The sequence below is a fragment of the Myripristis murdjan genome, chromosome 15 (assembly GCF_902150065.1).
Source record: "Myripristis murdjan chromosome 15, fMyrMur1.1, whole genome shotgun sequence".
Lineage (NCBI taxonomy): Eukaryota > Metazoa > Chordata > Actinopteri > Holocentriformes > Holocentridae > Myripristis > Myripristis murdjan.
In genome coordinates, this window is record NC_043994.1 from 27,309,732 (window position 1) to 27,370,679 (window position 60,948).

At 41.5% G+C, this 60,948-nt stretch overlaps 1 protein-coding gene across 1 annotated transcript; it reads right to left on the minus strand.

The window, feature by feature from the left end:
- Positions 1-26,340: 26,340 nt before the first annotated feature.
- Positions 26,341-60,526, minus strand: LOC115372568 (gamma-aminobutyric acid receptor subunit pi). The gene is made up of 9 exons (XM_030070576.1): positions 60,504-60,526; positions 39,693-39,805; positions 38,101-38,168; positions 37,257-37,474; positions 33,447-33,529; positions 29,981-30,118; positions 29,228-29,380; positions 27,276-27,466; positions 26,341-27,035 (listed from the first exon to the last, which is right to left on the minus strand). The coding sequence occupies exons 2-9, from the start codon at positions 39,730-39,732 to the stop codon at positions 26,667-26,669; spliced, it is 1,260 nt and encodes a 419-aa protein (XP_029926436.1). The 5' UTR covers positions 39,733-39,805; positions 60,504-60,526; the 3' UTR covers positions 26,341-26,666.
- Positions 60,527-60,948: the final 422 nt, after the last annotated feature.

The window sequence follows — 60,948 nt, forward strand, 5'->3', positions numbered from 1 at the left end:
TATGGGAAAGAATACAAGTGTGTTGGCAAGGACGGTGGGTTTAGTTGCCATGGTTTATGATCTGACTTGCTCAGGCTTTGAAGCTATTACAGACTCAGTTCCACAGCTGGAAAGCAGAGAGGCTATCATACCTACATTTCTCACTGACTCTATTACTGTTTGGCAAGGATGCACAGCTAGAAAAACCAACACCACAGTGTGGTGTACTCTGCAAAGAGTCACAAGGTTTTTCAGTTGTTAAAAAACCTTGTGACATCAGTGTTAGTGATTTCACTTGGACTGAAAATTTACATTTCCTATTAAGAGTAGGTAGAGCAAGTTCCATAACCCGGGGGCCAATGAAACTCATTCGGCTTCTGTTTTTCAGAATTCCTATAATGTTGACTTTTTGAAAATACAGAGTGAAGTTTAGAGGACCGGAGGATGGAGGGAGAGGTGAGGACCCAGCTGGTACAACACAGTAAATCCACTTCCAGCTGAGTATCTGGAATGGGTGTGTTCCCAGGCTATCCCGGATCACTGCACCCTGCATGTGTTGCGCATTTGGCAGCTGACTACAGGTTATAGCAGACTGGTGTCAAACAGTAGTTGTAAATAATTCATAATGTTTTGCTTGGAGCACAGGTTGAGTGGGATTTACCACAGTGGGACAATTCAAACAGTGTCGAATATGTTGTCAGCTGTACAAAATTATACTCAAAATTCATATTCTTCTCTTCAAGTACTTTTCTATAATAATCTTAACATTGTGGCACGTGTTTCATAGTCCCATGTGGCAAACCCCAACCATCTGGCACCTGTGCACATGAAAACAAACTATAAAATGTATTTGCCTTTACAATTTGTCACGTGTAGCTTATCGAGCTTCATCCTTCAGTTTCTTCATATGAAAGACACCAAGTGTTTTTGCCAAGGTCATTGTGTATCGCATTATTCACTTCATTTCATTTATACCCGTCTCTCTGCAAAATATAGACACAAAAACATTCAGTTATACAACGTATATCTGAAATTATAGGAGTTTATGGGCAACTTTAATGCTAAAATAGCTACATAGTTTTAACACATGAAAAGGCAGGGAATTTATTACCTTTATTACACAACTGTCAAGAGGCAATAAAGATCTCAGTCCCTTCAGTTTTTGGATGGAGTAGTGGAAGGCCTCAGAGCAACTAGAGGATTTTTATGACTGGTTTTCACTGGAATTATCAAGCGTAGCACCCTTTTCCTGCCCTCATTAAAATCGTAACTTTAATGGTGGAGGTTTGAAATAGACATATTTCTCACAGACAAGCTCATATAAATCTTTTTTTTTTTTTTTTTTTTTTTTTTTTAAACTCAACAACTGCACGCAGGAAAATTAGTTCTAATTTAGCCCTGTGCTTGGTGAACATGGAAACATTTGGCATTAATGGAGGGACTGCAGAAACGGCTTCAACAGATGGGTACGGTCTGTAAGGTCTGTGGAAAAACAAGCACTTCAGTTTTTTTTCTTTCTTTCTTTTTTTTTTTTTTTCAGGAGAACAGGCCATACACCTGATGCTGTCCAGTATTTTTGCCATCCCTGTCCTTGTGTTCACAGAGCAGACTACCTCTGGTTAAAGTTAACACGCCCCAAATGATTTCTCATGTTCACACATGCTCTCCGGGGAGGTCTTGGAGCGAGGGCTGTATGTAACTTAAACCTCAGTACCCAAGCCCTCACTCCCCCCCTCCGGGCTTGCTAACCTCTGGTCTCCCGCTCTTCACTCCACTCTGGCCCGATGGATGCTTTTTTCACTCTTTTGCTTTCCCCTGATTTCCTGGGCTTATTGAGTCATGATTGCGCACTGGCGCCCAGTGACAGAGGATGTCAGTTGGCTGTCAGGCATTCAGGAGGCTCCAGCTGAATCAACACTCTCCACACAGAGAGTGATTTGCTCTCTCTCTCTCTCACACACACACATGAACTCAGTCTCTCTGCCCGTGTGTGTTTCTGTTCCTTGTATATATACATGAAAAAAAAAAAAAGAAGAAGAAAAAACAGAGGGGGATATTTACTACTTTTGGATATCATAGAGGTATGACTTGGAGCAAACTGTGTGTTTTGATTGACATCAGCTGGCGAGAGTCTGGCTCACAGAGCAAGAAGGCCCTGGCCCGGGACGCTCATCTTTCTGGCCCCCTTTGGCCTCAGCGGAGGGGTCCATACATCTCTGTGACGCACTGCAGGAGTTAAAAATACTAGCCCTTTTTCCTGTTCTCTTTTTTCCTCTTCATTCCATTCCCTTCCCTTTCACTCCCTCTAGTTCATGACACTGGAAGTTTGCCAAGCAAAACGTTGACCCTGATTCCCCGGCGTCACTTGTAGAGCTGGTTCTGTCGGACCCTGGCTCCGGCTGTGTGACACCCCTGAGGCAGTGCTGAGCTCTGATTGGCTGTGAAGAGCTGACAGGTAGTGGCAGACCTTAGAGGATTAGTAGATGCACTAAGACAGAGTTTGGCATTTGAAAACTGTACTCTATTATGGCACACGGCTCATGCATTAAGCTTGGGAAAAGTTTTTTTTTTTTTTTTTTTTTTTTTTGCCTGATTTTACTTTTGAAATTCCGCACTGTCTGTCCTCAAATCTCCGGGGAGACCGTCCAACAGGATTTATCTTCAAAGAGGCTGACATGTCTAATGTGCCTGCTGGTCAGTCACCACGGGGTCAAGCCATTCTCAGAACCTCCTAAAAAACTCAGTGGAAAAACTAATTCAGAAACACAGGACGCTAAAAGAGCACATCGAGCCTCGCTCCTTCAAAGGCTTTGATGGGGTGCGAGCAAATCACAAGAAAATTCAAAAAGGGACAAACGCTCAGTGGAGTTCAACAAACACAAACACAGTTAGCTGTCCAGCAGCAAGCAGGCTGTCTAAATATGCAGTGGAATAAACCATATTGACCCCTTCTTTGCTTTCCATCTGCTTGTGTTTGAGTCAGAGATCTCTATAGATTTTCATTTGCGGCGAGCCCGTTACCACTGCACCCCGAATGCCAGCAGTGCAGATTGGAGACTGGCAATCTGTGACTTCACATCCTGTCATTGTGTTGAGGACGCGGAGCTGAGCACACGAGAGCCAACTATGTAGCGACTTCCCAATCAGCTCATTCGCTTCAGCCCACCAAGAAAAACACAACACTTACAATTAGAGGAAAACAAAGAAAAACAAGAGATTTTGAGTGAAACTTATGAGTCATGGGACATAATAGCTAAACATTAGGCCATTGCTTACCTTAGTTTTCTGTGAGTTGATGAAAGCCAGGAATAAAAGTATTTTGATTGCATGTTACTAATGGCAGCCGGCTGGATGCGATTGCAGCACACTCAAACCTTGTAATCACAATTTTCTTTTAGCAGGCTGAAACACGTTGAAATATTGGAGCAGTTCATACCTTAATAACATGGATGAATGCCATTTGCCTGGTCTCTCAAAATGTTGTGAAATGAGCAAGTCTTCGAATGCTAATTGTTGGTGTTCCACATACATAAAGTGAGAAAAACAAGTTTTCCCACCATGAGACGCTCATGTGAAGGAGGCACAAGCAGGAAAATGCAGTAGTTTGATGCTGAGAAACATGAAAAGGAGTGAGGGATGGGATGGTGGCTGGGTGGAGGCAACATATTTACTTTCAGCTCCAACTGTGCAGGTTCAGATCCAAACTCATGCCAAATTCATGTTTTCCACAGATTCAAGTTTTAATATTTCCCAAAGGTTTTTCTTAGTTATGATGATCAAAACCTAAACCGAACCTAAACCAAACTATTTCAGCTACATAAACTTAACCTTAAAGTGAACCCTAACCTCGCCTGAACTCATTGTACTTAGCCAATTAAAGTTATCCATTAATTCAGTTTTTCATGTCACAAACAAATGAGAAGTCCAGTTTGTGCTGCTGGGGCACACAAATCAATCAATGCTGTTGTCACATAAACAAAATTGTGGTGGAGAAAAGCAATGTTCAAAATAACTTCACAATGTGCCATCTGCTTTTCAGTTTGAGCACATTTCATGAAATTTTATGAAATTGTGCTGCCATGTAGAATGTACATGTCACTCTACCTCTCTCTATACAGATTCAACATTCAATAGAGGACTTTGAGCAGATTTAATGAATCATTTTGGAAGACCTCAGCACTTCAGACCATGTCAGCAGAATTCAACATGCATAGGTAAAGCTTGTCTAAGTAAGTTCTTCTTTTTTATAATTATAAGGTATGAGCCAAACTAAATGCACTGAGAAAAAAAAAATGAATAAAACTTTGCATAAAAACTCTGTCTCGCCTGCCATAGCTACGGTACTTTGGCTTAGCTTACTGTTGCAGAAGACTGGCAGAAAATGGAGCCGGCTCACCAGTTCCTACTCCCCCATTGAATCGGGCATTGACGCAACAGGGTGCATGAGGGGGAGTGACTTGGACGAGGTACTGAATCTCAGGTGGGTGCTTTTAGAGCTATAAAATATGAGCAAAGAGCAAATGTCACACCTCAGTGCAAGCAAGGCGACCGGCCAGAACAATAAGCCGAGGAAGCTCAGAAACTGCAGCAGTATTTTTAGAGTAGTGTCGTGTCATTTGACTAAACCAACTAAAATGATCTGAAGTGCTTATGACTAAAACTTGACTCAGCCTAGTGTATCATAAATGACTAAAAAATGCCAGGAATAGACAAATGAAAACACAACTCCTGACCCTCAGTTTGGTAGGGAGCATACATGAGCAAAAGTTACTTTTCATATCAAGTGCAGTACAGTATAAAAAACAAAAGCTGGACTCAAAACACAAAAATACAGTGAGAAATGTGGATCTACCTATGTGAGAAGCTCATCGACTAGAGTAAAATGAACAAAATACATATGACTAAAATGTGACCAAGATTAAACTGCATTTTAGATGCATTTAAGACTAAAACTAAATCAAAAGTGGCTGTCAGCACCGACGCTGTTGCCGTGCAATATTTAGATATTATGTGTGCCAAGCTGACTCTCCAGTGTCTGTTGGTGATGCGGCCAGATGTGGCTGTTTTGTGACACAACTGCAGGGCTGCCGTCTCTGTGATTTCAAGCCGTGCTGCATACAGTATGGCTGCAGCTGTTGGGGGAAGCTGCCAGTAGTGTTTTGATCCAGTGGGTATTAGGAAGTTCACTGAACAGGATGAGAACGAAGAAACATGCTCTGAATTTGCTGGTGGTTGCAAATCGTTCATACAAACAAAGAAAGTCCACAAGTGATTTGAATCTAATACATTTTATTGCCACAGTTTGTTTATTATGCCTGTTTGCTTAAGCAGTCAGTTCACATCTATGGCATTTTAATAAGCAATGTCAAGTGCCGCTTTGATATGTGCAAATAGTTTGTATAAATAAAGTACAACTGTAAGTCTGATCGTAAGACTGTCTCTGATATGAATCATATTGATAAATGAGGTTGTGCTGTATCTCGGAGATGTCTCGAATTCCGACTCCTCTAAGAAAATGAAGTCCTTCCATACGTCTGAGATGTCACTGATTCAAATTGTTTGGAAAAATGAGCTGCTGATCTATCACTGAGATGTGTCTGATCCAAATCTCAGATTCCTTCCCTCAGTTATATTCGGCACCATTCTCTAAACCTCCTCTTTCGACTGTCGTCTGTACTTGTACTTGTATCTATTCTGTTCAAATGCTGTTCTAATATTTGGGGCTTATTCAAATGAGCTCCTTCCGAAAGCTCCAATGAATATACATGAGGTCCTGGAGTGCTGGATGATTCCAGTCCATGGTAGGCAGCAGCTGGCTTCCTCAAGTCTACCCCGAGTCCTTACCTCGTGTCTTTATAGCACAGTCACAGCCAAAAATACCAGGGTGTGATACACTGCTCCCCTGTCAGCCTCTAGCAGGCCATGGCATCAGCTTTTTTTTCCTTTCTTTTTTGATTGTAATGGAATTTATATCCCGCATATAACCCTGAAAAAAATCAGCTTGATCTCCATAATAATTACATGGATTCCAGAGCCATGTCATTACTGTGTGGATGCTTCTCAGCTATGCAAGCGCTTTTAGAGACATGTCAGTGTCAGCCAAGGCTGTAGTTGATGTAGGCTGTAGGCTGCAGTTTTCCAACTCAGTGGTTGTTGGCTTATTTTATCACCCATCAGCCCGCTCTCATCTCCAGGGGCTGTAAGGAGATGTACTTCATCTCTGACCCTGTCACTCCATGGTGTCTGAGAGTGCCCGCTGCACTGCAAAAAATGTCCATCTAATCAAGTCATTTAATTGTGCTTTGAGCCTTCAAATTCTGTTTTTAACAAGACAAATGAAAAAACTCTGCCTATGCAATAAGGATTGCTTCTATTTTGACTAAAAATCTTAAAATTATTTGCTAAACTGCATTTAAAACAGGTGAATTTTTTTTTTTATTCCTCTTCAATCAAGATGAAAAATGCATGCACAAGTGTATTTTTTGCAGTGTGAAGATAGCAGCTATGTGTGTCCGTCCTCGTTTGACTTGCCTGAGTCCAGAGTGGCAGATAAGAGCTCACTAAATAACAAGGAGCAGCTAGCTAGCCATTCTGCCCAGGGAGAAGACAACCCCTGAGGACTGTACCTCTCAACCTCACTGGCAAGTTAATCTAGAGAGGGTAGCACTTGAATTGGGTTCATTCATGTGTGTGTGTGTGCACATGCACGTGCACACCAGGTGTGTAAAATGTGTGTTACACACTTTTCAGTGCTAGAATGGACAATAAAATCATAGTTCGGTAAACACCTGCCTGTCTTCACTTATAAATATTACATTGACCCTGCTTTTGCAGTCCCCAGAAGACTGCATTCCCACATAATGAATTGTGGAGACAGCGGGAACCATTATTTGAGTGGAAATATTAAAGGATTCACATTGATCAATAACTCCACATTTTGTCTGAGAATAAAGAGCACCAGGAGAGGCATCTGTCTCATCTGAATATGCTCCTGCTGATGTTTACCGACTGAAAACCTGAAGCTCGGCGTGTCTCATAATATCTGATTTGTTTTTTTCCATCACCTGCAGCAGTAATATATCATATTATGTGTGTGAACGTATGCATGTGTTTATGTGTGTGTACGCGTGTGTGTGTTTGTGGTGTCTCTGTGTGGGTGAGCAAAAACCACAGCATGTCTGTGAGTGTGCATAACCCTCTGTGTATCTGAATGTTTGATCATGCACATATTCATCTGCATGCCATGTCGTGCGTGTGTGTGTGTGTGTGTGAGTGTGTGTGTGTGTGTGTGTGCGTGTGTGTGTGTGCCTTTGCATGTGGATATGGGCTGCCTGTGTGTGCGCCGCTGTGCTGTGTGAGGTTGTGTGTTTGTATGTTTATATCTACTTGCTCTTAATTAGAGTGAGCAGTGAGCATTGCGGCTCTGGAGGGGATTTTATGGCTATGTAAACATCATACATCATGATTCAGCGAGGTGAGGCAAATGCAGTCCAGCGGCTGCCAAATCTCACTTAGATCGCTTACCAGATGACAACAGTCGAGGGTGACACAGCCAACAGCGGGGGGTAAGGAAAAGGAATTTCGTTTCATCACAAAAGGCAGACTTTACTTTTAAAAATGACATGTATTTATTTATATTGCGCCCCCAAATTTGACATGTGCTCAAACTGTAAACAAGTGATTAACTCGCTTATTCAATCACACAATAAAAGGCTTCTCCTTCTCAAAACCAAGTAAGAAACTCTACCAAAGGGTTGAGATAATGCAAAATATTTCCAATGCAGTTTCACTTGCTCTGAGAATTTTACAAAAACATTTATCAATATCCTGAAGCAAGGAAGGAAAAATGCACATCAGTCCGCTAGCGTCAAGAAAACTACACTTGATGCCGCAATTTGCTTTGGAATCAAGGCACCATCTCATCCTACTGGCAAAGTTATTTTTCTCTTATATTTAAAGTACTAGAAAAACAGTTTCAAATGTCAAATTATACATTATATAATCACTGGTTTAGACAGCTGGTAGTCTCTATCTCTCCCCAATAGCATTAGGAGCGCTAGTTTTTCTCAAAATTAGGATCACATTTCCCGTAAAACCCCATTGCTTCCTGTCACAAAGAGGATGTTTTTGCTTCTTGTCCCTCCCTAGCGACACTCCATGTCCCTTTGTTTTCTCTTGGTCCCCGCTGAAGAGAACAAACATGTTGGAAGTGATCTGCCCTTTCCAGAAACGCTGCAAGTTTCAGCTTCACTCAGAAGACCAGCGCCCTCCTTCCATTTCAAACAACCTGAAATATTTTGCACTAAATCTGTCCTAAAATGTAAACTACAGTGTAGAGGCCATTAAAGGCTGTCAGTCTTTTCAGCTTGTGGTTGCACAGTAATGTCTCAAAATTAATGTGGTGCTGATTTGTTGATTTTAAAATGATGCACATATAGGGCTAGAGCCTTTCAGTGTTCAGACTCACTAGTGGCAGAAATTGTTGTCATGAAGGATATTTTCAGCAGTGCAGTCAGAAATGTGGAGGGCAATAGAGTCTGATGTTCAAAGAGTCATTTCTGTAGATTGTCACTAGGACTTGGACAGACACAGATAAGAAAAGCCCTTGTGGTTTCTGCCTCGTCTGCATGGAAGAGTCTGCAGAAAGATTTATAAATTCAGGGACTGGTTACTTTTGGTGAGATAAAAGCAGTTGTTAGGAGTATAGGAGGGAATTTGCTGCAAACTTGTCTTTGATTAGGTTGACTGTTTTGAGGCAGTGCCTGTTTCTCCTCTGAATATATACCTCATATCTTTGTCTCTCTCGCTTTGTCTTGCCAATTTCTTTTCTCTTTTTAGGATTGTCTCTCACCTCATGAAATGTGTTTTCCTTGTTCTCTCGTAACAGAGTGTGCTCTCAGTGGGGCTAACCTGATTTAATAAAGGTTAGATAACAAAAATAAAGAATAGTAGAAGTGGTATAAGTAGGACGGGGTAGGAAGTCTGCAGCTTCTGATACCACTGCCGTCTCTAATCTCTCAGAGTGGTCCATTCTCTGTAATTTCCTTGAACTTGTGTCCTCTCCGACCAAAAATAAAGTGATTGCGGAAGGATTTAGCCCCATCATGAGTGTCGCTGAAAGCCAAATATTAGCATTTACGGCTGCATTACATGCACGCTCGCTCTGATTATGGCAGAACATTATCCAAAAAAACTCAGTAGGGTATTAACATTTGATTGCAGCGCCCCATTAATGAGCGCTAGGTCACAAAGAGTCCGGAGTGAAATGGGGTCCCGTCGTAATCTTCACTTTATAAAAGTCCTATGACACCTGCTAATTAACGCAGCTCTGCACTTGAGAGGAAAACCACACCACTTTCCCTCATAGAAAAGTGGGTGGTTAATCAGCCCAAGCTGCAGATGTGTTATTTCTGATAAGTGCAGGAATGAAAGTTTCTGATTTAACCCAGACCTTGAGGCCGTCCCTCTGCCAGCTGGCCCCTGCCCACTGGCACACCCCCTCCTATTACCCCCCACCCCCTCTCTCTGTCTCCCTCTCCCTCAGCAGTGAGCTGTGTGGAGCTACTGACCCTAATCCCAAACCACTGCTGTCACTTCTGCTTAGCCAGTGCGTCTGATTACTCTTCAGGGGTATGCCATAAAAACCCACTTTCTCCATTTTCTCCTGCTCAACACATGGAGCAGACTGCCAATGAAATGTGATATGTGAGATTTCAGAAACATAGATTTTTTTTTTTTTTTTTGCTGCCACTCCTGCCACTCCTTGCCCTCGCCCCCTTATGTGCTGCCTTTTCTGGCACTGTGTCTTAAAAAACGTCCGTGGAGCAACAATGGCAGCATATAAAATGCCACAGGTGTGGAATTGGTTTCTCCTGTTTTTTTTTTTTTTGTTTTTTTGTTTTTTCTTTACCACTTCTGTGTCACACAATCCTGTGTCTTTCAGACGGAACAAAACCTTTTTGACAGGTCTGGTGTGATGATGAGCCCTTGCATAAGTGATATCGGCTGTTGCTCAATATCATAAAGCCTTGAATATTTGTCAAAAGAATATATAAATGATGATAACAGATTTTCAACTTTAATGAAAACCCTTCTCTGATCAAATACTGAGTCTTGATCTTCATATTTCACAACTAATACTTTCGTTTTATGCAGAAAATCTTTGATACTGCAAGTGCTGAAACAGAGCAAAATGCCATCTTTGACAGATCAGTCTACATCAGTGATGTATGTAAAAAATAAGACGGGGAACTCCTTTAGGAATCCTAAAATAGGTTCCTCTGACCAACAAAGGCTGATCAAAGACTACACAAGCGTGTATGTCAGTTGGTTTCTGTGCAAAATGATGAGGTTCCTCAAATCTTTAAACGGGATCTTCTTAGATCAACATAATCAAGCTATAAGAGCTTGATGATGCTGAGGGATCAAATAGATGGGGATCTGCATGGTAAACACTTGAGGGGGCATTACCACAGAGCCTCTTACCAAGAAGCCCTAGTCCTTCGGAGAAGCTCTGTGGACTTTTATATCCCTGACTTTGCCTCTTATGATTCATGGGAACACCACTTAGGGGCAGAAAATAGAAGCCAATGACTCTCTGCTTTACGGGAAGTACCGCTCTCTGCTTGTGTGTATGTATGGGTGTGTTGATGTGTGTACTGCAAAAAAAAAAAAAAAAAAAAAATCCATCCTAACAACTCATTTAATCTGGTATTGTAACAAAATAGATTCCTCTCCAAACAAATGAAAATAGTCTGCCAGTGGTGTGAGAATTGCCATCGGGTCCAATACAAATCAGAGTGTTTCAATAACTGTCATGAATGCAATGTTATCTTCAATGACCAGAGAGACTTGCCTCGTTTTAGGACTCTGTAAAATCTTTAACAACTGAAACTGCTTTGGAAGTCATCAGACCCCACTTTCTTTTTTTTCTTTATTATTATCATTATTATTGCCATTAATCGTATTCATTAATTAATATTAATTTTTTTTTACATGTCAGCAGGCCATATCAACTGAATTTTAACTTAGTATAAACTTTGTACAGTCGAGTTTTACAGTTGAATCAAAGTCAAAGCTGTTGGGTTGTGTAGTTACCTGGATGTGACACGAGTCCACATGGTTACCCTCATTAGCTGCCAGATCCCCTGGGCTTGTAATCCAGAATACTATAATTTTGTATTCACTTCCATAGCACAGCGAAACAGGTCCCAAAATAACAGTTCAGTGCATAAAGTAGTAATTATACTTGTGTGAAGATTGTGCATAAATGCATTTATGCAGTACAGAAGCTCGCAGAGGAGCCCACGTGCACGCCTCTCAACAATGTGTTGTGCGGTCCTGCGCATCAAACAAGATGATTGGTTGAACTGTCTTAATTTCTGTGTGGAGGCTCAGGTTCAGAGTGGAGAAGAAACACTGAATGACCTTGGAGAGAGTAGAGTGCCTCGCGGATTAAGTCTGAAATTGTAAATGCAACACGGTGAAAAACGATTTCTCATCCCCGTTTTCTTCAGTGTTTTCTGTATTTTGAGCTTTAGTAATGTGACACTTTTCTCAACTGGACACATGGTCTGTACAACACCAGAGAAGCATGTTCTTCCTTAAATGAACTCCACCAAAGCATGTTATACCAATTAAAAAAAAGAAAAAAAAAGAAAAAGAAAAAAAATAAATCCCAGTACTCATTATTTGGAGAAATTAAAGGGCGCTCTTTCTTGTCATTTTCCTATTGTAGATTTGGCAGGTAGCGTTTGCAGGTACCGTAACTTCCACATATTAGCCTTGCACCAGAAGGAAATGACTTGAAAGTACTTTCGCAACTAATGTAATTGGAATTACATGAAAAGAATGAGTTCTGGGACTTGCTGTTTTTTATAATGGCATAACCAGCTTTGTTTGCGTGCATTTATGGCTACATTTGTACCAAGACGTGACCCGACTGAAACCTGTGAAAGATTTCTAAGTTTATTGCTTTTTGAGATTTTAATCTTGCTGTTCATTCCCACTGCAGTGTTTGGCTTCGCAAGGCAGTGTCAGTTTCACAATAAAGACCTTGGCCCAACACGTCCAAATATGCCAGTGTTGTTTTGTAAATGCAACTGATAATAGACTACCCAGCATTATTCATGGACTGTGGTGGGTTGCCGCAGGCCATATGGCTTATTTCCATGAACCAGAATGTGATTGAACCCTGACTCATCTCAATACCTTCACCCACCGGAGGCCAAATCGCACTGCATTCAAACTCCCTGCAAGGCTCGCCTGGGTAAATTGGCGACAGTCCTCCACCCTCCACCTCTTTATTCACTACCAATGCGTGGTATCACATAGCTCAAACCTGAACCATTGATCAGGGGAGCAGTGGAAACTTGTTTAAGATGAAAAACAGCCTCTTCGAAGCAGGAGCTCCCCAGCTAAACATTTTCCTGGGTCAGTGTCACGACTACACAGCCGCCACTGCAGCACATGAGGGAAAGAGGGGGGGGGGGGGGAGGGTTTTAAGATAGAGTTTGCTGAAGGAAGTAGCTGAAATATACATCACAGCAAGCTGTTCTTTTGAGATCCCCTCTGCAGTCTCGGGGGGTGCAGGGGTGGGAGAATGGAAAACACGCTCTTTAGTCACCGAGAGATGAAACTCAAATACTGCATGGTGAGATGGTAGGGATACAACGGTGGAAACTGTCTCAATGTAGTGGTGTGTTAGGTAGTGGCGTGAATTTCAATCGCAGCGCCGAGTGAAATTAATCAGGGATATGGAGGGCTCTTGACAATTCCAACAAAAGTGAGTAAGATCACAGCAACGTCATAGTACTGCATAATACAGGATCAGGGTTAGACAATAAGATAATCTGCTGCCGGGGGTGTGGCGTTTTCATGAATAACAATGTCTGTGAGTGTGTGTGCGTGTGTGTGTGTCCATGAATATTCTTTTTTGTTAATTGGAAAGAATGGCTTATAATGCGTACAGCTTGTCAAAGGCCTTTGAACACACCTTTGAACACACCCTCCTCCTACTGTAATCGCTCACCTTCTGTCTCTTTCTAGAATGTGTCCTGTCTCACACACACACACACAACAGTATTCCTCGCTATTCCCTGCTTATGAAAATTTGCATGCATTCATATATAAATCATGTATAGATGTGCTTTGAGGTTTTGACATGCCCACTTGAGTGTCCATCTTTGTGTTTGTGTGTCTGTTTGCATATCTGTCTGTCTATTTGTCTATCTACATACCCTAGCGCATACGTGTGTGTGTGTGTGTGTGTGTGTGTGTGTGTGTGTATGTGTGCATGTGTGTGTGTGTGTGTGTTTGTACAACGGTAGAGCTGCTCTGTATTCCCGACTCCCCACTGTGATGCAGAGGCTCCAGACTGAGCTATGACTCATCATGGGCTCTCAGTGAGATCTCTGAGGTCAGACACAGAAGAATACAGGCAGACAGGGGGAGAGAGAGAAAGAGAGAGAGAGAGAGAGAGAGAGAGACAGATAGGAAGCGAGAGAGAGAGAGAGAGAGATAAAGATAGTGAGGGAGAGATAGAGAGAAAGAGGGAGAGAGAGAGAGGGGAATAGGCTTAACAAATGCATAAACATAGGCTGGAAATCCACCACCAGGTCGCAGCCATTCCACCAGAATAACCTCTGAGAAAATACCTCGCTAAATAGAGAGAGGAAGAATACAAATGCGCGGAGGGGGAGAAAGAGACAAACAAAGAGAGAGAGAGAGAGCAGCAGGCTTAATAAGCTCATAAATCTTGAAATCCACCACCAGCAGCAACTAAGGTCGTAGCCATTTGACCAGAGAGGCTTCGGAGATAAATATCCCACAAAGTAAGATTTTGACTCTCTTTTAATTTCCTCTGCCTGTTCGATCTCCGTAACACCTCTAACGATTCCCCAACACCCCGCCGTCAAACGTATGGCCATCGTAGCCTCAGATCCTAACAGGAGCCATCGCCCTGGATAGAAGGCAGCAGGGAGGCAGACAGACAGACAGACAGACAGATAGACAGACAGCATGGAGGTGTTACTACAGCAGACTCTTCTTACATAAACAAGCCCGGATCCCGCTTCCAATTTGTGCCCAATTACATGGCTCTTGGAGGCCATAGGGAGAAACACAGATCTCGGGGCAGATTAGGGATCACTCCAGCTAGCCCAGCACGGGGGCTCTCAATGGAGGCTAAATGCTGCCATTTCTGCCGTGATCTCACAGATGGGCAAAGTGGGAGACAGATAAAGGTGGGAGGAGGGCCGAGAGAATGGGGGGGGGGGGGGGGGGGGGGGGGGTTAGGTGAGATGACGAGAGAAAGACTGTGAAGGTCTGCCGATGTCGAAGTGTAGCCGTCAGCGCAGTGTAATGCTTAGTCCTGGGAGTTACCCAACATTTTCAAATCAAGGACACCACCCTCTTCACCATGCACCCAAACAGAGCCCCGCTTTTTTTTTTTTTTTTTTTTTTAAATTGAAGGTTTTGTCCTAAGGAACCAAGTCTGAGACAATTCCTGTGGTTGGTTTTGCAGAATTGAATAACTGATGGGTGATAACACCAGCAGCAATCGTGAAGCCACTGACTATGTTTGCATGTGGTAATCTTGCTTCTTTTTCTTTTTTTACTCAGGTTATGATAGCCTTGAAGAAACTCTCCAAGGACTTGTAGTTTTAACAGAGGGAGAGATTTTTTTTTGTTGTTTGTTTTATTTTGTTTTGGGGGTTCCTGCTTCCATTTGCCATTCAAAACGTTTCCCCCAAACGGAGTGAAGGCATAAAACAACTGGCTGGTGCAATAACAATATCTTGGAGGCTGTATTCAATCACGCTATTACAAATCATTGGGACTATAAACCAGTTGTGCTTTCCCATTCAAATCTGGACAGCATGAGAGACCAATGAGAGGACAGTGGGCGGGGCTTACAATAATCAGAGACCTGAGAAACAAGGGAACAGTGTTAATTTATGGTGTTTATAGTTGGATCCCCAGAAATTCAGTCTCCATGTTGCCATGAATGAAGCAGTTATCAGAATATTCCTGTCTACCTCTGGTGTCAATAACGAGACTCATCCACCTGCAAAAAATATTCTAATAATAAATTATAAATATGTGGGCTGCAGCTAACTGCTCTCTATATGACTGCGGTTACTCCTAAGAAATGACAGTCCTAATTATAAGAGCTCGCCAGGATGGTTTTGTTGAAATTATAATGCACCCATAAAGCTGTGTGTCAGAACACAAATGAAAGGAGTGAGACGTTTCCAGGCCACAGTAACGCAGGTTTCTTATAATTGTATGAGCATAAACGGGTTATTTTAACCTATTTATCACATTTTACATGCATCAACATAAAATCAATTTTATCTGAGTAGCCCAGAGTGAGATTCTTTATTCATGAACGTCCTGCACTAGTGAATGGATTAGTAATGAAATTTAACTGAAGCTCATTTCATGTGGACCCCACTGGATGCCCTTCAAGTACCCTTGGAGGCCCTCAGATCCCAGTTTGGGAAACACTGGCTTCATGCATGAAAATCCTGGATGGTGTGTTTAGTGCAGAGAGCTAAATGGCAAGTGCTTTAAAGGTTTGACTGAAATTCAATTTGCAGGGTAATGTCCCATTGGTCTAAATTTGCAAATTACAAGGAAATCTGATTGACATAGAAAGAGCCATAGTGATTTTTTTTTTTTTTTTTTTTTTTTTTTTTTTTAGCCCAAGCAGTATCTCTCTGCGCAATTTTCAGGTACGTGCATTCTTGGCTTTTTGTCTCTCTACTCCTCTACATTTCTATATATAAGTGATGCGCTTTACTCAGTTGCATTTAAATAAGTGCTGCATGCCACCCTTCTCCCACTTAATGATTTTCTTATTACTCACTCTACTTGCTCTCTAAAATACCTTGTATCTTTTCACTCTCATTTTATTTCTTTTCCTACTTTATACTCTTACATCACTGGCATGCAGTATATTCACAGTAATATTGTAAAGACACTATAACCCTGGCCTTTGCACTCCAGAATTAAATTTTTTGCCCACCAAGGCTTATTATATTGTTGCTCTATTTTTAAAAAGAGTATTAGAGGTTAAATATAAAAAATGTTAACATAAGTGGAATCATTTCAGTTTGCTATATAAACTCAGCTGCACCACTTAGCCTAGTGCAGTTTAGTTTAATTTAATTTATTCAATTCATAATTTGTCAGCAACCATAAAATACATTCATCTCAAACAACGACAAGAGATGCTTTGTGCCAGACTTAACTGTACCAGCTACTTTCCATTTGCAGTCCCATGGCTGCTCAAAACACATCTGCTCATAAACATGAAGGATTTTCAATCTTAAAACCAGCTGGCTATAAGATATCGCTCACAACAAGCAAATGAATGGAGCACCAGCGCGTTTCAGTCAGCCTAGACGTTAATACACCACATGGGTCAATACTTTTCATGGGAACTGAAAAAAAAAAAAATTAAACAGATTTTTTAAATGGGGAGTTTATACCAGAGGAGCACAATCTTACTACGGTATCACCATTTTTACATGAAACAGTAATTTAGATGTATGATGAATGCATGAATGAATCAGTCAATCAATCAATAAATCAGCGCCTCCAATTTATATAGATGAATAAGGCACCACAGTCACATATTAGGCTTGACACATTACTAATACCATCCCATCATCCCAGTAACACAGAAGTGTAATGAATATCATGTCTTTCCATGTACATCCTCCGGTGGTTGTACCTGCAGCCCCCCTCTGGAGGGGAACGCTGCACGGCTAAACAAGAAACACACACAACTTTCAGAGACATAATCCGCTTAAAACATTAAAGGGGATTGTCAATAAATTCTGATAACGCCTGATACTTTCCCAGTGCATCAACGCGTGAGTAAATCTCATTATGCTTTGTTGCAAAGTGCAGCTCTTTGGACTGCAGTGGATTTGATGGCAAAAATCTGATTCCATAGTGCCATCTTGAGGCTGCATGGAGCAGCACACCCAGTGCGAGCGGCTGCCTGGCTGTGTCAGGAGAACATGTTATGGTATTACAAGGTTAAATGGTTTACTGATTTGAATTTGCAGTGTGACTGCTTACAGAATTATCTGGCTATGGACATGTCACACCTTTTAGTCGGCAGTGCTCAAAACGGCTGTGTGAATCTTGATATGCAATTGGTTTTGATACGCAGAATTACAGACAAAATATAAACAACCGGACAGGGCATTCTGCAAAAAAAGACACCTCAGCTTAATAGCTTATATATTTATGTCTTTAAAATCTTTTTTCTCTGTCTGTTGTCATCATAAAATCTATTCACTGATGACATACATTCTAGTTTTTTTTTTCCATTGGTGAGGATTTTAGCATCAGTTATTCATGTGCCAGATTCATTACCACATGGTCATTACCCCATGAATCATCCCATTATCATTATATTCTTCTTCTTCTTCCACTTCTTTTTAGTGTTATTAAACTTTATTCAGACCACAACTAGAAAGGCTTTCTGACAATCATCACGAACACAATGCATGCTAGAAAGTCACTGAATAATTTAACAGTGTTTTAAAATACTCACTTTAATGAATTATTGTTAAGATCTTTGTTCAACTCATAATTCAGAGTCAGCTTTAAATCCTGAATTCATAATTTTAAGTTCTGAAGCTGAGGACCGGCGACTGGCAACTGAGACCGACAAACACTTTTAGCATGAAGATGTGTGTGTGTTTGCCAGTTAATGATTAAAGATGAGTGGATTTCACAAAGTCGCACAATGAGCTTTTACAGTCGGCCTCAAGATAAAATACATGAATGGGCTTCATTATGGACGGGCCATATGGAAATCTCTCCAGAATTTATTATCATGTCTCAGACACACTTAATCACAAACGCTTAACCACACACGCACACACACACTTACACACTAACATACACACACACACACACACTCACACACTCACAAAGATCAATTCAAAGCATGCTTCAGAGAGGTCTCATCAATTCTATGCCAATAGTCACAATGACTTCAGACATTTATCTGCTTGGCTAGATTGTAATTACTCATGGCCTTTACCTCCTGGGTATTGTCCATTTGATTAGACTAGTATTGATATGCCATGGACTGTGAGAAAGATGATTGCACACATTATTTCACATTCACACGCAATCGTCTGGCAAGAAAAATGATGTATTGTTCTCACTCGTGCTGATATACCCTTGAATCTGCCACCCCAAGATTTGCTTTGATGGCATGATAAGGTTTTCCTCCGTGCCCTTCCACACCACATACACACTGAATGTCCTGCAGGGAGGATAACAGCCTCTGCGGTATGACTAATCTTATCAGTTTTTCGCTGATGTGACTGATAGCGCAGTGTCATACAGTGAGAAGACACCGGCTGGTCTGCTTCTGTCGCCCCTCTTCCTCTCACCTTTGGCTTAGCCTTCAACAAAGCAAGGTGGAGTTATGGTCACTAATGCAGTAGCAAGTAAAAAAGTGGTTAAACTATAATCTGCAGTTGGTAATAATCCCAAAGGAAGCACTCAAAATAAACAGCAATCAATTAATTTATCATTTTATTACCTGAAAGATTCTCTCTTTATGTTGCACCAGTATTATGTCACCTGATTTGACTGTTAAAACACTATTTAATGGACGTTATTAGTTATAATCTCCCCCACATGTATGGGTTGGAACAGGGGTGTCAGACTCACGCTGGGTGGTGGGCTGCATTTGTTTAAATGAGATCTCAAGGGGGCCAGATTATTTTTTGCTCATGTCGATATGACTCAAGTTGACACATGGATATTATAGGCTACTTTCTGATTTACCATTTTAATCAATCAATCAATCAATCAATCAATTTGTAGCCTACCAATCAATGAGAAATTGCATGTTTAGTGTTTATTGTTTATTGTTTCTTTGGATCTCCTTTAGCTGTTACAACACAACAGCTACTCTACCAGGAGTCCATATTAAAAATATACAAATTTATACATACATGCATACATAAATACATTTGCATTACTCCCCCTAACCTATCCCCAACCCTAATTGCTACATTATAGAGATCCCAAAACCAACACCGTTTCAATAACCATGTAAAAATTTAAACAATCCTTGGTATGTACACATAAAATCTACATTATGCACAACCCCATGCTGATATACACACACTGTTTGCACACACATATCTGTACTAACAACTGTATCTATAACCATACTGTTTCATAAAACCAAATAAGAGAATTTAGATACTTTGCTAGCTTCTACCCAACAGTAGTCTCTTTAGTTGTCCTTTAAAACTTTCTCTGCTTGTTGCTTGAGTGATAATAGATGGCAGATTGTTCCACTGAGAGATGGCTCTGTACAAAACTGGCACTGGTGGCATTGGTTTCAGGTTGAGGTGTTGTAACATGACCCATCGTAATCTGCCTTGTTTCATCATTGTGTCTGCTCTGAGAAAATATTATTCTTGAGTTTTCACAGTCGGGTTGTTTTGAGACACAAATATTCCTGAATACAGTTAGAAGCTTGAGTTTTAATCTGTCTTCCATATATATATATATATATATATATATATATATATATATATGTGGCATTTTTTTTCTGCAACAGAACTCCATACCCAGTGTGTGAAGGCAGAGCAGAGGTCATTTCACTCCACCTGAGACCAGCAGACCATTCATCTGGGAGTTTGTGCTGCTCACATCTGAAACGTATTTAATTTATTACCTCTTCTGCACCATCTATCATGTGGCTAATGTGTACATATTACATTATGAAAAGGAAAAACAGCAAAAAAAAAACAAAAAAACAAAAAAACACCCATTTGTTAAATTACCTCAGACTGGAAATTGGGTTGGACCTTTTTTTCTCTCCTAAAAGAATGGAGACATTTTTCTCTGCATCATGACTTGTAGATCATAGTCATTTTTACTAATTATGATGTGACTTCAGTGGTAAAATATCAGGTGCGCTATCATCAGTGATGATGGCATTAATATAATAATAAAGATGGTGAAGGTACAGCGCAAGATGTAGTTAACAAAATGATTTGAAGTTGAAGTTGTCATGTTGTTGAGGACCACCATGTCCATTAGTGTCATTCACAGTCAAATATATAGCAGGTTGTTAAATCAAAGTTAAATCTAACGCAGTCACAGTTGCCAAGGCAGGTTCCCACAATCTCTGGATTTATTATCCATCCTGTCCTTTGATTGTATTGTCGGCATGAATGTGGGTTTTAGCGCTCAATGAAAAAAACCTGGTGCTTTTACATCCCTGCTTGCACGTTCTATTGTTCCTGCAGACAGTGGGAACTGTATCTGAATAATCTGGCTATTCAAATGAGTAAGTTTCTTTTTTCTTTTCCTTATTCCTTTGCAGACCACATACACACGCAGCCTTGGTTGTGCTTAAGCCCTCACAGTCTGAATCCTCCCAGCTGATTCCTCTCTCTAGTGTTCTGGCTGATGCCCAGGTGTGAGTGCTGCCTTACCCAACCAGCCAAGTGAATGGACTGTAACCTCGATGCACATATGAGGTCCTTCAAGCTGAATGTGTTTGACAGCATCAGTGCCGGAGTGTTCAGCCTCACTGCTTCACCCAAGAGACAGCTCTCACTGATGACTCTGAACCACAGTGCCCCAGTCTGTCCAATGCAACCTTTGTGTAGACGGTACAGTTCAGGCCAGCACATGAAGGCATGAAGATGAACACCCACCATGTGCTGTAGCAATGGCTACTCCCCAAAAATGTCCTGCCATGAAGTCTCACCCCTCCATGAGTCCCAGTGCAAACAGAGAAGAGGGGATAAAGGGATTCTTCCGCCTTTTCCCAGAGATGCTGTACAAGATGGGACACAGCTGCTCAAGGTGAAGCCTAAGAAATTTGCTGGCGACTTGGGTGGCGAAGGGGGACGAATGCAGACCCCTGCTGTTGAGGAACAGAACTGTAAACACTTTTCATACCCTGTCAGACTGTTGGGATGATTGCAGCTGTACCACTTGAATACTAGACAGGAGCTACAGTCCCCTGTTAATTCTTTGAAACCCTTTTACTTTTACCTTTAAAAGACCCTAGCACACCATCACAGAAACCGCATTAGAGACATAAATATGAGACTCAATGATTTGTTATGACAGATTCTTTTTGCAGTTGTCATGTTGGTGGTGGCAGTATTAGTGATCATGGGCTTTCAGTGAAATCTACCCTCAACGTGATAGCAAGAGTAGAGATAGTGTTTTAATATATTTTATAATGTATTTTATTCTGGATTCTCTCTTGGTATTTCTATTAATAGCAGCAGTAATGGCTTTTTAGGCAAATAAGCCTTTCAATTAAGAAACACTGATAGTAGAGGTGTTGAAATATAGTGAAATATACCTTTAATAATATGAGTAGTACCAGCAGGAAACATACTGGAACATACTCTCGAAAGAAATGGCAACACAGGACATAGGTTTTTCACCCTTTACAGCCCTTCTGTGTTTTCACTTCCCTAACACAGCAATTATTTCTGATCCTACTCTTGACTTGCCATACCCTGGAATAAGTTTGTACTTTTGGTTTGAATATTAGCTCTCTGTTTTTGAAAGATTTGTATGTCTGCAATCATAGATTCACTGTGTTTAAATTTACCATTGAAGAAGTCACAAAATATCACAAGTTTGGTTGTCACTCATGCATCTTTAATAATGGCTAATAATGGGCAAATAGTGCCAAAGAGTTTTTCACTCTTTTTGCAAATTCAAGTACGTCTTTGGCTTGATTGTCTCACTCAAATGATCTGATAAACTGCCATGATCTTTGCTCCACAACCTCAGATACTATTGCTCCACTACAATCCAAATCCCCAAGTATATCCTCCTGGATAAATTAAAGCATCCATTGCCTTAAACTTGATGGGAGATGATCTGATTGCAAGCGGGGAAGCACTAATCTCCGGGTCCACCATGAAAAAAAGTAAGATGCAAGAGCAAATTATTTTTCAGAGTTAATCTTTACCACTGAGCATAATCCCCCCCTACTGGACACGGTTTTACACATTGTGTCTTCCAGTCTGTCTGAGCAGAATTTGTAGTACTTTAGTAAGTATCAGCATTTGTTGTAGTTGTGTTTTAGCAGCAAATACCTTTAAGAATATAAGCAGTGGATGTAGATATACTAATAGTAATAGTCTTCCAGTGAGATTTACCCTCAACAGCCTTTAAAATATGTGTTGTTAGTAAACATAGTGTTATAGCAGAGTTTACTGTCTGTGGCAGTGCTTTAGTATCTATATTATTGTTCTTGTAATTGTTCTATGTGATCGTTCTTGAATGTTCTTGAATCAAACTAGCCTGTTTTCTATCGTTTCCTGTTTAATTTTGTTCTTTTGAATTTCAATAAAAATGTCGCAGATTTTAAATTAATTCTGGATATTCTCAGTGTTTCTGTTAAGCCAACTTAAAGTTGCAGAATCCATAACAATGTATTCATTTCTTGTGTCACATGTTGGCTGCTGTACATGATATAAACAGGAGAATGTACAAACTCTGGGCAAACGTATTGCAAAGGCAGATCCAGGAAACCTTTAAAGCTATCACCATGTGGCAATCCAGCAAAGATCAAAAGCCGAATTTAAATGAAAGCATTAGTTTATAGGATAGCTGTAAGGGTCGAAACACTGCACCCTTGCCTTGTTTAAGATCCAGTGATGCCTCTTTGACAGGACTGATGACTCATTAACTTATTAGCTAAACACATGAGCCATATTGCAAAGGAAGCTGACTAAAATCTCAAGCACAAACACAACACGCTAGTTTTCCCAGATGGCAGCAGGTGAGCGTTCTGTCCAGAGAAAGTTAAACTCACTAAAGATGGTTGACCTGCAGTGAAAAGAGATTTTTTTCTCTTTTGCTGACGTCACATCACATGATTTCTGGGTAATGAAGTCCTTTCAGATATTCATGCTGTTTCTCCCACTGCCACTTGGGGCTGCAAACGTGCAAAGTGCCGAGTGCAGCTTAAAGGGAAAACATCTTGGAGAAGTCAACCGTGAACAGTAATTATGTGTCTCATCGTGTGTTTGTTTTTGTGTGTGTGTGTGCGTGTGTGTGTGTGGTGGTGGTCTCACAAGAAAATCTGTGGTGGTCTCAGATTATCTCTGTTGCTCCGAGTGCTGCTGACTCAGAGCTGATACGGCTGGAGGGGGAGATTAATATTCTCCACTCCCACATGGATACTTCTACAGTAACATATCTGCAACACAAACACACACACACACACACACACACACACACACACACACACACACACACATACATATGCATGACCTGTATACTAGCATGCTTGTCTATCCCCTCAGCTCCATAGAGTATTTCGACTAAGAGCATTCAGATTTTGAAACTGCTTTGTTGGATTATACATCATATTACTTTCACAGATTAAGATCATGTCTACAGTGTTGCAACACTGGGATCACAACACACTGCAAAATGTGTAAAGAATATAGACAAAATACGAGTGTGGCTTCTTTTTATTACTGTGACTCATATTCATACACCAAATAAACATGCATAGTGTTACTATTTATTTACAACAGGTTAAATAAACCAAATTGCTATCTTAACATGGTACAATATAAATACAATTCACAGGAAAATGTTCGGAGATCTGTGAGGCCGGCAGCCGCCATCACCTTGGGGCGTTTTTTGACAACGTCGCAGGACAGGAAAAAAATGGGCAGTCCCACAGCAGCCATTTTCACCGCTTCTCAGTTGCCCAAGGTTGCTGGCCTACAAAAAAAACCATCCTGGCAAGGTTGCCTCTGATTGGCTGTTCTTTTGTACGCTTGTAATGTGCTGAGGCCTTCTTTAGGTAGTTGTATCCATCCATAATGATGTCCATTCGGTGCCAACAAGTGATACGCACTGATCTCATTGTGGGACCCTTGGACCATGCTTGGGGCTGGAGTCCAGAAATACTGCAGGGTCTTGTGCATGGGTGGACTTCTTCATTCTGCTTGCATCCTCTCTGACAGGAAGCTAGTAGTTGCTCTTATGGTTCTTTGGCTCCATTTTGGCACTCATTTCTAGTACTGTCCTCTGAGAAGATAGCAGGCAAATATATGACCATAGTGCTGTGTTGTCCATTAAAATGTCAGTGTTCTGCAGCATCATCCTCTTCAATGGGCCCTTGTTCAGCTATTTCCATGGAGCATGTTTTCCAAGAAAGGCAGACCCAACTCATTTGGAGGCAAATGCACACTGTCACTGATCATCCATGTTCATCCTTGCAATCAAATAAAGTTCAAATACAGAATATGAGAACAAAGTTTGGACGTCTTGCAGTCTGGACGCAGAGCTGATCCCCAGATAACCCGATAACAGAGACTGAGTCGTTTTGGATAGCCTCAGTGTAGCATTTTATAACTATTCCACTCCACTTTACTTAACCAAAACAAGCAAAGCATAAGGAGAAAAAAAGTCATACTCAGTAAGCATGCAGGAAAAAACAGAAAATAAGTCCTACTTTTACTAGTATCAGCAGTAACTCATTATCAGGCATATTTAGTACTTAAAAAGTTTTTTTTAAATTCTAATGCAGGGAAGCAAGACTGGTTGGTAGTGCTTAATGGCATGTTAAAATGAAAAAAAAAAATGGAAAAAAAAAAACAAAAAAAACAATGCAAAAGCAATACAAGAAACAGTGCAGCTGAAATATGTCCATTAATGATTTAAAAAGGCAATGACCCATCAATAAACAGCAGAAATTTAGCCTTCCATTATGTTCTGTACATAATGAATGAACAGTGATTAAACACAGGACCTCTGAAACTGATGTCATGGCTAAATGCACAATTCACTTTTGATTAAGTGAACAGGAGTATGTCACGGCAATATTAAAGAGAGTAATAAATAAACATGCATTTTCTGTTGTTGTAAGTGAACTCCGTACTCTGTCTGATCTGAGCATTTCTGAAGTGTGACGTGTCTTGTGCACCGGCTGATTGACGGCATGCTGTTACAGTATTACTCTATGGAAATCATTAAATACATGATGTTAACACTGAAAAAACAAATGCATTTAAAATGTCCTAGTTAAGAAACTAAGTTAAAGGGGAACCAAGAAGCATAATAAAATCAAATCTGAATCTTTGGTTCTTTTGGTTCACATTACTGGCAGTGAACACATCACATATATGGAAACCGCACATACTCCCCTTGCCACAGGATGCCCACACAATAAAGATGACTAGAGTGTTTAAAAAAAAAAAAAAAAAATCAGAGGAGAGAAATGAGCATATTACCTTAACTATGGCATATCCAAGCATTTTTGCCTTTGAATAATGCACAGATGATGACATCCTGTTGAAACACTGTAGCTGCTTCAAATCACAACAATGCCTAATACATCTAAGTTCGACTAGTACTGCTGTGTGTATTACAAAAGCACAGTGAGAAATACTACCAGCAGCTCTTAAAAGAGAAAAACTGCATATATCACTATAATAGGCTACCTGTCTGTCCAGGTGGTGCTGTACTGTATATCCACACCACTCTATTGCATTATTCCTGCCCAGTTAGGGGTGTTGGCAGCTGTCTCCCTTGTAAAACACAGTGGAACAGAATTGGATGTAATAACAGGTGACATAAAATGTTCATGGTGACCTTCACTGGAAGTCATTTTCCTAAATACTACTGGAGGGATCAAAGGCCACTAGATTTATAGTGTCAATGAAAGAAGAAAGAAAAGACAAAAACCAAGCAAGAGAGACACTGCAGCTCAATGAATTAAAAATAACTGAATAAATAATAGAAAGACAGAAGAAAGAGAGAAACAGAGTGCAATGGCGTGAAAGAATGATCGTCCTTGGGAGACTGGCTCAGAGTTTTTAACGAGCACAGTCTCTCTCTCTCTCTCTCTCTCTCTCTCTCTCTCCCTCTCTCTCTCTCTCTCTCTCTCTCTCTCGTTTCTTCTTTATTTCTTTTTTTTTGTGCCTCCCTCTTCACTCTTTTGCTCTGCTCTTTTTCCATCCATTATTTTTTCTCTCTCTATTTCATTCTAAAATGTTTCACCTGTGGGCAAAGATGGAAAATTAAGTCTGAAAATACCAGTGATCAGTCCATCACAACACAGAATCAGGGTGGCATGGGCATTTGCTCTCCCTCGACAATTTGAGCAAATTCGGTCGTAAAGCTTTAAATTACAGCTCCATCTTCTCCATGTTAGACAGTAACAAAATATAATATATATATATAGTGTAAACTGTGAGGTGTTATACAGAAAAATTCGATACAACAACAAGAAAAGTGTAAACTGGCCATCTCTTTTTTAATTTATAGGAAATGTCAGTTTTTTCTCAAAGTGCATGAGAATTGATCGAGACTTATCCGTCAAAGCGAGGCCAATTAGTTACAACAGAACCAGCTGTATAGAATTCCCTACTCATTTACAGTACATGTTATTACTTAAAAATGGAGCTGTAATCAAAAGCATCGCCATTTCCTCTTAAAAACAACCCTACATGGTTGTGCATGACATATGCTACTTCACTGATGAGTCCCAATGTAGAAACTGCACTCACTCGTTTCATAACATACACGAATAACGCTTACTGTACATACATGAAGTAAAACACACACGTCTTTCCTCCATACAAATTCTCTTCCACACTGGGACACACACTGTACTCCAGTGAGTGCTAAAAGTACAGGTAGTATGTCCAGTAGAGCAGATTGACCATGACGAAGGAGAGGGGGAAGGTGACTCTGGAGTAGTTGTCTATGTAGTGGGGGTTCTCCACATGACAGCAAGTTAGGGAGCGGTGCAAGACCTTGCGGAGGATGGACAGGACGGTGAGGCATCGGTTGGGGGGCTCCTCGGGGGGCGCCTCGGGCTTAGGCTCGCTGCCTGAAGGGCTGGAGGGGCTTACAGCTAGTTCTGCGGAGGAGGGAGCGGGAGGAGGAGATGTGGCGGTCTCCTTGCGTCTCTTCACCCTGTTGGAGTCGCTGGCGATGGTGGTGACGATGCCGTTCATCTCGTCTTCGAGGTCGTGCATCTGGTGGCCATACTGCAGGAGAGAGACGGGCAAAGACAACATGACGTGAGTGAAGACGAGAGGATGATCGTCATCTGAAACTGAAAGGTTGGAGCACTTCTTGAACTTACCACGCAGGGCTAATGGTGATGATGATGGCGATGGTGATGATAGTGATGATGATGATGATCACCAAGAGGACAATGACTGTGACCAAAAACAATGCACACAACAGCAACGAACAGCATGAAAATCCCATGATGAGGGCCTCACCACGAGCATGTTGGGGCCGGTGTAGGTGAGGGTGCAGAAGTGGGCCACGGCATACTCAATCAGCGCCCCGAAGATGAAGCTGAAGCAGATCCCCAGGTAAACGTCAATGGCCTTGATGAAGCAGTTGGCATTGGGCAGCGATGTCCGGGCTCCCATCATCAGAGTGGTCATGGTCAGTACTGTGGTCACTCCTGGTCCAAAAAAAACAAAACAAAAAAAACACAGCCACAGATATAACGATGAACCACGGGCTCACTGATAAACCACGGGCTCACTGATAAACCACAATGACAGAAAGAGTTGCATGAATAAACACAGGGTGCAAACCGGACTATGCACAGGAAAATCCTGATAAGAGGTCTCAGTTTGGTTTTCAACACCAGCATCCCACTTGCAGTTTTCAAGCTTTGTTAAAACCAAGCGAAGTTTACTTTAAATTCTAGTCAAGAGCCCAAGGTTTCCAAAGATACCCATGATGTCCTGCTGAATTACAGGGAAATGTGAATAAAATGATGCCCAAGACATCTAGATATACATATTTTTTGATGTAATGGTGCGGCCATAAAACAAAGGCATCATGGGTCTGAATATTTCCCACATTATAAGTGCGATGTAGCTTCAATGAATTGTTGCAGCCAGTCGATGCAGAATATATATGAGCTACTGTTTTACAATATGGGGTGAAAAAAAACTGTGTTTTAACTTTGAAATTATTTAAATTGAAAATCAGAGTTCAGTGGGTTAACAAACTGAAAGGCATTCATTTTAAAAATTAGCCCTGTCTCAGTCTGGCTGGCTGAGGTTCATGTGTCAAAGCAGATCTTGGCATCTCCCCATTAGCACAGTTGCTGTCCAGGGCTGTGTGCTCTCTCTCCTGTGCTCTTTGCTTTGTTCAATAATGGCTTCACATCCCAGGAAACTCCTTTACTGTTCTGACACCACTGTCATAACTGACCTCTGATGGCAATGAAACTCAGCCCAGCTCATCTGAAGTGGGCAGAGTGGGAGTAACCATGGCGGGTTAGCAATGACTTTTAACTCAAGACATCAAAAACCCTTGGGACACATATATTCTCAATCCCCCCCTTCTGTCCATATCAGTGGCTAGCAAATAACCACAACAGAGTTATTCCTCTGAGCCTCCGTCTGCAGCTCTGTGAAGTGGCACATCAGTTCAGATGATATCATCTGCAAAGCACCATGGGTTGTCAGTTGTTCAGTTGTCAGACAAGTGAAGAAGTTCTGAGTTAATCTAAATCTCCTGGTTGGATTCCACACATCTATCAAAGAGAGCACTCTAACTTGTTCAGTCATGCTCTGGTAGGGAGGCATGGACAATCACACACACACACATACACACAAATAAATAAATAAATAAATAAATAAATAAATAGCAGCACATAATCTCAGAGGCGGCCAAGATCACCGGCACTGATCTCCCTGAAATTAATCCCTTTACACCCCGGTGCACTATGAAGCGGGACATCCTGTGGTCCTGGGGGTTCTAGGATGCCACATCTTAGTGTTGAGCTCTTTGGAGGTGTTGTGGAACTAATTCAACAAAAACCTCTGTGATGGCACGTTGCTGCTTGATATCTCTAATATCATAGCGGCTTTCATCACCTCCCCCTCCCCGGATCTGTAGCATCCAGCCAAGGTTTATACATTCATGCACCCCATAAATATCCCAAGAGTTTGTGTTACTCCTCATCTGGTGTAATAGTGAATGAATACTGATGCATGCATGGTTGAAACAAAAATGGATTCTTCATTACAGGCAACACATAACACCCAGATATTTGGCAGGTTTGACACAGTGTGAAAAAAAACTACTGTTGTGCCAAAATAAATGGACCTCCACAAATGTCTGTCAGGAAGCAGCAGTTTCCTCAGACAGTGAATAAATACTGACGCTGAGGTGAGAGAAAACAGTTTTGTCTTCTTTCTCTTACCGATACAAATGCGTGCCGGAACAGAGGACTGGGAAATCCAGAAGGAGACCCACGAGAGGACCACCAACAGGCTGGAGGGGACGTACGTCTCTAAGATGAAGTACAGGATGCTCCTCTTCAGCTCAAAATGGAAGACCAACTTGGGGTAATGCCCTTGGAGAGGAAAGAAGTGTTTAAATGCAATTGCAACCAGAAAACAAGTGCTGTTATTTATGAAGATATGAAGTATAGTGACAGCTAAGACACAGTGTGTGGCAGTATACACACAGGTCACTGCGGGCTGCTGTGTCTGCCAATATTGGATGATGTGTTGACTTGAAAGATGTTGCAGTAGGTGTAGACTTTTAAAATTATAATAATAAAAAAATAAATAATCATAACTGTATTCATTTCGAGACATCAGTGTAGTGACTGTAAACATGAGATCATTGCACAGACTGACTGGCAGCCTCCACCTGTCTTTTCACTGCTTTTTACTTTGTGTGCCACTGGGCTGGGTTTGATGGAAAATCTGCTGGATATGTAAGTTGTCAAGAAATCATGCGGGAAAAAATCCACCTCCTGCAGTAAGGGCTGCGGGAAACACGGTCTTATATTTGAGAATCACCCCCAAACATAAGACTGGCTCGAGATGGAAACTATAAACTGTGTTGACCGTGCTCTTCTTGCAAACAGCATGCCCCAAGACAACGAAAGAAAGTAAAGTTAAGAAACGGACCAGTTGGAAAACATGTTTAGGAATGACATTGTTACCCGTCTCGTAGATGGCCTCTGAGACGGAGGTGTAGTGGTCCTCCACTGTGTACTGAGCCAGTCGCAGTGAGTCTAAGCCGCTGACGGACTCGTTCCCTCTGGTCCAGTAGAACATGACGTCGTTGATGTTGTAGCCCCCTGTAGGGAGAGATCAAGGTTACTTCCTTAGCCGATTTACTCAAGATATTATAAATATGTCAGTCCACATACCACTAAATACAACACATATCACAACACATTTTTTTTTCCCATCTGAGAGGTCAGCACAGAGCCCCTATAGGGCAGTTTGGCATTCAGTGCCCAATCAGCAGCAATGGTGGACAGAAATGTAAAGACAGTTACCCTCTGGTCACTAATTCACAGCTGGAAGAAACCCCTCTGTACATTCAATTAATTAAATCCAGAAGCATACTCCTTGTTTTGGGGGGAACCTGGCAGTAATGAATAATCACAATCAAAGTGATGATGATGATGATAAAAAGACATCTTTCTGGTCCTCTAATAGTTGGGCTGTATACTTTTGCAATTACTAAACCCCATCTAAGAATAAATATCAGACGGCTATTTAATAAGAAGCACTAGGAAAGCTGAAAAAAACGGCGGTGGAAAGAGATTTTAAGAGCACATGACATGATAGGTGCTGTTAAAACATATTTATAAAGCTGACATCTGCATGTAACCCAGGCTTTAAAATCTAATTTCAGTGTTTCATTTATGCGGCCACAGTCACAGAGCTAACAGAATATACCCAGTTGTTCATTTTGATGCACAGTGAGACCCAACAGGAACTGCTAATGAAAATGAATGTGCTCACTCGGTTCCTCAAATGAGGTAATAAGTCCAAATAAAAGGCTTAACTGTTGCATTGTACCATAACAGACTAATCATGCATATTTCACCGCGCCCTGGAGAGCCTTGGTAACCCAAATAAAACTTGAAATGAAAAGGCTTGCAAAGTGACTGCTGTCAAGGGTGTCAAAGCTGCGCGTGGCAGTGCCTGTCCCTCGGCAGATAGCGTTTTCATTTTTCATTTATTAATGTTTACAACGCTAGTAAATTAAAAATGTTAAAACAATGAGCACAGTGATACTAGTAATTAAGCCGTTTTGCGTCTTGTGACTCATTGACCTGTCACATAACATTTGTGGAGAGTCATAATTCATTTTAGGTGTGCTTGATAATGAAGAAAAAGGTAGATCATGAGCATCAACCAGACTACATCTCATGGTGTGGTTCTCTAATTTATCTGCAGAGGGAGCAAGAGAATAAGAGATGGAATAAGGAGGTGCTGCTGCATAACAGTGGAGTACATCTCAGTATTCTACATGATATTGTCATGTGGTTATGTACATGAGATGTAATTCACTAACGCTCTCTCCGTTTACCCCCATTTCCTTCCCTCCTCTAGGCCAAAACATGCGTGAAGTCTGAGGAGTGATGCATTATTGACCAGGCGGAGCCATGATGCCGACAGCAAAATCATCTGATTAAGGGCAGTGGCGACTTTGATGAGGAAAGGTCCTGTAATTTCAGTGTTTTTTGTTTTTTTTTTGTGTGTGTGTGTGTTTTTTTTTTACTTGATTGCACTTCTGTTACCAGTGGAACTCATTATTTTCCTGACCTTAAGCTCTGTCCGTAATGTACAAATTAGAGACATAAATGGGTTGTGACATCCATGTGCAATAGCACGGAAACAGTTACATTAAAATAGTGGCTTTCTGGGGGTAGGTTCAACCTTGCAGTGCCCCATAGCCCTCAGTTGGTGAAAATGAGTAGGCTCGACCACACAAAAAGAGGGGTATCTTTTAAAAGAGCCACCAAAAGCTATTGGGAGCACTTCTCTTTTCATCTTCCACTGTGGTAAAATAATTAGAGTGACAATCAGAAAAGACTGGGACCGTCTTCAGACTTAGAGCCTCCTTCTGCTGTCAGAACCCAATAAATATTTTACCGCAATCTCAATCTAAACGCCCTGCACCCTCCAACAACGATTCTCTTTAAACCTTCCTCCTGCGCAGAGGATCCACTTTTGGCACAGCATTAAAAGAAATAAATCCTTGAATATGCATCTTCATAGACAGACAGAGCAAGAGAGGGAGAAAGAGACTGAATGAGAGGAAGGAAGGGAGGAAGGAGGGGAGAGAGAACGAGACAGAGAGAGCAACAAACAAAAAAAAAAAAAATGGGGTGACAGAGGGTGTCAAAGAGAAATACAGAGGGTGACAAAGAGATGGTAGAGAGGGTGGGAGATGGAGAGTTGACAGAGAGAGCGAGAGAGAGAGAGAGCATGCAGATATGTGGCCTGACATTATTAAAGCAGGGAAGGGAGGATCCATCATCCTCCCAGTTACCTAACTTTAACCTCTAGATGTATTTTCATCTGCTACTGTAAGTGGGACTGCGCCTCCCGTTAGCTGTGTTTGTTTGGCACTGAGCTCACGATGGGCTTTTGGCAGGGATCAGACATAGCTTAGCCCGACTGGCTCTCATTAAATCGCGTGGAACAGAGAGCTAGAAAGCCAAGGCAGCAGATGAAGACTGATGAGGAAGTGATGAGAGAAAGGCGGAGGGGGGGGCAGCTTCCTTACATCCCTTATAGTGCATAAAAATATTCATCTTGACAAGTCATTTAATCTTATAGTCAGTTTAAAATCAGATTTTTCCTAAAACAAGCAACATGAAACAGTCTGCCAAAAGGGTGAGATGTCTCCAGTGCAACGCCACATGAAACAAGTGACAATGTCTCAATATAAGGCAAATCACTCCTTTCATTTCCAGATAATGTCACTGTGTGTAGAAACTTCTTGAAGAAAGTGGAGCTAAATTAGAAACAAAGATCTTTTTCTCAGCCTGGTGGCAGACGATCGTGTTTGTTTAAAGAAAAAAAATATCATCTGAAGAGTGAATACAAGTCGAAAGCTTATGTGGCGACGACACATGGTATCGGGGCCGTGCATGCCTCAGAACATGATGCTCAAGGGCTTGTGGGAAAAAAAAGCCTGGCATGAGGAGTGTTTTTGGGGCAGCCAAGGATTAAGGGACAGAGTGTTTGCATGAGTTGCTATGGCCTAGTTTCTTTTGTCGCAACAGTAATCAAGTAAATTGTGCTAAACAAATCTACACAAGGCAGTGTTACACCGTGCACTGAATTTGCACCTGCAATCACCGTCTGCCTGTCTGGCACCGTGTCTTATGTGCACGCGGTAGTCTGCCCATGAACTCACATAAACACGCATAAACATGAGCGCCTGCGTACACTCATGCACACATACGCACACACGCAGGCGCACACGTACACCAAAGGTTTTGAAGATCAGAGAAACTGTCTAATGTGTCATCGCTGTGTGATCCCTCCATTTGATCACATTCATTTGAAATCGCAGCCGCCCACCTACTCACAGCAGACAGCGATGCTCACAAGCCGCACTGGCCTGAATTTTCTTTATCAAGAATGAAGTATCCTTACAGCTCTCCAGTTGTAGTGTGCACGTCTGCTTGTCCATGGGGTATTTGGTGAGATCCATATTGCAGGCCACAGTCGTGGTAATCCTGGGGAGAAGAGGCCACAGAGAGGCAGTTCAGTATGAGGTGGCCATATGTCATTTCTAGGGACAAGCACGCTGCTCTCCAGTCATGTGTGTGGGCTGAGTTAAGGCGTGCAGGTGTGGCTTTCATGTGTGACTACTCAAGACTTTGTTGACTAAAAAAAAAAAAAAAAAAAAAAAAATCAAACTGTGAGAGGTCACTGGATGTTAGTAGGAGCATTCATTTGAGCAATCATGACATTTAAAGAGTTCCGTAAAATTCAGAAAATAATAAAGACAGTGAGCATATCAACTATTGCACATATTTTTTCATGTAGGTTTTCATTCCAGTGAAGCATTACAGCCACTACAGTTCCTCACTGTGGCTGAAACAGAGCTGATGAGTGAAACCAGCTGACAAAGTGTTTTGCATACTCTTGGCTCCCTCTTTCTGTTGTCCAAAACAACACAGCCATTATTACCATAATGTCTAGTTACCCAACATTTCTGTAATCTATTAGTTAATAGTAGATAACCAAGCAAATGATCATGGTTACGTGTGATCTCACATGTGCATTTGGTCAGAGCTTGACTGTAACAAATGTTTTTCTTTTTTTTTTTTGTGATCAAATGTTTTATTTTATTTCTTCTTTAAAAAAAAAAAATAGTGTTTTTCAAAGGTTCTAATACCAACACTGATGAACACATGCAAACTAACACCGACATGATGCTTTGGTTTGCTGGTGGTGCTTAGAGTTTGTTGGGTCAGTGCAAAACAGCCTGTAGCACAAAACTGGAGATCACTGCTACAAGACATTTAAGTCTCAAACCAGAGATGCAGTCAGGTATAAAGTGTGAGAGTGACCCATAGAAGAAGAGTGGGACACTTTGTAGAACTGCAGGATGTTTTGTTTGAGTTTCTGTTCCCAAATGAGCCTCATTCTATAGTAAGATTTCAAGTTCTGAACCACAAAGTGGACCTGTGTCCTCCTGGTAAAATCAACGAGGGCAGTCTCCCACTAAAGTTAACCATAACCACTGTTTACTAAAATTCATTGGCTACTGAGCATGTCCTGGCCTTATAGATGATTATTTCACATGTGTTTCTCTTTCACGTCTCTGTTGTTCCTGTGCTTAAGAGAGACTTCCATCAACAAAACTTTTGATTGGACTATTGGATTACACTGCACTTGCACAAGGTGTTGTGTGTTAACAGTGTAAAGTGTTAACATATTTTTTTTTATATCTTTCTATAGCAGGTCTCTTATCTTGTTTTTTAGTTTCCTATGCATGTGACTATGACTGAAATTGAACACTAATTCTTGAAGTTTTCCCTTAAATTTCACCTTAAGTAACTTCAAAGTTACAAAAACTTCCTTTCCCATATTGCAAGACAATGGTGCATTCTGTCCCTGCTGATTACAAAGCTTCACGCACTGCATCACACTTAGATATGAGTGAGATATTCAAATCCAAGATGCCATTGTTTTATGGCTGCAGCATTACATCAAAAATACCTAGATGGCTTGCGCATCACTTCATACACATTTCACTGCAATTCAGCAGGGCATCTTTGGTAACTTTGGAAAGCTCGGGATCTGGACTAGAATTTAAAATGAAGTTCTGTAGGTCTGAACAAAGCTTGGCCGTGCATCATGCATTTGTAATGACGAACGCACCAGTGGGACTGGCACAGCTGAAGTTTAAGTGGTGTTCACAACCTTTAGCTGCAATCCTTCCAGTATTTTCTCATGTATTCCTCCTGGCGCTGCTCTGAAATATTTACCACATGTCCCTTTCCTCGGGTGGCCTCACATTTCTCACTTCTTTCTGTCGTCCTCACAGCACCAATTCCTCGCTGAATCCATCTCTTGTCTCACCATCTCTTTACATTTGCTTTACTCTCATTGCTCCTGCCCTCTGACAGTGTGGCCCCCTCTCTGCCATACTCATCTGTCAGGCTAAAGGCCACAAGCTGTGCAGCTCCATATAGAGGCAAATGACCATGAAGTGCAGGACACACACACCCACACACATACATCCATGCACCAGCTACACACTCAGACGGATACGCACACACACACATACATTAGGATCATCATTAATCGATAATGCGTTCATACATGAGCATGTCACACACATATTATAAATTCCTTCATGAATCAAAATTCACACAGTGTGGTAACGCAGACAAGCATGCTCACACGCTATGAGCTCCCAGTCGTGATGAAGAGTAATGGAGTGTACTACTAATGATGGTCACCGTATGTAAAGATGATAAGCTGTGAGGGAAGGCTGAAGCAAGTCTGAACACTCAGCTCGAGTTAATAGAGCAAACACAAAGGAGCTTCTAAACACATTTTAGAGACCTCCCACCGTCACTGCGGCTGTGTGAAATTTGTGATGTTAACCTTCAAATTACTAATATCCAAAATTGTGTTTTTTGCACACGTGATGCTTGCACAGTTGCTAATTGCACAGTGAGTGTGTCCTCCAATATGATGAGCATTTATCTACTCTTGTTTATATTTTTCACTGCAACTACGTGTGTAACTTGCATTGTATGCACAAAAGCAAGTGCAACACCACAGGAACAAAGGCAGATCAGCACTGTCTGACAAAAGTCAAGTCAGAGCCATGGACAGCACCTGCACATGCAATAACACACATCAAAACCAACTGCAGGATGTGGAAATCTCTTTATCACAAGGTTAATAAGCAAGGAACAAACTCCAGGTGCCTAACCTGGCTGTTGGGTAAATATCTAATCAAAATGCCATACAGAGAAAAGCGCTCAAAACTACAGATGAGTTTGAAACCAGTGGAGAAGTGGGAGAGACAGTTCCTCTAATGCCATCTAGTGGCCGGCTCCAGAACTTTGAACAAGAACATAGTGTCTCCATGGCTAATTTGCCACGTGCACCCCAGCATATTTTCATCATTGACCATTAAGCAACTATGATAAGTGAATGTTTCAGGTTGAGGTAACTGACAGGTTGCCAATGCACTGGTAATCAGGGGGCGTTATCAAAAGACAGTTAATCTATTTCTGCTCTGTTGTGAAATGACCAAAACCATCAGTAGTTTTTTTTTTTTCTTTTGAGACTGTCCACTTTCTTAATAATATATAACTGATTGTCTATGAAGGTTTTGGTAGCATCACACTGCAACTATGGGCCTGTTCTGCATTTAACTGCACTAACAGACAAAGCACTCTGTTCTCCAGTGAGTCTATCTGTATAATAATTGGTGTGCCGCATTTATAACCTATGGGTTCCACCCACTGCACATTGGCTCTATAATTTGTCTCACCCTGGCTACAAATAATGACAACGCGGCTGCAATTGTAACTACATTCTCTTGGCTTCAAAACAACCAGCGAGAAACCAAAGAATGACGTCACACTCACTTGGTCCACTATTATTTAGTGTCTGTGACGGCGACGCGCTAAGCTTGTCAAGCATTAAGCCTTTGCTATCTGCTGGGATGATCCGAAAAGGACTTATCTTACTTCAATAGCAGACAGCTCTTTGTATTGACAAATCACACAGTCCTCCACTCATACTGTACAATCCAATACCCATGTAATAGAATTGACACAACTCCCTGCTTTACAATCTCATTATCGCAAATTCAACCCACACTCCCACTGCCAATTTCTTCCCTGTTCCCTGGCCTACTTTTCATTGTCTCTTGAAGCAGAAAACAAACAAGACAACCCAATAAACCAGCAATCCAGTTTGTTACCCCACCTCAATGCGTAGAGGACGGTCCCGTTGGGGAAGATGCGGATCAGCCGGTTCTCCACGGTAATGTCATGGAGGAAGGACTTCTTGGAGTCGACGATGAAGGTGTCGGGGACCCAGAGCAGCTCCACTAGCCGCCCATCGAGACTCAGGCTCTTGTTGCCATCAAACACCAAGCGCTCGTCTGTCCAGCGCTGGCGCAGGAATATGGTGGCTGTGTAGTCCTGCAGGATTGGAGTTCAAAGGTCACAGTAGTGTTTCTGGACCATTCTGATAAGCATTTCAATGATTTTGCTGACACTTGAGCATGATTTTTGCAAACCTAGGTACTACTCTGTGCTCATATTGCCTCAGTCAGCTTCGTTTTTTTGTGTATGTGAGTGTGTGTGTGTGTGTGTGTGTGTGTTGTTGAATATTGATGGTGTAAGGTCCCTAAGCCCTTTAATGCCCAAAGCCACTATGTGTCCACAGCATTTCTTAGGGTCAGCAAGTCTAGTCTGATTGTTAGTACATTTACAAAACAATTTTTTGGCCCAGTACATACAATCTACAAGTCTGAGAATTACATCATATATGTAACTGCATAATCAATTTCTGTCACTGTGTAGCAATATGACAAGCTGTGAGGTTGGACTACACAGCAATTTAATGACAAAAGCAATTTCAGCACCATAGGGACTGCAGGAGGTTACCACCTACTGCCAATCAAGACCATGACCCCCTACACGCTCATATGATTTTAAAATATTTTTGTCAGCAGGTGCAGGCTACGAGTTGACATCGAATGTCCAATAAAATGATTTTTTGATGAATTACAGTGAGTCAGTAGGACATGACAGTGTTGTCTCACCATGTTGATCTCTGAGATGGTGTCTATGCTGGCAATGTCCAAACTCATACCCACTGTTACAGGGCCATCTAGAGAGAGAGAGAGAGAGAGAGAAAAACAATAATCAGACACAAATTTAATCTATCATTACACATCATCCACTGATAATCCCAACAGCCTATATGTATATGTATGTGTATGTGTATGTGTGTGTATGAGCTAGTGTGTGATTGAGGAAAACATGGGGAATTTGAGAGAATAATGAAGTGTTCTAAGGACAGCGCATCGGAAAACGTGGAAGAGTCCACATCAGCGGTAACAGCAGCAGAGTGCTGCATGCAGCCTCCCGTAGGGGAATTAACTCTCCCTGATTCTCCGTCAAAGCAGGAACTCCCCCACTCTCCCATGTGCCGTCTCCCTATACTGCGTCTTCCACTGTCAACCTTTGTGAGAAAAGCGAGCCTGTTGTCATACTGCAGATGAATACTGAAGTTAGGTGAGGAGCATGTGTGTATCGTGTGTTTGAGCGACTACACGTCCTCACAATGGCAGAAAATTAGGAAAATCCTTTGGCCAACCCTCACTAAAGGGTTAATACTCGGCCTTCGAGGTTAAAATTAGTATTAGTTTTGTGTTAGAGTAAGGGTTAAAGTGCACATTAAGGGTCGGGAAATCGATGCAGTCAGTGGAGGTTTTCACAATTATGTGTGTATGCCTGCCTGTGCTGTTTTCACCGTTTGTGGTGTATTGAATTTGTATTCCCAGATGGAAAGCCAAATGATTATGCTGAATGGTATTTGCCTCTGTAAAGTCAGCTTGATTGCTGATCAAACAACAGAGACACAAACTCTAATCGCATTGCGCTGGATTGTCGGAGCCCAAAACGATGACAATAGACAGGGATTTACTGTGAACATCTGCAACAATGAGCGGCAGATCGAATACTACATGACTTAACGCCTTTTCTTTCTGTAATATTACACTGGGTTACAGATAGTTTCTACACTGCATGTAAATTGCTTGCTTGGTGCAATTTGGAAGCTAGATCACAAGGCATATCAGCAGTAAGAGTGTGCAGCTAAACTACAAAACTGAAAATCACCATGATAGTTTTGGATGGTAGATGACTAGAGACCTTTGTATTTACGCAGACAAACTCAGAGGCTTGCTTGCTTTCTCTCAGGTCTCATATCCACATATATGAACATGTTTGCTCTTATTTGCATGTATTTTTTGTGTTAAACTACATTATTTTTGGATAAAACTGGTTACAAAGATTAAATTGGCCTTAAATGATATCATGTGAGCATGAGGTAAAATGTAACCGGCGCATTTCATGCGTCATTAGAAACTAAAAACTGTCAAATTCAAATGGACATGGCATCATTAGCCTCAAGGTAAATGCTAGGGATATTTACCAGCTGGTCTGCGGAAAATACGTCCATTTTGAGCTGAATGTATGTGAGGGGAAAAAGGCACAAACAAACACAAAATTGCTCTTTAACTCCCTGCCGACTCAGACCCCCTCTCTGTGTGTGTCTCACAAACACACACACGGTTCCCCTGAGCGTTATCTCATTTTCATGGCTGCATGTGTCTGCAGTTTTCCTTACTGTCAAAGAAAGGCCTGAGGTACTTGTTGTATCCTTTCATCAGTCTCTGAATGGTAGGAGGCAGAATCTCTCCCTCCTTCACTTCTGCGTTGAGCAGTGTGCTCTCCAAGAACCTGAGGAGAAGAAAGACGGAGAAAAAGAGCAAGAGAGAAATGGAGGAATGAAATTGTTCTTTGTTCCTCTGCCCGTGGTGTATTTATTGGCTGGAAACCTCTTTGCTAGCACCTTTTAATTCCGCGCAACTGAGGAGCGTTGATTGAGACCCGCAATGCCCCAAGAATCTCATAAGCCAAGCTGATTGGAAGAAGAGGCATGAGATTGAAATGGCTCAAAAACAGCTTGGAACAGAAAAAAACGGAGGGGAAGAAAGACAAGAGGAGAACAAAAATGCTTTTTTAAATAATTGGATTACTCTCATCCAACAGGGGTCAGAATTCTTGAAACGACCTATCTCCCCATTCCTCCATTAGCTTATGTCTTTTAAAATCACTGCTGGCTTTCGTAAGCACTTTTTGCTGAATGTTATCCTTAAAGGCACATTGAAGTGTGGGAAGATGATTATATTGCTGGCAATTGCAGCAGGGGGAAAGAGCACTCATTGCACCTTCCCTAGTGGTATGTGTGTTTGTGTATAAATCAGCTCTAAATACAGCACGCCTGCTCTGTAGAGAAAAAGCCCCGGGGCACGTAGCATGATGTAAGAGGGGCTGAAGCAAGACAGATCAGGCCATGCGCAGAGGCAGAAAACATTCATCTCCATACGCTGGCAGGCATGTCAACATCCCCACAGTCACTTGCGCACTGCCACAGCCAAATGTGCGCATGGCAAGGAGACACAAGAAGAATGCAGCAGTGAAATATGGCCAGGACTGTACTTACTGTACATCTCGCCCTCAAACAGCCGGACAGAAATGTTTCACAAAGAGAAAAGTTAAAAACTGCAACATATCAACCTTTTTTAAAAAAAAGAAAAAAAAAAAAAAAAACAGTTTCTAATTGTTATATCATTGCAGTCCAGTAGATTCCCAAGTGAGTCCAATCTGGTTGCAGAAAAAGTAAACAAAGATGTAGAATCTGCCAGTCTTCTCAGTAATTGTTGTCTAAAAATGAATTTGGGAATGATTTGTTATTGTTATGCAATATCTTTCTCTCTTTCTCTCCCTCTTTCTTTTTTTTTTTTATTGTATTTATTTAGCCATAATTACCCAGAATAGGTTGGCTGAGCACAGATGCTGTTTTCTAGCAACACCTTGCTCCACACGCACATTTACAAACACACAGTTTCACGAGCATAAATAATTCAAATGAAGGACAAACACCAACTTCATCATAATTAGCAGTGATACACACTGTGCAGCAGCTTTCAGGCTTTGATTGTCACATCTACAGACACAATGCAGAGAACGATTCGCTCCAAATTAACAAAGCTGCGGTAGCAGGGACATCTTCACCAACTTATCACTTAAATTCTTAAGTCAACAAGGTGGATGGACACACTTTGTTTATAATGAGGGATACCATTTCCTCTCCTTAAGTGACAACTTGAGGGTATGTTTTCAAAATGAATCACAGCTCCATATCAGACACAGAATGGAGATATGTACAGTGTTTCATGCAACACATGACACTGACCACCCAGAACTACATGCTGAAAAAGAAATACACTGGCTTGATAAGTAGTACAGTATTCAAGAGAATAATTATCTTATCTAAGATCATTTTTCAGAAAGTGCCCAAGGCCATAATGTCCATTTACTCTCACTAGGATAACTATAACTATATATATCAAAAAAAATAATTAAATAGTAAATAGTGTGTTCAAAAAACTATAGCAATAACTACAGTTAGTTCAATCTCAGAGCTTTTTTTTTTTTTTTTTTTTTTAGATGCAAAGACGATGATTAAACATGATCAACTAATCAAAACAAGCTTCTGATACAAGAGGCTTTATTTGCTGAGAAACTCATTACACACAGTGTACTTTGTGAATGCTTGAGCAGCAATGTATTATTTGTTTTTAGTCATGTTAATAGCAATTATTCCAGCAATTATTCTAGCACTGAGCTTTGGTATTTAGATGACATTAAAGGTGATGTAAATTTCTGTTTCAGCAGGTAATTCTTAACTGTCCGGTAATGATAGGGTAGGATATGTTTTGCTGTCTTTTGCTCTCTTCTTTGATTCAATACTGATTTTTTGTTTTGGATTTGCCACAATTTCTTTTTTTAAACTTTTATTGCCTGCCTGCTGCACCTCCATGTCCTCCTCATCCCACTCATCCTCTTCATCCTCCATGTCCTCTTCATCCTCCTCGTCCTCCTCTGCTTTTGTTGTCTTTACTGGGTCTAGTGTTTTGTTTTGTAATACAACTGTATTGCTCTGGTAGTTGGCCCACTGGGTTGGCACCTATCGTGCACCCTTCTGGCCAGGAAGGAGTCTCCTCTCTCTGTGGTCCTTCTTGAGATTTCTTCCATTTTTCCCTGTTTCATTTGAGTTCTTTCTTGCCCTGAAGATTATGGCAGGGTATGCCATCCTGTTTTGTTTGTTCAAACTTGTGGGCCCGTGAATCCCTTTGAGACACGGATTTTCGCTTCGAAATAAACTTGAACTTGAAACTTCTCAAAAAGTTTGGTAAATTGTTACGTGCATATCAGTTGAACAAATGTAAAAGAAACAGTAGAAAGACATTTCGATTACACGCATGACCGTTTTAATTAATGTGCAATTCATGTGCATAAAACATTTAATTTAGGAGACTGAGACGAAAACAAAATAAGTGGATTTAGGAGTTGGAATGATGCTGGGTTGGCCTGGGTGACACCCTTCTCACCCAAAAATATCCCACTGAGGATATTTTGACAGGCAATATGATGATATTACATTTTGCTTTAGACTGACAGGCCTGTCTTTTCCATCTCCACCCAGGTGAAGACACACTTTTCTATTGGTGAATCCATCCTAATGTCCCTCTATGGCAAAAAGAGAGCTCAACATTCCCAGTTTTTCGAGAGGCTCAGGACTTGTGTCACCTGACCATGTCAAATCAGCTTAGACAGTGGGTGAGCACGCTTCAGGAACCCTGTGCTGCACAAAGTCTCACTCACATGGCTTGTAAAACCTGTTGTTTCAGCAGACAACATTAGTGGATGGGAAATCCACATTAGAGACAGTAGTGACTGCTGACATGCTGCATTATCAACCTGAGTCGCCCTGCATGGCCATCATCATATCTAACAGTGCACGTTGTGTGTGATTTTATGTGTGACTGTGAGTGACTTTACACATGTGTGTTTGTGTGTGTATGGCATCACGCAATGTGAATAAAAGCTGCCACTGCATTGACAGAGATAAGTAGCAGCAGCAGCCAAACCAAGCACTGCCAAAGACACAGAGAATGAAAGGATGATGAAACAAAACAAAACAAAACATTTCAGAGAGGGGGAAATGAAATGGAAAATATTCACTTTATAAAAAAATTAAACATTATTTTTTAATACATTATGCAAAAAAAAAAAAAAAAAAAAATGTAGAATACATAAAGATGTCTCATGAAAGCCCAAACACAAAAAACACAGCAGGTACCACAGATGCAGAATTGATTTCCTATAAGTTTTACTGTAACTGATAGCAACAGAGAGCCATTCATGTGTAATGTCCCTTAATATTTTATAGCCTGATTATGAAACATCGCTGTCCCATCCTGAATTCATGCTGCCAGCCCCCCTCCCCTCCTCTCGCTATCCATCTTTCTCTGACTCTACAAATCCCCAGACTCTCCGACTCTTGGCTGTCTTCGCCTTCACCAGCAGATGTGGATGAGACTTCAGCTCTCCTACCTGCCAAACACTCCTCCCGCGCTATCCACTGAGCCCTGACAATGAAAAAAGTTGAAGAAACAAAGAAAGAGGCAGATCCTCCGAATGCCCCGAGAATCGCTCGCTAATATTAACAACAGCTTTCATCTGCTGATTTATGATCACGGAGACGAGATGGCATTTAGGCTGTGTGCCACTGTGGCACTCCACCCACACATGCACACACACACACACACACAGAGTAAATAAACACACACACCCGCACACACAAACAAACATCACTCATATTTATGTACTGTGGGGTCTCTCAGATGAAAGCATGGGCTGTGGAGTGCACATTTCCCCGAATGCACACTGACAGGCCCGACACACCTGCCCAGCCGGGCCGCCCATCAAGAACAACAGGATGACACTTTGAATGCCCACATCTAAACCGAAGAGGACCTCTGCCATACTAAGTCGCAATCCACTCCTTGGTGTCAGTGTCGCAATATTTCATTATAATTCATCAAATGATCATTTTTAACGAGAATTTTAACATGCACGCCTGCTTGAAGTTCACAGGCAGCCGATGTTGAACATTAGTTGGGGGACCACTGCACCACAAGCATTTAGGATTTTTTTAATTTTTTTTTTTTCCCCAGCTCAATATACTTCTTCAAAATTTAGACCGCAGGACAGAGAATTAATTATTAACTGGGCTTTTTTTTTTTTTTTTTTTTTTTTTCTTGTCAGGAAATGTATTCGAGGTATGATAGACTAGATTTTTAAAGTAAAAGTAAAAGAGTGCTGAGTACAGATCCCCAGAGCCGAATAGTTTAGTGGTTTAACCCTTTTGACTCCTGCTGTTTTGTGTGCACCAAATACTGAAACATTTTGTATCTGTTTAGAAAGGACGCTCGTGTGGCTGTGGCCCCTGTGAAAAAGGTCTATAGGGGTTGCAAACTCACATTAGTGGCTCTGTTTAACATTAGTTCGCTAAAGTTAGACTGTATTATTGATTCTTAACGGTGAATATCTTTGGTGAGACCTGAAAAGTTAAAAAAAAAAAGATAATCTGTCACTCTCAAATGAGCCTTACAAACACCAATCGTTTCTCAAATATACATAATTAAATAGATATATATTTCTAGATATATAGATGTAGATCTATGTATATAGACATGTGATTAAATGTTCAGTAACAGAAAATATAGAAATAGAAGGAGAAAAATTATCCGCACACTGGACTACAGCTCCTAACACTTTATTTGACTAACTATGCAACGTTTCAAACCAACGGGCTCTTCCTCAGGCAAATGAATGATTGAATGATAAATGAGCCTGACGTGCCTAACAAAGACCCTATTGGGTTGAAACATCGCATAGGAAGTCAAATAAAGCCTTGGGAGCTTTCCTCCTTCTATTTCCAGTAACAGAAAATATCCAACTAGTGCAGCAAGTTTCTCACATTTTCCCACCGACACCAGTAAGTGCAAACACCATCACTGCACCAGCTGAACGTCCTGGCTTGCATACCAGTCTGCTTCGCCTGCTCTGCGGTTTCACCACCTGCATAATATCCACAACACATTGCTGGCCACACTGATTTCGGAGGTGATCTCTGGCAGGTGCAGTTCAGAAACACCACCGTGCGGAGAGCTTTGCACCAGAAATGAGGACAAAAAACAGACAAGGACCTCACGGATTACTGTTAGCAGTTTGCCGCAGACATGAGCAACAGATTTACGTGACAGTCCGTTGATTTCTGAGGGCCTGATCTGCTGTGGCACTTGTTGCGGCGACTCCATTATCGGCACAGACACATGACACTGTGGATCTGAACAACACCTCCTAATGTGCTAACTGGCCCTCTCACTGGCTTTGCACGAGCAGTCACAAAGGATTACTCCTTATAGCTTCCGGTCTTGGTGGGGAAGTGTGAGTGCCAGCAGGACGCATTTACAGGTGTGGCCCTTCTCCTCTTGATCAGAATATCTGATAATCCCCGTAATAACTCCAGCAGTTTGCCTATGTGAGTTTCCGTCTCTTCTGTCTCTTATTTATTTCACCTCTGAGCCTCTCTTTCTCGCTCCTGGAGAGGATTAACAACCAGTTAAGTGTTCCTTCGCTAAACTAAATAACCCACATTGTTCCACTCCACTTTCCCTTTTGCACACATGGTCACACTGCTGCTAAAAACAAACTGCACATCTACAGGAAGCATGAAAACTCGCTCCAGAAAGCAATGCGTACGTTCATCTGGCTAGCTGGTGCGGCGCAGCAGGCAGTGACCTGTAACGCACTGGGGGTGCACACTGTGGCCTACATGCTTGATGGGTGATGTGTGGGCGGAGGAATAGGGTGAGGCAGAGTAATACAGGGGTGACAGGGTGGCCTGGAAAGACGAGTCAAACCCTGTGGGGGAATTCGCCTTTTCAGATTCTTTTCCATGACATAGCCTTCCTCCGGACCTCCTGACCCTGCCCCCTCACCATCCTTCCTCCCCCACCTCTGATGCACACAAGACATCAGTCCACGCAGCTCTTGCACATTTCAAAACAGATTAATTCAGTCCAACATAACCCCTGCAGAGACGAGGAGCTGAGTAACGCTCTCTGTGGACCCTTTCTCCCTCTTCTTCGCCTGCTCTTTCTCCCGCTCAGCAGTACTCAACTCAAAACCAGTTCTTCTCACTCTTCCGCCATCGATTTGTGTCATTCCTTATTCCCTAACTCCCTCAGCTGGCTTTCTCTGTGCTACAGCGAAATCCCTGCACCCACTGGCATGCCATAACACTTCAGCTGCACAAGGCGGAGGAATGCAACACGTGTGTTCTGTGCACACACACAGGGAGCAATTTGATTGAATGCCTATTCCCAATTCCAGAGCATGTTCAAAAAGCTGGGCGTAATGGGATTTGATGAAACAGGGACACCGTTTCATCGCAGAGATTATGTTTTCCTGTAACACATGCCCAAAGACTGGAAGGCTCACTGGCTCCACAACACCATTTTCTAAGAAAAAGAGCCTCCAGATTTGAGATGCTGTCATTCATTTGCATAAACATTCATTTCATACTTACTTCTCCCCTTTTCTTCCTTTTCTACACCATCGATCAAATAATATTTATCTGGGTTTCCGCTTGGGATACAAAATTGTGTAATTTGCTTTGGAGGGTTGCATGACATTAGGTGACCTCTTCAGAGGATTTGTTGGTATCATATCTGACATGGCTGTAGGAAAATTCCTCACTCAAAAGCTCCATGTGAGATAAAGTGAGTCCACAATTGATCTACAAGGTCAATGAATCAGGCGCATTCAAGTCACTCCGATGGCTGCTAATGACATTTGTATCTTAATTCAGAGCCGGATCAAATGGAAAACCCTTAGACAATGGTTAATTCTCTCTCCACACAAGGCTGGAACAGGATTAACCGTTTCACTGCACAGAGGTCTGAATATAGAATGCCCTCACGATTTCCTCGGTTGGCCTGGGGCTAAGTCAGAGGAGGCATCCTTCATCTAGTGACAGGCGTCTGGGGAGAACAGGTAAAACATATGGCATTAGCTCCATCCTCAAGGTGCGCTGTGCAATGTTAGCCTCATACTGGATTCTTCGCCTGTCAGGTTGCATTAAATGTCTTCTTTTCTTCTTTTTGCAGAGAATATTCATTTTTGCTGCTGTGAAATAGGATTTGAGAAAAGTTGCTGCCGCTCTTATACACAGAGATTATTCTCTCGCTCATCGGGGACTTTCGAGGCGTCCTCAGGCCCTCAGCCACTCCAAGCTCTGAGATGCAAAGGCAGGCAACGAGGCACCACGAAAAAAGTCCTCCTGAGTTTGTGTCTGAGGCTTTGTGGATAAAAGAAGCTGTTTCTCCCTTTCATGCTATCCCAGGCAGCTCCCTAAGCCCCTCCACATAGGAGAGTAGAAGAACTCCCTCCTGCCAAATGCATAACATTTACTCTCTTCACGAGCCTACCGACGTCTGAATCTCATAAACCTCCTTTATCTGCATGGGAGATCTCGCTCAAAATTATACTCCGAATGTGTGACACTGTGCTGCAGACAAATGAGCAGTGCATGTCACAGCAACACTTTGATATGTCTATGGCTACTTCAGGCTTCTTTCTGGCGTTAAATTGGGAAAAAAATGAGAAACTACAGATATCTTGAGAAGTTAATACCCAGAGAGCCACCCAGCGAACTATCAACTGGTTTTTAATTGGCCACTGAAATGCAAAAGTTCCTTACATTCTGCCTGGTTAAGCCTGCTCAACATCCTCTGCTGAAAAATGCTGCAATGTGTTTTTTTATTTTATTTTATTATTATTTTTTTTATTCTAACATACCGTTTCAAATTTATTTCAGGTGCACTAATAGGAGACACAGCCCTGGAAGCGTGGTCCCTTGCTGGCGTAGGGGACAGAGTGAGCTTGATCAATGAAACGTTCCACTCTATTATCCCCAGACAATTAAACTGAAGTCCTGCTAACTTGGCTGGATCAAATTGTTGAGCGCTCTATAGCTCAGCATTCAATCAATTACAAGCACCGGCACGATCAGACACGAAGCAGCATCCCGGGTCAACAGCCAGCTGAAGTCATTCGCTCAAATTTCGCAGAGCGTTCATATATGTTGCATTACTTGTCTTGCCGGCACGTCTTCTGCAAGCGCTGGCCGCTTCCGATCGCCATTTGTCACTTGTGGAGCATGCTGGCGGCATGTTGACAAAACCCATTTACCGCTGCTGCATTTGCCATTACAGCAAAGTTGTGCAAGTTTGAAAAAAATCCATACGCTATAATGGGTAATGCTCCCGATAACAGATCAATGAATTCTTTGCACAGTATACCACTGTACTGGTACAATGCCTCCTGACAAATGGGAGACACGTGATCATCGAAACAATAAAGTGAGTCCACAGAGACATGTCAACTAAAATAACATGAAATAATTCTTCTTACACTCCGAACAACAGAGTGATTAAAAGTGCAGCCTCTGGGGAGCAGTGATGGCCTGTTTTCTGCCTGGTGAGTATAGATTCAGTGCTTTTTTCACCTTTCTCTGAGCCGTGATCGCAAGATACCGGTCTTACAGTCAGCCATGAGGAATTGATTGTATGTGTGTCTCCTTAATGGGCTATACTGGGATGTCTGGGTGCCATGCAGGCGCTCGCTCCTCTCCCTGCTGCTGAACAAAATGATGTCCACTGCTGCAAGATAATACAATTTCCACCGAGTGCAAAAACACTGATGCAAGTTTGGACACCTCTGAATCTTAGAGAAATGCTTTAATTGGTAAGAAACAATCCAGGGCAAGGTAGCCCTCCTGGGATTATACAGTGCAGCTCGAGAGACAAAGCAGCCCCGCCTCATGACATCCACACTGAACTCACCCCTCACCAGCCGGTTGTAAGGATTGAATTTTGGCCCGTTTTAATTAAAGAAAGTGTTAATTTCCCCGGCAGATTATTCTCCATTAATTGGAACTGGACTGGATGGGGTTTTATGGGTAGCCAAGCATTCAGCCGAAGACAAAGAGGATATAGATTTTGAGGAAGAGGTCTGACTCCGGTCAAAGTGACAGGCGATCTCCTCAACAGGCTAAAATAGCTGCTGCCCACAAAGCTAAAGTTGGCTATTCATACCGTGGGCAGAAGTCTGTTGCTTTATAAAAATTAAATGAGCCGAAATGTTTCATACATATGGTGCATTGTTATTATGGCAAGAAAGTCTGCACCAAAATATTCACCAGCTCAGCCATTCAGATACCATGGGCCTATGTCATCAAATTCCAAAAGATCTCCAGCATCACAGTGAGAATTATACAAGCCGCAGCATTGCTGACATGATGTTATCTCAAATGTGTTGCTCAAACAAACAAGCCCCCATGTAGTCTTGCTGGCAGAAGTTTAAAAAAAAAAAAAAAAAAAAAAAAAAAGTTCAATTCAAGCCAATGAAGTTTGGGGATGGAGACGGGCTGAGTGTTTTTTTTTTTTTTTTTTTTTCCCAAAAAATGCTGACGGAAGCAGCTTTTTCTGGTCTCTGACTCCCATGCTGCTTTGGTGCAGTGTTTCTTAAACTGGGGAACATCGAGTGTATATGGCTGAAAAACCATGAGGAAAGTGGAAAGTCTGGATGCATGCTGGACCTTTGGATGCAACAGTGTGAATATGCTGCCACAGAGAAAAAAAGACAATAAAGAGCTTGTCATATTTTGTGAGGTTCATATTGTAGATAGCGCGATTCTAATTACCCCTGAGTCTACGTAACTATTTGAAACATCATTTTTTAAAGCATCGCCAGTCTGAAAACTGTTGAAAATGGACTGAATCCTGAAAATGCAGTGAGCGGGATGTGCATGCTCTTTGTTTTCTTCAGCTAGATTTGGCATAGCATAGCCACTGGCAGTCCGACTTAGTACACCCACCTTGTGCAGTCTAATAAATGTGAATTTAATATTCCCCATGTGTGCTGCATATAAAGCAACAGTTAAAAATATCAGGGAAACTAGACGGCTTTTTAGGTAAGTGGTCGTGTTGATATAGCTATGGAGAAAAAGTGTAGGATGGTGAAGGCATGTTCTGCATTGTTAAAGCCCAACAACATGATGTGCAGCCTAATGGCACCATGACAAACACTCAAGACGCTGTTCCAGCAAAATCACATATAATATATGCCTCCGAGGGAAACCTGTAATCACTGTTTTCCTGTCCATTACTGCAGGCTGCCATTACCGGGGAAAAGTGTTAACTAAAAACAAACCATCCAGAAATATCCACTCAACGGAATAATTAACTGTGATTTCCTCTGCAGTGCTGGATAAAATACGGCAACAGGCGTGTAAAAAGGTGCCTCTACCAAATTATGTCTGGAAATACCTTTTTCTTCTCATCGCTGGCACAGAGTAGTGCAAAGGTATGATAAACACAGAGATATGACACAGTAAACAACAATACTATGCAAAATAACGATGTAATTAGTACTGTCAAGCCAAGAACTGTTGAGAAACTTGTACATGGGCCACACAAAATGAACCAAAAAGTTAAAATATACCCTGTTTAAGCTCCCCCACCCAATCCATGAATTAAGGGCTGTCAAAAGCAAGTAAGGCTGCTTACAACAACATAAGATTTCAGCGGCTGGAAGCAGCCTTGTCACATCCATAGGAAGTTAAATCAAATCCCTAGGCTATTCAAGGGTTAGTGGAGCAACAGAGTTTTTCCAGGTTTTTGCAGTTTCCTGCAACATAAAGGTAGGCATGGAAAAAGAGAATATCTGCAGGGCAAGTATAGTAAAAGTCTAATTATAGTCTAAAAATATGATAGCCTACCATCATGCAGAATTAATATTTAAAGCTCATTTTGTGATGCATAATTTTTTAATATCTTTGTTTCTGATGGACCTGTTACAGAAGTAAAACTATGCACGTTACACGCCACATTAAGTTCACACTGCAGAACAACAAATACAGCTGTGCCTAACGGGTTGGTATCTTGCCAAGGAAACCTGACTCAAATGTTTAAAATAATACTTCACTGGAAGAGTTCTTACAGAAGTGAGAGATTATGCCAGCCCCTCTATAACATTTAATTTGGAGAAATGAACTGGAAAGTGTGGTATTTAGTGTGGTATTTATTATTTTCAGCCATTCAGACTTTGTTGGTTTTCCCTTTGAAGAGCAGCAGCACCATTCACAACCAATTCTTTGTTCCTAAAGGTCAAGAGGATCTGCGGTCTCCAGGTGCCATGGAAGACCACGAGCATGCCAGGAGATTTTCATTCAGCTCGCCAGCTGATTTCTCTAATTAGCACAACTTCAATCAGAGAGGTGGAAACTAATTATTAAAATCAGCAGGTGTAGTGTTTGGTTGGAATGAAAACCTGCACACTCTTGACCCTGCATGGCACAGAATCTGAGACCAGCAGAGCCGACTTTTTCAAGCCACAGCATAAAATAGAGAGCTGAGATCCACATTTGTGACAATATTAGGTATTAAGTCCACAGAATTCCTCAGGGAATGACACGGGAGGAGGTAAAACTGACTAAGAGAGGAATGCGAGGTACATTTCATGGGAAAAAGCAGACAAAAAACAGCTCAGGAGGGTCTTAGCTTAGGAGGGTCCACAAAATCACTCATCTTGTCATTATCTGTTCTGCACCTGAAAATATTACAGTTCAGATTTGTTCTGTTCATGCCCACAAATATTGACTGCTTTGGAGTAACCTTTAACCCGAGGTTTTGCTCAGCTGTAAGAAAGAGAAAAAATCTTTCAAAGCCTCTCAGTTTGAACTTTCTCTGAACCAATAGTAATCCAATTATAGTTTTACTTTAAAGGACTATCCTGGGATCATCAGGAAGTGCAGCCTGTAAAGCTGTGGTATATCAGAGAACAAGCAGACGCGTGACAATCCTATTTGCAAGAGCCTGCTAACTTTGCGAGAGAGTTTTTAATGGACAGGAAGATACAAAAACATGGCTCTGTGATCTTGGGTTTAGAGGGCCAATCCAGTCTAAGCTATCTGCTAACACCCAGCTTAACCCACCATGTGATTCCTTATTATATGTTATCTGAAACTCAGACATTTTTCAGAGGAAAGCCCACATCTTAATGTAAGATCTCTGTTTAGCATTAATTAGCATAGCACTACGCTACCATTCATTATCATCATAATTATAACCTTATCCATGGTTCCAGCTGTGTCGTGCTGGGATTTGAAACAAACCTTGGCAGAAACTCGGACACTCTGCTGCAAATACGGTCAGGACCAGCAAGGTCCTTGTGTGTAACGATTGTCTGCGGATAGTGAATCATTCAACTAGATTCACAAAAACTTCACTCCCAGAAGGAATGGCATGGCTTGCCTCTGCGTGGCAGCTCAGTCGCTTGATTTAAAGGCTGCATAAGAGATGAAGCACTGACCTCTCCGCAGTTCATATGTCTGAGATAAGGGATTCCAACAAGGGGATAAAATGAGATAGTCCTGCAGGGCAACTGTGGCCGCTTTTGATCTTTGTACAATTTATAGGCTTTCATATAATTATATGTACCACAGCCGCTGCCAGAGGATCCTAAGTGGTACTTTCACTCATGGCTTCTTGTTTTCCATTTCACCATTTCTGAATATTATTTCCATTATTTCTCTGTGCCATGAAAGTTCGCTGGGCTTTAACAACAAAACAAGGACAAGGGATGAAAATTACATACATCTAAGCAATAAAATCCAACTTACATAAAGAGGAACTAAACCCCAAAAGAAAATCCTGACCTCTAATGGTGAAAAGAAGTGTGTCTGGTCCATTGGGTGGTGCCATCACCCTGCCATCAAAGACAACACAGCCTCCTTTTCACCAGTAAAGGACAGGCTACGCAGGGATTTGGGTTTACGATTTAGTTCATCTTTAATGAAGACTTCAGCTGCATCATTTGCATTCCCTACAAATGATGCAACCCCCTGCTGGGCCAATCAAACAAATACGGCACTTTGTTTTGATCTGTAATTATAGCACCCCCTCTGGGAAATCAATGGAATAAAATGATAAGACACATAATTAACCCAAACTTGGTCAAAATCTGAACGGTGGTGTCTGAGATGCAGCAGGTGATGGATGGAGCGGTGCATGATATTGAATAAATAAAAGTGTGTGAGACATAAATATTGCATACAGGCTATGATGTGAAAGGCGGCAAAACTAGAAACATATCCATATCATTGTGTATATCCAGTGGTAGCGAGAGAGCGTGTGCACTGATGAAATATGTACGCCTTTATCAACGTATTATGCTCTTTGATAGCACTCTATTTATGGTTTATTTAATAGGTTTTGCCATCAGTCTTGCATAATGACAAAGAAACACACTTTGCCATATTCGATTGTGATGGCAGTTCAGTCCAAGGCCACCAATCGGCAAAAGTGATAAGAACCTAAAAACAAGTACTCTAGTTACTGTATTTGACTAGATTTTAAGAGTAAAGTCACTTTTATTGAATTATTTCACAAGCCTGTGCTTCTCCTTACTCCGAATGTACAAATCAATGGACACTGTTATTTTGAAATAACAATGTCAAAACACAAACTCTCTCAAGATTCAGATGACTTTTAAAGTTATCGAGTTAGAGAACCAAATCATGTGCACAGGAATTCTCCACTGCTAAGTGGGAACATTTGTCACATTTGTCATCTGCAGTCAGGGGTGAAATCAGCCCATCATGCAAATTTAAAATCAATCAATTGTTAAAGAACAGTGTGTTTAATTTATGTTCACAAATCTGGAGGTCTGTCTCCCAGATCGTAAAGGTGGTAAGAGCGCTGATACTGTGAGTGAGTGATTTGTCATAAATTAAAGACCATAGCCAAGCTAGCTCATAGAAAGCCAAGTCAAATATGGATGGCAATAGCAGATGGGGGCCATCATAGCAATTCTTGGACATGTCAGTGGTTCACAGTACTGCACAAAGAGTAAGATTAAACAGTAGCCAGAACTGGGAATGGCAACGTCCCTGCTGATTGAAATATCAACAAGAATTCTCCAGAACCGTGACTATCCACTGAGAAAATTGAAATCACAGAGAAGCCAGCCAAGGGTGGTTATTGTTCCAGATAGGAGACATATAATGAAACTTAATGAACACAAAAAAGTGTTTCTTGGTTTGATTATATTGTACAGTTGGAAGGCTCTTGCTTACGTCCTTTGCTTCGCTTCAGAACCTGATAAATGATGGCTTCCAACTGGGCGTACAAATGCAATTACCAATGTCCAGCATAGCAGACAGGGAAGTGGATTTTGCAAAAATGAAAAGAGGCTCAACTGCTTAGTTATTTAATTCTGAAGAAATGAGCCACCATGTTGCTCAAGGATAAATTAAAACCAGTCTGTAGTCAGAATGTCACCAGGGGACATGTCTCTTAGAAATACAAGTCGATGTACTGGGCCAGCTGGACCAGCAAAATCTAGGATCATTTCATCACCTCAGCGCTACTTCATGCAACACCATGTCAGTCTAATACTATTTAGTGAATTCTGAAGACCGACTCTATCCTAAAACTTCAAATGCAGAATTATCGCTGTCCCAAAAGAGGAAGTTTTGGTTGAACTGCTGACAAAGCAAAGTGCACAATTCGAAGGTAAGTCGAGTTCAACGTGCAACATGTGTTTAGATCAAATTTTGACAACAATCACAAGCGACATCATCATGCAGCCTACAGCATGAACTTATCAAAAGAATCACTCTCCTCTATTAAAACTAATCTCTGGATGAGCCAAAGCAATTGGAGCGGAGTCTCAGTTTCTCTGACAAAGGTCAGCACTGGGGGTTTTCTCTTGTGTTTCATATTTTATATTAGCAATTTAGGCTCTGTCCACTCAGTCTTCAAACTTCACCTTCATGTAAACAACACAGCAGAGTATTACTGCTCTGTGCACCCACTGCACGCCAGGTCACATGTGGCCAATAGTCTGACTTCAGTGCTATCAAAAGGTTCAAACTGAAATCTATTACCTGCATTGGAAAACAGCAGTAACTGCAGCAATTGCACCCCAACCACATCCCGTCCCAGGAGCTACGGCGCCTGTTACTGACTCAAAAAACAAAGTCCTATTTTCACAGCAGAGGAAAGGAAGCCAGCTAATTAGAGCAAAGATCTAACAGAAACGTCTTGTAAGGTAGGACATCCTGATTAAAAATATTGCCATGTTATTGTTGCTTTGTCATTTGCTTTTTTTGAATTGAGAACAAAGCCTTTTTGCCTGCAGCTTGCTCACTCACTCTCTCTCTCTCTCTCTCTCTCTCTCACACACACACACACACACACACACACACACAAACACACGCACCATCCTCCATCACTGAGTCATTGGCATTAATGGATATATCTGCACCCCACAGATGTATTATGGTCATTTTGTGCTACAGGCAAAGGTGGAAAAGTGCTAAAATCCTAAAAAATGGCAAAATGGAAAAGAGGCGGTTACTGTACTAAATTTTTCAGGTATCTGTATCTGCATCTTTACTTTTGCTTCCTACATTTTAACACAAGTATCTGTGCTTTCTACTCCTTACATGACTCATTACTTTAGTTTGAATGCAATTTCAGCCTAAATGGATGGGACAAAAACACATAAAAGACGGTCCCTTGGTGTATCCATCCATGCATATCACTCACGACAGATGGAACGAGACGAAAGAGACAAAAGAGGGAGACTTGAATGCGGAGAAATTCTACAGAGTGTGATGTCTGTGACAGGGAGCTGCAGCGACATGGACGAAAGTGAACCAGCCAACATCGCCAACCGAGCGAATTCAGAGCAGCGACTAGCAGAAAGAGCCAGTTGTTGAAAAAAGGGCTGTAAAAATGTTCTTTGGGTACTACTACTTTTAACTTCTGTACTTTGAGTGCATCCCAGAACCTGTGCTTTACATTTACTTGAGTAAAAGTAGAAGTACAGTCGTTGAAGCAATAGGTACTTTTAACAGCCTTTTTTTTTTTTTTACACAAGTGTCTGTACTTCTACTTGAGAATGTGTGTACATTTTCCACCTCAAGATAGTATTATTAAGTATAGTACTATAGTATTAGTAAAGGTAAAGTCCACTCAAAGTTTTACCAAAGTAAAAGTGTCGTAGTCATGAAAAAAATGCAGCTAAGTTTGAAAAGTAAATGTAGGCCAGACTTTCTCACTGTTACTTTGACTTCCTCACCTTCTCCCTCGCTCATGAGATTCGACACCCGGAATCGACCAATCAGCGCTCAGAGCTGGCCCGCTGAGACCTAATTAACATTGGAGCGAGTTTGGGAGCGAGAGAGGACTTGGACTGCGGTGCACAGACTTTGTTCTGCAGGACGTGAGCAGCAATCACTTCATAGCTGCTGCGGCGTTAATTGCTTCCCAATAGCTGTTGCATGCCTGGGTTTATTGTCTTCAAGTGGAGCTCATCACTATGTGTAATTAATATTTATTTCACATGATAGTCCACTCAGCAGCAGTGTTCATATTATTGCTTTGACACTAACATCATCGTTATGTATTTATAGAGGTGTGTACATTAATTGTGTGATAATATGTTGGTATTTGCCTTAATGTATTGGCATGAACGTTAGCAGACGGCCTAATTAATTAAAGCCGCTGTGTGCCCAATGGAGACCAGTAAGTCAGTCAGAGTGGTTTATACTATTGATGGAAATTACACATTAAGGACAAATTCTACCTCAGCTTTCTGTGCTATAGAAATTAATGTTAAATTTAGCATTTTATTTATGCATGCTCTAATGGATATTCTATGGTTTGTTAGTTCTATTAATAATGCTTTGTTTGTCCACATGCCTATCCTTAGCATATTGTATACATGTGAATTATGGAAAGTATTTCTCATGTTATTAAATAATTATGGATGAGTGTTGATGTGTATTCTCCCATTTATGTTTTCTGTTCCAGAACCACCTCCGACGTTATGGACAGCTCCGCTCTCATTAAATATTTGGATTTGCACTGAGACAGCTGTTTGTCAAGTTCTTATCGGACGCCTTGGTGGTGGGCCAATTATCCAGCCTCTAGTGGCTTTTCACAGTAAAAGTCATCCTTGTGAAGAATGATTCCTTTCAGAGTGTTAAATTATTGATGCATTAACCTGTAGGAAGTATTTTAATGATTTAGGTCTAACTCTTCCTTACTGTTGGGTAGTTTCAGCTCTAGAAATTTAATTTATTTTAATTTTACTTTCTGTATGTAAAAGGTTTATTCTGCAAAGTGGCTACAACCATGAGACAGACGCAATGCAGTAAAAAGTACAAATTTTGCCTTCTGAATGTAGTGCATTGAGAACATAAAGTATCATGAAATGGATGCAGCCTCACTACCTTGAAATCAAGTACATGGTGCAGTCCTCTGCCACAGCCGTAATCCCTTCCCATGTTCTTCTGAAGATGTGTCCTTTTTGGTAACGGCTTTGAGACAGTTCATTCATGTCTGGTCATAAGGTTACACTAATCTCTCATTCACAGTCCAGTGACAGTCAAGGGAAAAAGAAAAAAAAAAAAAAAAAGCTGACATAAAATGTATTGCTACACTGAAGCATGTCATGTCCCTTGATTAAAAGCAAGAAAAGCATGTGCAATGTAAGCCACTAATCTGTAATAAGCTCAGGTGAAATTTCATCTGCGCATACAGGAGTCAGTGCCATGAAGCCCCTGGCTGCCATATATTACAGACAGCGCTGTGTGACAATTCCATTGAGAGAGATTAAATGAGAAAAATAAAGCCTGATTGCTTTGATGCTGCAGCCTGCATCTTGAAGTACAGGTTTGCTGAGCTACTTGCGGAGGAGTGCAGTTACTTTTAACTTATGATATGAATATACTGTAAATTCATTCAACCCTGAGGGTATTTTAATATGCAAAACTGCCCCATTACACAGATGAAGAAAATGTAGCTTTTTGCATGGAATATTTAATATAATATGTTATACACATATTATGAATGTCAAATTTACTTTGGGGTATACTAATTAGGCTAAATTGTTAAGTATAGCAGGCCACATGTATTGTCTTGTCATGATTATTTTATAGTTTGCCTTATAATCTAAGAGCAAAAATGTTTTTTTTAAATCTCTTAAATTCTACTTCTTGAAATACTTACCATGAATATCTTTTTGCTGCATTTACCTTCTGTCGCTTTGGTTTTTCGCTCTTTTTATGGGCATTTTTCTCTTCATCTGTTGTTTCTGACTTGTTTTTCTTTGAGTCTTTTAAGCTCTCTTGCAAAAGAGACTCGAGTCTCAGTGTGATCCTCTTGTTAAAACTAAGGCCAGATAAGTGGATAGATAAATACATTGTGTTTGAATCATGTGCATGGTGCACCTCATTGCTACATTTAGCAAGCGTTCAGTAAATAGTTTATGTGTCAGCTGAAGTCACGACTGGCTGCGTCGGATGAGACTGTTTTTAAGCAACTGCTTGTTTTATAACAAGCTCAGCTGTGATCCTCAGCCTCTCGTCTTGAATCCCTCTCTTTGTTCTTTTGACTGGGAGAAGAAAAACAATGTTCAGATGCTGCCAGGTCTTTCAGAGGGAGCCACAGGAACATGAGACGAGGAAGTTAACTAAAGCTGGACTGACACTCAAACATTTGCCGGTGCTGCGTCTCTTAAAGTACTGAGCCCCCACTGGTCGTATATCTTCAACACGAAGCATGTGTTTCGCCCACAAATCAGAGCTCCCCTCACAAAGAGTTCAAAAAGGTCATTCATGTCCTTGTCGGGCTTCGCCGGTAGATTCATGTGTGACTTTAATCATCATTTAAGGGGCTGCATTGCTGCAACTTGTGACCTATAAAGAGATACTCATTTATTCTTAGGCAATGGTCTTGGCAGTTCCTGGGCTGTCAAGGCTGTAGGTCAAATTCATAAAGATGCCAGGTCACTGATGAGGCAGTGCATGTTCGTGGCAATGGCTCGAGTGCATTTGTATTCTGCTGGCTGAAACCAAGCCCAGCTCTCCTAATCACACGGGTCAGGGTGAAAGCAGGCAAGGCTACATTATGAACTGACCTGCACCTCATACGTACACATGTGGCATACTTACAGAGTTAAGTTTGAACACAGCATAAACCATTTTCTTGAGTTACACAAAATGTCACGGAGGTCACGATGAGAAAACATTTTCCACCAGGGTTGTGAAAATGTCTGGTTTGCTCCTATAGCTTCGCGCCATCGCTTATGTACTTATTTTCTCTGTGCACATTCTCTGCACCCCGGAGGCAATGATGTCGATCTAAGATACTCCCTATAATGAGAAGTGAGATCATTAGATTACTCAGGATTAGTCAACCTACAGTAAATCAGCTAAAAGAGTGAAAATTAACCAGTGCACAGTCTGTTCAGTCGCATGGCATATATGTGGCAATGACTTAGTCTCTGAATATGTGAAGAGCATTGAGGGAAATGTGTAAAAAATTACAAGGAAAGTATGAAGATTTATAGTTAAAATTATATTTTTTACCACAACAGAACCTGTGCTTCCTTTAATTCATTACAGGCTTTTTAGTAAAGGACAGAGATGACCCGTACAATGTTATACTCTTAAGGGCTGTTGACATCTGACACAACATTCAACTTTAATTGCAACAGCGTAGACGGGGGAAATGTCTCACCCCTGATTAACTGTGGCGAATTTGCCTCTTGATGACCTGATGAGATCGGGTTGGATAGCCACAGTGTTGTGGCTGTAGCGCGGCCACAGTTACAGCTGACACACAGAAACACAGCGATGATTGATGCTAAACTGACCCGCTCGGCATTTCTGGCGTGAGGAATCAATCATGGATCTATGAGCTTTCATTTCATGCTCTGTGTGGTTATATGGTCAAAGTCCTCCTATAGCTTTAGAGACTGACGGCCAAAGCAGTTGCAACAAAAGCCGATGCATAAGGTATCACTGAGAACCAACCAAGCCGCTGTAGTATATTAACCACAGCACTGATTGTGCCCAGAACCACCGTGCTATGCAGAGAATATCTTATATCAGGATGCAACGGCACCCAGAGGGACTGGCTTATCGAAAATGTGCAAAGTGCATTCTGTAGTTTGAAAATAAACTGACAAGAAGAGGAGAGGCTTGTCTTCACAGTAACAGACAAAACGTGTACCAAAATATCCCATCATTCTCTCTGCATGACCTCTGCAGGGATTATTACACCTATTGTAAGCAAAGCCTGATGCATGTGCCGCTGCAGACCGCCTTATTGGTGCTGCTCAGCGGTGTCATGGCAGTGACAATGGAATTTCAATGCTTCTGGTCTGATGCACAGGGGAGTTGCTATCGAGTATTGATGGCTTGCAGTGAAACGACACAGCAGAGTATCTCTCTATTTGCCTATTCAGCTCGCCAAGCTTGAGCAAGAGTGTTGTTACAAATTTGAATCTGACATGACTTGATTATGCTGCCTGCCTGTTACGATAGCTTTGTGGCTGCACATCCCAGTGGCTGTATTTCTCCTCGTCTAACCCATCTTACCTGCTAATGAGGAGGATGGTGAACACAGTCCCTCCGGATACAAAGCCAGCCATTGTTGTTTAAGGAGCGGCGGTGCCAGGTGGAGTCTACCTGAAATGGAGAGCACACACACAGGACAGTGAGGTGCCATTCACAGAGACCTTCGGTGGCCCAGCAGTCAGAAAATATGGATTTTGTTCTCTTCGAAAGAAAAAAAAGTGTTTGACACACCTCAGTACACAGATGCAGAATAATATGTGCTGAACCAGTGAAAAGGAGTCCTAAACCTCCCCTTTTTTTTCAGGTGCTGTTTTCAAACTCAAAATCAGCTGGCAGGCATCACAGATGGTCTGCGCCTTCTGTCCTATTTTTCATCTTCAGTCTACAGTTCCACAGATATTTTATGACTGAGCTGATATCCATCTCCCAGGTTAGTGTGGTTTCTCTGTGCCACTTGGTTATTTTC

Bases quoted from the DNA above. Each gene is read 5' to 3' on its own strand.
- LOC115372568 (XM_030070576.1), bottom strand. From the start codon at position 39,732: ATGAAAGGATACAACAAGTACCTCAGGCCTTTCTTTGACA. The intron at 37,475-38,100 runs GTGAGACAACAC...CCAATCCTGCAG, and splicing joins CCATCTCAGAGATCAACATG to GACTACACAGCCACCATATT. The intron at 29,381-29,980 runs GTAACAATGTCA...TTCCTCTCCAAG, and splicing joins AGAGGCCATCTACGAGACGG to GGCATTACCCCAAGTTGGTC.